Raw genomic sequence first — 72,089 nt, forward strand, 5'->3', positions numbered from 1 at the left:
AATGTGTTTTTAACCTAATAAAAAGTTAACCAAGCATCCTCACAATACTTTGTTTGGAAGGAAATGCAGTTTAAATAGTGACCTATTTTTCTAGCCAAGAATAGATGTAAGCCAAGCTGTAATGTTCACTATTTCCATTAGAATAGAATCACGTTAATTATAAATTCATTTTGGCTTGAAAGTATAGTTGTCAAACTAGAAAAAAATAAAAAAAGGAAAACAACGGACATAGTGAACAAAATAAATCCCACTCATTACCAATCTCCAACTCCATTTCCATCTTGTATGGCTGCAAATAGAATAATGACCATCATTAACATTGCTGCCTCGCGCAATCTGATAATTCTTAAGAGAAGGGCACGTTTTCCCTTGGTTTTCTTTTTGTCAGTTATGCCACCGATAAAATAGGAAAAAGTTGAGTTTGCTCTTGAGTACAAAGTACAGGCTGTGGGAGGGTACCCCTGACCACTGCTGTAATCTATAGGAATTCTGCTTAAATTTGTTTGCAAAGAAATCTGATGATCTGGTCTTTAGTTCTCTGGGTATATAAGCTCTGAACAGAAGCTGATCACCTTGTGTCAGGGCATTTGAAGGGGGAAGTAGTATCTCAAACTCCTTTGCTCCCCATTTCTTTTGGGATCCTTTAGGATTAAAATAATCATAATATTGTCTTATATTCTTTTTAAAAATGTTTGGCTTCATCTTTAACAATTTTCCTCCTCCATTTCTTATATGGTTTCTTTAGACTTCTCTCATTTTTCAAACTTAATCTGAGGTTATTAATTTTACTTACTCTGTTCAAAGAATTAATTTTAGATTTGTTGATCCTTTCTATTAACTTTTAAATTATTTTAAAACTATTACTTGACTTTTTATTTATTACCATTAATTTTTTTATTTCCTAAATTTTGCTTTCTTTGCATTTATTTTATTGTTATTTTTATAATTTCTTTAGTTGTATATTTAGCCTTTTAATTTTTAACTCATGTTTTCTAATATAAGCATTTAAGGTTACAGTATTATTTTAGCTGCATTAATGAATTTTCATAGATAGTATTTTTTAATCATTCAGTTCTAAATGTTTTCCAATTCCCATCATATTTTTTTTTAACCCATGTCACTTTAAAAAAATTGAAGTATAGTTAACATACAATGTTACTTTAGTTTCAGGTGTACAATATAGTGATTCAACAATTAAAAAAAATATTTTCTTTATTTATTTGACAGACAGAGATCACAAGTAGGCAGAGAGGCAGGCAAAGAGCGGAGGGAAGCAGAGAGCATGATGCAGGGCTCAATCGTGGGACCCTGGGATCCTGACCTGAGCCGAAGGCAGAGTCCATAACCCACTGAGCCACCCAGGTGTCCCAACAAGTTTTTTTGTAAGATTGTATTTATTCATCAGAGAGAGAGAGGGCACAAGCAGGGGGAGTTGAAGATAGAGGGAGAAGCAGGCTCCCCGCTGAGCCAATGGTCCCATGAGAGACTGGATCCCAGGACCCTGGGATCATGACCTGAGCCAAAGGCAGACACTTAACCAACTGAGCTACCCAGGCATCCCATGTTTCAGCAGTTCTATACACCACTCAGTGCTCATCAGGACAAGGGCACTCCTTAATCCCATCACCTATGTCACCCATTTCCCACCCATCTCCTCTGGTAGCCATCAGTTTGTTCTCTAGAGTTAAGAATCTCTTTCTGTTTTGTTTCTTTTTCATCTTTGTTCATTCCATATATATTATAAAATATAAAATAAAATATCGTATGTAACCTATATGTTTTATAATATAATATATAATATATTTTATAATTCATATATTTTATAATATATAATACAATATAATATATAACATGTAATATTATATATAATATAATATATCATAGAACATAATATATTTTATATTAATATATAATTAATATAATATATAATATAATATATAATATAATTATATGTTATGTATTATCACATACATATATCACAATTATATTATATATAACATAACATAATAACATAAAAATATATGTTATAATATATTATCATATAAAATATAAAATATATAATTAAAATATATTGATATAATATATTAATTATACTAATATATGAATGTAATAGTAAAATAATTAATAATATATTATTAATTATGACTAATTTATCTATCTATCTATATGTATATCACCTCATCTTTATCCATTCATCTGTCAGTGGGCAACTTGGGCTGCTTCCATAATTTGGCTATTGTAAATAATGCTGCAATAAATATAAGGATGCATATACCTTTTTGAATTAGTGTTTTCATATTCTTTGGGTAAATATGCAATAGTGGGATTACTGGATCATATGGTGATTCTATTTTAATTTTTAGTGGGACCTCCATACTGTTTTCCACAGTGGCTTCTCTGTTTTGCATTCCCAACAGCGCAGGAGGGCTCTTTATTCTCCACATCCTTGACAAAGCTTGTTGTTTTTTTATGTTTTTGATTTCAGTCATTCGGACAAGTGTGAGGTAATATTTCATTGTGTTTTTGATTTGCATTTCCCTGATCGTAAGTGATGTTGTAAGAAAAGACGTAAGCATCTTTTCTTGTGTGTGTTGGCCATCTGTATGACTTCTTTGGAGAAATATCTGTTCATGACTTCTGCCCATTTTTAATTGGATTATTTGTGGGGGTGTTTTTTTTTTTTTTGGTGTTGATTGTATAAGTTCTTTATATATTCTGGATAGTAGCCCCTATAGAATTTTCATTTGCAAATATCTTTTCCCATTCATTAGGTTATCTTCTTGTTTTGTTGATGGTATCCTTCACTGTGCAAAAGCTTTCTATTTTGGTGTAGTCCCAATAGTTTAATTTGGCATTTGTTTCTCTTGCCTGAGGAGACATATCTAGAAAAATGCTTCTGTGGTTGATATCAAAGAAATTCCTGCCTATGTTTTCTTCTAGGAGTTTTATGGTTTCAGGCGTCACATTTAGATCTTTAATCCACTTTGAGTTTATTTTTTTGTACATTGTAAGGAAGTGGTCCAGTTTCATTCTTTGGCATGTAGCTGTCCAGTTTTCCCAGCACCATTTGAAGAGACTTTTTCCCATTGTATATTCTTGCCTCCTTTGTTATAGATTAATTGACCATATAAGTATAGGTTTATGTCTGGGCTCTCTATTCTCTTCTCTTGATCCATGTGTCTACTTTTTTGCCGGTACCATACAGTTTTGATGACTACAATTTTGTAGCATATCTTGAAATTTGGGATTGTGATATCTCCCGCTTTGTTCTTTCTCAAGATTGTATTAGGTATTCAGGGTCTGTTGTGGTTCCACACAAATTTTAGTATTATTTGTTTTAGTTCTATGAAAAATGTTGTTGACATTTTGATAGGGATTACATGCCTTATTTTAAAAATTGGTCTTAAATTCTTAAATATTTTTTGTTTTGTTTTACTAGTTCTTTGAAATTCAGTGAGATTTATTTTAGGGTCAATTACGTGGTCAGTGTGTGTTCGAAGGTAATGTATTATCAACTTGATGGACACAAAGATCTTTACAAGTCCATTAAATCAAACTTAAGTATGCAGCTGAGTACTAACCAGGAAATGACTTGAAGCTGGGGAAAGAACCACCTGAAAGAATTAGAGGTGACAGTGTATTGAGTGTCCATGGAACTGAGAATAGTGCCTCTTCCCACCAGCCAGACTGGAAAAACCTCACGATTCATGGAAGATTAGGTAGAATACACAGAAAGGCCTCCTATTATATTGGGGTATAATTAGCCCTAGCTTGAGCATTGCTCTAAGCCTACGTAACAGATCTTATAAGAAAATCTGATAGAGCAAACTCTGTCCCAGAAAAAAGGGTCAGGAATATTTATAGGAAAACAAAAATATAAAAAAAGGTATAACTCACAATATCTACTAGCCACAATAGAACGCTCTTCAAAAACACTTTATTTAAAAATTAAATAACACGCTTGTAAATATGGGTCAAAGAAGAAATAAAAAAGGAAATTAGAAGGTGTTTTGAGCTGATTGAAAATACAAGCCCAGTATAGCAAAACTCATGGATGACATTAAAGTGCTATTTAGGGGAAATTATAGCACTAAATGCCTATTTGAGATAAGATTGGTTTTAAATCAGTGACCTCAGCTTCTACCTTAAGAACCTAGACAAACAAGAGCAAATTATACCTAAAGTAAGGAGAAGAGAGGAAATACTAAAGATCATAGTGGAAATAAATGATCTAGAAAACAGAAAAGCAACAGAGAAAATCAATTAAACCCAAAGCTTTTTTTTGAGATTAAAAAAATTGATAAATCTTTGGCTATGCTGGTAAGAGATGGCACAGATTACCAATACCATGAATGAGAAAGGTAACATCAGTACAGACTTTACAAATATTGGTAGAAATATAATCACTTTTTGCCAATAAATTTGACAATTTAGATTCAATATACTATTGAAAGATATAAACAAAACTCACTTAAGAAGAAATAGTTAAAATGAATAACTTTATGTCAATTTTACAAATTGAATTCGTGTAATTGAGTTTGTAGTTAAAAACCTCCCTGCAGTGAAGGGAGTCCAGATAGCTTCATTGGTGTTTTTCTTCTTTGTTCATTATATATATATATATATATATATATATATATATATATATATATAAAAATATAAAATAAAATATAATATCTAACCTATATGTTTTATAATATAATATATAATATATTTTATAATCCATCTACTGTATAATATATAACACAATATAATATATAACATGTAATATATATCACAGAACATATATATTTTATATTAATATATAATATACACTAATTATATATTAATTAATAATATAGATCATATAATATATAATAATAAAGTATAACATATTAATTATATGTTATGTATTATCACACATATATCAGATAATAATTATATATAACATAACATAATGATATAAAATATATTATAATATATTATTATATATTATATATAATATAAAATATATAATTGAAATATATTGATATATTGATATATACTAATAATATATGAATGTAATAATAAAATAATTAATAATGTATTATTAATTATGACTAATCTATCTATCTATCTATCTATATGTATATCACCTCATCTTTATCCATTCATCTGTCAGTGGGCAACTTGGGCTGCTTCCATAATTTGGCTATTGTAAATAATGTTGCAATAAATATAAGGATGCAATTAGTGTTTTCATATTCTTTGCATATGCAATAGTGGGATTACTGGATCACATGATAATTCTATTTTAATTTTTAATGGGACCTCCATACTGTTTTCCACAGTGGCTGTGGAAACATTTAAGAAAGAATACCAATTAAACACAAATTTTTCAGAGAATTGCAGAGGAGTGAAGATTAAAAAAACACACACATACATCTTAGAAAAAGAAAACTACAGACCACAATCTCTCATGGAAATAGAGGCAAAAATTCTAAACAAAATTTTAGCAAATCAAATCTAACAGTGTATAAAAAATATAATACATTATAGCCTAGTGAAGCTTATTCCAAGAATGCAAGTTTGACTTTAACATTTAAAAATCAATCAATGTAATTCACCATATTGGTAAACTAAAAAGAAAGGGCATATGATTGTCAAATATATGAAGAAAAAGCATTTGACAAAATCCAACACCCATTTCTGACAAACTCTTAACAAATTAAAAATAAAACTTTCTCAACCAAATAAAGAACATCTACAAAAACCCTATAGCTAACATATTTATTTTATTTTGTTTTGTTTTTATTTATTTTATTTTTTAAAAAATTTTATTATTTATTTGAGGGAGAGAATGAGTTGGGGGGCAGAGGGAGACACAGGCTTCCCACTGAGCAGGGGGGTACAATCCCAGGACCCTGGGATCATGACCTGAGCTGAAGGCAGACCCTTAACCAACTGAGACACGAAGGCGCCCACTAACATATTTAATGGTGAAAGATGGAATACTTTCCTCCTAAGAGTGGGAACAAGGCATAAAGATGTCTGTTCCTATGTCTTCTACCAAAATTGTATTGGAGATTCTCAGCAGTGCAATCCACTTAAGAAAAAAATAAATAAATAAAATAAAAAAATATATATATATAAAATACATGTTCTGATCAGAAAGGAAGAGGTAATACAGTTTTTATTCACAGGTGATATGATTGTCTATGTAGAAGATCCAATGAATCCATGAATAAGCTACTAGAACTGAGTGAGTTTAGCAAGGTTAAAAGATATCAGGTTGACACATAAATATCAGTTTCATTTCAATTTAATAGCAACAAGTGATCAGAAATGGAAATGAAAAGGATAGTATTTAAAACAGTATAATGGACTGAATGTTTGTGTTACCCCAAAATTCATATGTTGAAACCCTAAACCCAATGTGATGATATCTGCAGGGGGGGGGTTTGGGGAAGTAATTAGGTCATGAGGGTGGAGCCCTCGTGAATGAGATTAGTGCCCTTATAAGAAGACACGGGAGTACTAACTAGCTGTCTCTCCCACCACCTGAGGACGCAGCAAGAAGATGACTGTTTATGAACCAGAAAAGGGCCACTCACCAAGAGCTAAACTACAACCTAAACCTGGAAAGTTGATACACCTAGAGGTAGAGCAGTGAGGGTTGCTGGCCCAGCCAGCTGAATGTGACCTGCCTCTGGCAGTCTTTATTAACAGGTATTGAGAAAAAAACCTGTTTGTCAGGACCAGAGCACATCCCAGGCACCAGAGAGCATGCTAGCTTACTGAAGCAGTGAAACCATACCCGGGACAGTAGCTACAATTGGAGTCACCACCTGGTTAAGCTCCTGACCATCTGCTATGGTTTTCCAACAGCCTCCTGTCTCCTGCACAGGCCACATGGGGGAGTTGAATGGGCACAGGACAGAAACCTCAGCTTGTGCATCTTTCAAGTTCTTGATGGCATTGCCAACCTCTGCAGTCCCTCTGGAGATACAGTATTGGTTTTGGCTTACTATTTTTCTAGGAACTATTTCTTAGAGACACCTGTATTGGCCTCCACTTGTCATTTTTCCACCCTAAATACCGTCACTCCACAAATCAGGGAACCGATGTGGGGAATCAGCCAGTTCCTTCCTTCCTGCCTGCCTGCCTCCCTTCCTTCCTTCCTTCCTTCCATTTTGAAGATTCTATTTATTTATTTGACAGAGAGAAGCAGTGAGAGAGGGAACACAAGCAGGGGGAGTAGGAGAGGGAAAAGCAGGCTTCTGGCCAAACAGGGAGCCTGATGGCTCAATCCCAGGACCCCGGGATCATGGCCTGAGCCGAAGGTGGACGCTTAACCAACTGAGCCACCCAGGTGCCCCACTGCCCATTGTTAGGTGTATCTATTACAGTTATGCATTGTAGAGCTGATGAAATAACCATAGGATGGGCCCACTATGAGATAAGCCTGAGCTAAAACTCCTTTGATTTTCTGATCTCCATAAGCCCCTTCTATGACGATAGGCCCCAGTGATGTTTTGGGCCTCAGAATTAGTGTGAGTTCAGAGCCAGTGTCCAGTACTCCCCATAAATCATAGTTACCTTCATGAAAAGGCTACAGATCCCTTTGGGGAAGGCTGGATGAAAAATTCAACTGTATATGTTTTAGGCAGTGTGCCAAAGTCCTTCCAGGGTTTCTGGGTCTGTAAATTGGCTCAGTCTGGAAACTGATCGATCTGTTTTTTATGATCCAGATCAGATTTTTGCTCACCTGATTCGGGAACTTTTCTGCTTATACAGATCAAGGAAGTATTTGCTGGGTTTCTTACCTATTGCACTTCCAGAAATGCAACGATGAAATAGCCAATGCCATAGTTGGGCACAGGTCAGACTATCCCGATTGCTGCTTTTACTCTGCTGTCCCTTATGGTCACCACAACCATCTGGCCTGGGGTGGTTGAACGCTACCATTTGGCCCTGCTGGCCTGGGATCCAATTAGTTTCATGGCTTTTAGGTTTCCCAATTCAGTGACTTGGTCCCTACAGAAGAGAGCGATCACAGAGCTCTTCAAGGATTCTGGGGCTCCCCTCACAAACTAAGTTTTCACAGTTGTGATATAAGTGTGCTTTCCAGACTCTCCAGTGTGGGAGTATAGGCCTTCAATGTCAAATTCACTCTGTCATTCCAATCTCCCCATGTCTTTGAATCCCTTCTTTTACCATAAGCCAAGGCAGAGCTGTCATTTCTAAATCACTCACTGTGGGCCACTTCTTGGTCCATTTTCAGTCAACCAACCAAACTGTTAGAACCCTTCCTAACTCCCTGAGCTGCACCATTAATTGCTGAATCTAAGCTTAGTGAGTCTGTTATCAATAAATTTGGCTGAATCTCCACCATAATCCCACACCCTCCGCATTTATTCCCACATGTGTCCCTCAGATTTCTATCTGTATAAATGAGAAAATTCAAGTATTTCTTCTGGAGTCTAGTGCACCCCATCATGGGCCACACTGTTTACCTCACCTCTCGGGGCCTGCGGTGACTGGAGCCCAGTTACAAATCTTGAAACAAAATGGAGTGGTAAGGGTGGGTTCTGAGGAGCCAGGATTGTCTTTTATAGCGCCTGCCTCAGGGGGGAGACCATTCCAGTTTCCTCAAGCAGTATAGAGTTAATCCCCTCAGTCATGGTTAATCCCCTCAAAGAAAATTCAACGGAATTTAGCGACTCAGTGTTTCCAGCTTCATCAAGGTCTACTTACACATCCCCACTCCAACTTACAGGATCCCATCTAACACCCCCACTTTAACAGTATACAGTCTATGAGGCTGTGAGTTCAACTTCTGTTGTAAATCAGCCAGTCATGGGAACAGAGTCTCTGCATTTGATTTTCAGCAATTGTCACCCTGTGGCTACAGAAGATAAAAGTTCTCTCTAGGGAACACATAGAAGCTCTCAAGAAATTTATACAGCGCTTGAGCTGGGTATTTGAATCCCTGAGCTCATCCTTTTATTTTACCGCTTTGTCCAGTGACATCAGAAGCAATGAAGCGATCTCATGAAACTTGGTAGTTTTCCAAAATGTTCAAAAGTATCATCTACACAGTCACTCAGCAACTCTCTCCCCCTAACAGTTGATTGGAAGTATCCGATGGAGAGATTTCGAGTATCTCTACTGCGGAGTCAATCCATGGACTATCAGTGCTCCCTTTACTACTAGAAAGAGAGTAATCAGCATCTTTAAATCTAATCAGATGAGAGAGTTCATTCCAGAAAAACAATTCCAAAAACTCTTCCTTAAAATTTTGTTCCTCAAAAACCACTCATGGAGTCAAAATCTGTATGAGTTATGTTCTCCAGAGAAACAGAACCCAAAGGGTGTGTGTATGTAGTATGTGTGTAGAGAGAGAGAGAGAGAGAGAGAGAGATTTATTACAAGTAATTGGATGGTGGAGACCGAGATGCATCAGGTTCTGCAGTTGGCAAGCCAAAGTTGGGAGAGCTGCTGGGGAAGTCCCAGCTCAATTCTGAAGGCCTGAGAACCAGGATAACCAAGAGCATAGGTTCCATTCTGAGTCAGAGTCCGAAGGCAGGAGCAGACCGATGGCCCGGCCTGAAGACTGTCAGGAAGAGAAGAATTCTTTCTTATTTGGGGCAGCCTTTTCATTCTCTTCAGGCTTTTGAGGATTGGATGAGGGCCACTCACATTAGGGAGGGCAGCCTGTTCCATCAGTCTACTGATTCAACTGTTAATCTTTTTCAAATCCCCCTCACAGACCTCCTCTGAATAATGTTTGACCAAATTATCTGGGTACAATCAAATGGATACATAAAAATGAACCATCACAGATGCTAAGAGTTAAAATTGCCCTTGGACCAAGAGAGAGAAGCTGCCTGATGAAGTTGGCAGAAGCCAGTATGTGAAAAATCCTGGATTCTCAGGACTCTGGGGAACCCATGCCTGCCAGCCCTAGAAGCTTCCACAGGGACTCCCACATGAGGAAACTAAATAAACGTATGCCTTGTTTAAGCCGTTCTTATTTTGGTTTTTGTTACAGCCTTTTAACCAATGTCACAATTATATTTTGCCTTTTGGGTTCTTGAGTGTATTTGACTTTGTTTGGAGGAATTCAGAGTGAAGGAAAAATACTAAGTTCTTTTGGAAACATTGTAGATTTTCTTTTCCTCTGGGTGTGACAATTTCCAGGGTTGAAGATGTGGATCAAAAAATAAATTTGTGAGAAAAAGGGCCTGTGTTTTCTTTACAGCCTTAAGATAGTCTACGAGGGTATTTTAGAATGTGATGTAGGGGTGAAATTCTGTCTGTAATTCCTAGTTCTTTTTTTCTTAAGCTGATGAAAGGCAGCGAGGGGGACACCATGTTATGGTCCTTGAGCAAACCCTCTAGCTCTGTGCTGGAGCTGAAATCTTTGCCCGGCTAATCTTAGCCAACAGTGTTGAGGTTACATGTGTGCTTGCTTCTTATTAGGCATGTACTGATCTGACTTGTTCAAGTTTTATTGGGACTTACAACCATGAGAAGATCACTGATTCATAACAGCAGAATTTTAGGTGATTCATTCAGTTCATTAATCAAAATGATTATTTCAGCAATGATTTACATTTGAGAATCGGTAACTAACTTATCTTCTCTTATTTAAAGGTACTTGAAGTATTCCATATCAAAATACTGACATATTTATATCTGTTGCAATATAATTTATATGAAATAGAATGTACATATCTTGGGTGTTTTGGTGCCAGGTAACCTCTGTCTGTATCATGGAGATATTTCAGAACTAAACACATCAGGCTTTTACGAATGGGTATTGGTGGTGATGGAGAAAAGAACTCAAAGACTTCTTCTAGATTTCTTGTTTCAGCAACTGGCCATATGGCAATACTATTTCCTGAGATTGTGGGTGCTTGGGATAAGGCTATATGTGAGTGGGGATGTGAAAGAGAGAGAGAGAGAGAGAGAGAGTGTGTGTGTGTGTGTGTGTGTTTGGTGGAAAAAAGCATAGATAGAAATGTTGATTTCAATTTTTGACGTATAGATTTTTTCAGTGCTTGCAGAACATTGAAATGGTGATGCATATAAGACCCTCGGCTGGAGCCCAAGAGAGAAAGAACTTTACTAGAGATATAAATTTACTCATAATTGACAAATACATGGTAATTGAAAGATGGAAGTGGATGAAAGAGAGGTGTATAGCTCTTGGAGATAACTAGTGGATTGTTTAATGATATGGGTTCCAGGGTGGGCTAGTTCTATTAGATACATTGCATAAAATTACTTTATGGTCAAATAAGTTTGGGAAATTCATCCAAGAGTACCCTTCCCTTGAAAAGGTGCAAAGTACACTACTGGGTTAAAGACCAGGAAATTTAGTAGTACCAAAATATATTTCACGTTTCATAATGCCATGTTTCCCAAATATCCCCAAGTGTCAGACAATGGAAAAAGGAAACCAAATCCTACCAGCCTTCTGCCTTGTGGTTTTACCTTGTGGATGCCTGACACTCAACCATCCTGGCCCTGGGCAAGTGGAGTTCTAGTCCATCTTCCCAAAACAGTTGGATGCAATAACGCTCTGTGCATAGAGTTGCAGTACAATTAAGTATTTTTCATTGGTTTCTGTCTGGTGAATGTTCAACACGATAGTTAAAGCAAACTCTAGGTTCCGTGTCCTACATATATACTCATTTTATTTTTTTAAACTCAGTTTAATATTTGATGTTGCTGTTATTATTTGAATACCAAGATAGCTATAGTTTTGCTTTATTATAGTATTGTAGCAGAAAACATTAAATCACATAAAGATGTTTTTGAATATAGGTAGTATCCTTCTTTCTTTGTTTTTTACCTAATGTATTTATGGCTTTGAATAGGCTGTAGCAGTGGAGTGATTGCTTAATATTTCCAGTGGGGTAGTGAACGCTGGTTGTGAGATATGCAGTACTCATTCAATTAAACAAGATTATTTTATAGTTTAAAAGGAAAACAGCATCTGGGTTATGACATTCTAAAATAAAATTAAAATTAAAAATTAAAAATTAACTGGAATACTCTTCTCTACTCCATGGATACATCCAGTGCCTCCATGCTGCTGACCTTCAAAGGTCATCGAGGTCTCTCAACTATGTTCTGAAGCGCCTTCCTGGACCACTCTACGAGGATGTCCGCAGGCACCTCAAGCCTAACATACCCAAAATAGAACTTGTTATCTTATTCTCGCTGAAAGGGGATGTGGGGAAACTCCAATCATTTCTATCAGAGCTACTTTACCTCTTGCTTCATGACAGTCATTGATTTTGTCTCAGCTCAAGACATTCAGTCTCTCTTTTTTCAAATCCAGTCGGTTTCCGATTCAGTTGGTCTGAAATGCTTTTGCACCTCTGGACTCCACCCTGTACTCTGATGCTAGATCGTCTTGAGTCAGATCTCACCTGGGTTGTTGCAATACCCCTTATCTGGTTTCTCTGTGTCTCCTCTCTCCTTCTTCCAGTCCCTCTTCTGCCTCCACCCTTGCGCTCAAGCTATCTGTCTAAAACACAGATCTGATCAAGTACTTCTGCTTTTACAATCTTTAATGACCATCTACAGGAGACACTGAATCTTTGAGTGGATTAGAAATCCCAATCTGATTTCAGGTACTTTCTTAATCTCTTCTCCCACTTCTTTCTACACTTCTTACACAACTTTTAGACACAATATGGGTTTGTTATTCAATGTCCCTATGCTATGCTCCCATTCTTTGTATATTTTGCCCTTTTGTCACCTTCATTCTCATTACATACACTCATTAAACTCAGACTTCTACAGGTGGAAGGCATTTCCCACTGTGATCCTACCTCTGTCACAGCACCAATCATGTTCTGAGAACTAAGCGTATGTGTGTACCTCTATCCCACTATAGATGGTGAGCTTCTCAAGCTTTTCTGCAGAAGACTTTTCAGGCCATATGGGGGGCCCTGTGTGAAGTACTCAATCCCGCCATCTTAGTGTGAAAGCATCCACAGGTAAAATATAAAGGCAATGAGTGTGGCTGAATTTCTATAAAACTTTATTTATAAACAAATTTGAATTTCATGTCATTTCACATGTCTAAATTAGTTTACTTCTTTTGATTCCTCCCCCACCCAACCATTAAAAAAATCTGACAACTCTTCTTAGCTCCTGGCCTATGCAAACACAGGTTGGACTGTGGACTGTGGTTTGCTAACCCTGTTCTAAACCATAGGGCTATTTCATATTGATTTCCATACACTGCTGGCAGGTAACAAAACACCTGGCACTGAATGAATGTTTGCTATAAAGAATCCTATAGCGACAAATGGTTTTCATTTTATGTTCTATTCCATTACAAACTGCAGTGGTGTGACAGAGTAAAAAAATTTTTTTAATGAACTGGAGATTAACTAAAAAACCATTTTTAAATTTCAACCTTTGTTTAAAAATCTTTCTGAGGTATGTTTTTCCAATTTTCTGCCCTAGTAAGTACAGCTTAGTGAATACATTTAATGATTATCTTGCAGTGCCCCCAGGTCATGATTAAAGATAAGAATCTCTTTGTGCAGCCAACTAAATGTAGATATAGAATGTATAGCTAATTGAACCCCAAATGCATAGAGGTTGGGATTTACTCCAGATATTGCTTTTTTGATGCAGAGGTTAAGTCTCTGCTATGTACTTGTTTTCTAGTGATCTTTTTTCTCTGTACAGTGGGACAAGGGAGCCCAAACCCAACCCAACCCAACTAATTACTTCAAGGTTCTCATTCATTAGGTGCCAGTTCTATTGTTCCCTATTTAGGGAACTCTGAATGTTGGTGTCATTGATTGCTTCTGTCTTTCTTCTTACCCCTCACCCAAGGGAGTTAAAACTGCAATGTTGGCTGAAAAGAAAATGTTGAAAGCAAGCAAGTTTGTGACACTGACCTAAGGAAAAAAGTCACAGGTATCTATCTATAGCAAGAATACCTGGTTGCAATGATCCAGTTGAAGTTTTGTTTTAAATTAGAGTGCCAAAATGGAAACTCAGAATAGTATAATTCTAGAACAATCTAAGAGTCCTTCCAGGTGGCAATAGCACAGAAACTCGTGATTTTTTCCATGCAAAGTTGGAGCATTTTCCTCTCTTCTACTCATGGTAGATTGTCTACCTTATTTTTCAGCATGGAACAGTGGAAAAAGCACTCATTTGGCTCACAAGGATTTGAATCCCTATCTTTGTTCCGTACATTCTTAAGTATAGGCTAATATTGATCCTTACTTATTTGAGTAAAAGCAGTGTGGGATCCTGAGACAGATCCTGGGACAGGAAAAGGACATTGGGAGAAAACTGGAAAAAGTAGAATAGTTTGTGATTCAGTTAATGGTATTATATTATTATTGTATAATGTTAGTTTCCTGGTTTCAATATCACATAGCCGTCATATAAGTTGCAAATATTTGGAAGCTGAGTGAACAATAACTGGGAACTCTATATTTTTGGAGCATTTCTGTAAATCTAAAATTATTCCAAAACTAAAAGAAAAAGAAAAATAAGACCCAAAGGAAAAAGAAAACTTGTTGGACCTTCCTTCAGTTTTTATGTAGAATTTGGTCACTGCTTATAACGCTATTAAAACCACTTGGATTCAAGATACCATTATCTCTCACTTGGATTAGATTACTGTAATAACCTCCTAATTGCTCTTTTTGCTTCTCTTTGGGTCCTTTCAAGTTAGTTTTCAATGCAGTAGACAAAATAATTATAAGTAAACAAATAAAACCCTACAGTATCCTGCCATCGGACTTAGGGTGAAGCCCCAAGTTCTTACACTGGTGAAGACCGGACATCATATAGCCCTCAATCCCTCTGCAGTCCCCTCTTGCACACCTTCCCACTGCTTACTTGTTCTAGCCAAGCTGGCTTCTTTGCTCTTCCCCAGAAATACCAGGAACATTCCTGTCGTAGAACCTGTTCCCTCTGCTAGGAACACTCTTCCTCCAGAGACCATTATGCTCTCCTGCTTGGATCAAGTCTGTGGGGCTGACTTGCTCTCTTGAAAAGTTCTATGCCCACTGCCCACTGCTCATCTGCACAGGCGCTTCCAATTCTCTTGGCTATGTTCTACCTAAGACACTTCTCATCTTTTAAGGCACTGTTTAAGTTTATGTGTTTATCATCATCTTTATCGTCATCACCATTATCATCATTATTAGGGGCCTGGTCTCCCCAGACTCAAACGTAAACTCCAGGAGAGCAAGAACCTTTTCCCATTTTGTTTGCTGATAGATCCCAAGAGTCTAGGTTAACCCTGCACAGAGGAGGCACTCTATAAATACTTGGTAATGAATTTACTAAAAGGTAGGAGAGACAGAAATTGAAAATTATTTGTTGCTAAAGAAAAAAATAGGGTATACTGCAACTTTATGGCTCTTGATTTGGGTCATGGGAAGGAAAAAATGCTCCACTAATCAATACAGAAAAATACGCTTATAAGGGAAGGTGTTTGTTGGGTATATCTGTGAAAATGTCCAGTAAAGTGTTGCACATGTAGGGTCTGGGGGGAAGAGGGAAATATGGAAGTTTCTACTCATAATTATAGGCATGAGATGAATGAGAAAAAGAAGGCTTCTTGTCGTTTCTAATGCATCTGTTTATCTGCATTCTAAGAAGGTGGGGGGCTGAGTGGCATGGAGCTCACTGGTAGGCTGGGGGTAGGTGGGGGTGGAGAAGAGCTCACGACCAACCCCAACAGAGTGACAGAAGTACATTTTCCTTATTTCACTATTTGGCATAAGGCTAGATGATTTATGGTTGAAGAAGGGCAAAGATTCAAGAATGTGGCCAGGCAGCTCCTTGTCATTTAAAGCAGAAACAGAACCAAAGGATGATGGGGCAGAGCTCCTAATACCCTCCCCAAAATGAATCGAATCAGGCCTAACATATGCAAGGGGTTTTTGTTTTGTTTTGTTTAACTGTAGCTGAGCTGGAGTTGGGACAGGGTAGGGGACTGAAAATGGGCTGTGGAGGGAGGATCAGGGCCTAGCTCTTATTTTCTAAACTCTTAATAGTTGAAGGAACACCCAGTGGTATTTCTTTCAGTCTTTGGGAATATCACCTTGTCCCTTTCTTGGAGCGTAATTTTGTCATTAAAGCTTTCACTTGGCAAGAATCTGATTCATCAAGGAAGATAGAACTCTGTGTTTGCCTACTTCAAGGCAGAGTTAAAGTCTACTTTGGCAAGCCTTACAAGGAAAGAGAGAAAAGAAAATAAGAGCCATAAGTTATTGGAGGCCAGAATACAGGATTAAAGATACTCAATCCATCCGAGAAAGGACTTCTGCTAACATGTGTTTACCTAATGACCCTTCTTTATACCTACCAGCCTTTAGAGCCTCCCACTTGGGTTGCACCAAGGAAGTGACATCTTATGTGAGAGGCAGCCATGGGGAAGGATGAGACTCCACAAGACTGACGTAGGGCTTACTTCTGGATGACCCTTCTGAGGGTCATTGTTCTTCGGCAGTGTCCACTTTGAGAATTTCACGTTCATGTTTATGTAACAGTACATCTTCAGAAATAATAAACACTTGTAACTCAACTCCTGGTGGTCTGTGGTAAACAGAGGAGAATGGCAGGGATCCCATCTTGTAACTAATCTGCTCCCCTTCACATGACTAATTGAAGTTGTGCATTCACAAAGTCCCAGTGAGAATCAGATTTTAAGGGAACATATGCTTCATGAAGTTGAGCAATTTTAAAAAACCTAGGCTTTCAGATCTGTGTTCTGTACACCTGAACTTTAATGAACTTTTCTTCCTTTTCAGATAGGCTAAGAAGAACTCTACACCTCATCATGAGTCACCTAGGTAATTATTACCCGTTGATTTTATAATAAAATGCCACTTATCAAATCGGTCATGTCACTCTTTACATTATTCAGAAAAAACAGTTTGTATGTGCCAAATTACACCTGAAGGCTGAGGAGAAAAAAATGTGTTATTATTTTTTTTTTTAATTTAATGATATTCTGTGTCAAGAAATCCTGTAAGGAAACTTCAGATAGTACAAGGAGCTTTACTTCTCACGTATAGAAGGCTGTCCAGCATTAACTCTGGTTTATCAGTATCCACTTGGAAACGAGGTAATTTGAACAAGGAATCAACACTTTGGAGCCTCCCGTCACCCTTCATGTTACAGCGTGAATTGAGTTAAAGGCAGTCGTCAAAGGATCGCTTGTCAGTTCCCTGTTTCAATTAGAATGTATTTACCCTGAGAGAAGAAAGAAGGAAACGGACATTTATTTAGCCAGGGTTTCCTTCTGTGGTGTTTCCAGTGTAATGATACATGTACCCAAGAACTTAGTATACTGTGAATAAATATTTGTTGAATGAATAAATAAGTAATTAGCCAATGGCAAAGTGTTCTCTTTGATTCCAGGGACAAGGGGAGCTTTTCAAGCGCGGTCGCCTATTGTTTCCTGGAGCTGAGGCAATATTAATAGAGGAAGTACTCGTGGACCTTCCACTGGTGGCTTCTCTGCCTCCGAATTAGCACGAGAAAAGGGCCCTCACATTTCCCTGTACGCTCCAATGGACGCACCGTACTCTAGCTGGGAACAGAAGGCCAAGGGTCGTAGCTGTAATCTCTCTGGGACGCTCAGCTTCCCTGCAGGTCCCCAGGCCACACCTGGAGATGCTCACGATTTCAGAGTAGATGAACCTCTGGTTCCTCTTCTCCCTCCCCCAAACTTTCACAAATCAGTTGGGAGTTTAATTTTAGAGCTGTGCTTTAGAACGTCTGGCTTAGTTTTGAAATATATATATAATAAATGAACACAAACATATATTTATATTCATAAATATATTATAAACATATTTCTGGTCATAAAAATACATTTATATTATAAATATATTTATATTTTCTAAATTTTTATAAATTTTATAAATAAATATATATTTATATATTAAATATATTTATATATTTGTGAAACTTCACAAATATATAAATTTGTATAATTTATAATATATAAATTCATATAAAAATATATAAATTATATATTTGTGAAGTTTCACAAATATATAAATATAAATATATATTTATATTTTCATACATACATATATATATTCTGGTGTATATACCGGTTATATATTATATATATATAATATATATCTCAATAACTATTTCAGATCCCCCCCTTTTTTTTTGCTGCATATGTAATCAGGACAGCCTAGGTCAGGACCATGAAGCAGCCTTCCCATCACAGGAGTGGAACGCTTGGATTTTAGTTGCCGTCTTTACTTGTATAAGCCACAGAGACAGAAGCTAAGCCTGTTGCCCAGCTGTGGTTCGGTTGGTCCGTGATAGGCCCTGAGCGGTTAGCCTTGGTTTCAGATATGTGTAAGTAAGCCATGGTGATTTGAAGTTGGGGGGAAGGAGACTGGTTGATGACATTTGCGGAGGATCTGTTGAGTAAGTGGGAGAGTCATGTTTCTAAGGTGCGTGTGGTTACTTCAGGTCAAACAGATTTGCACGAGAAATGTGTGCACCTGGAAACATAAATTGCATGCTTAATAACTGCATGTGTGGTGGGGGAAGTTTTATGAGGGCCTCGAGGAAGATTGGACTTATAGGCCGTACATGCTCAACAGCGGTGCGGAGAAAGCACGGGGGTCTAGTGGGAAGCGACTAGAATCTGGGTTTACGGCCCGTGGGTGCTCAGACTCAGATCACTATCTTGGTGAGGAGACCGGGACACAGAGCTGGGAAACGCCTCGGGGCTAACTGAGCGGGTGCAGAAATCTCGTGCTTTTCTTTATTAAAATGAAATACTCAAGTTTTGTGGGAAAGATTAAGTTTGAAAAAAATCTCAGAACCGTTTACCCGGTTACACTCTGGAAATCTGGCAAGATGAAAGGTGAGTGATTAAGGTGGTTTCGGTCTAAAGCACAGTAAGTGCTCGGCGCTCGTGGGCACAGCTTGGTTTGGCAAAATTGGTAACACACCCTCCTCGGGACAGAAGCCCGGGGCTGGGCAACTCAGGGCAGTGCAGGTCAAAGGTTAACTGCGTTCATGTTATTTATTTAGGAAGATGTACAAAAGCCTTTATTATCCTTGGCTTTTGATGGCCAAGGTGTCAATCCCTCGCTTTCATGATTGCATTTTCACCTAAAAATGTTTTTAAACAACCCAGTATCAAAACAAGATCTATGTACCTCAGGTAGAAACACGTCGAATGGCGTGGTACGTGTAATGCTATGTACACTGGCAGCTTCGTTCATTAGATACCGATCCTGTGAGCTCTTCCTTTGTTCCTATAAGTTTAGTTACTATTTCAGGAGAGAAGGTAATTTATGGTTAAAAAATAGGGTGGAGGGAATGTTCTCTACTATTACTAAAAAAAAAAAAATAAATAAAATAAAATCCCCTTTCAAAATTAAGCTTTCAGCTCCCTAATCTTTTCGGGGAACACTGACTACCTGAAAAAAAAAATGCTAGGTGTCTTTGAGTCTTAGGGGGGGTTTAGCAACAAACCATTATTGTTTGCAGAGCGATTCTTCTGGGAGAGCGCAGGCTGCCTTAATGACAGCTTATGCAATAACAATCCATGATATAGTACTTACTTGGATGTAGCAACGACGCTCTAAGCCAAGAAGAAGGAGGAAAAAAAGTCAGTATCTTGTGCGTGAGAAGCTTGTAGATACCCTGAGGTGACTTCATATAATTCTAAAATAGCAGGTAGCTTCTTGCATAGCTAATCAAGGCATCAGCGCCCGGAGCCAGTGGAGGTGGCTGACAGTGTACTTTGGTTTCAGATGCATTCAGCTCTTTTTGAGTGATATGAGCTTAATTCATATTCTGGTTTCTATACTAAAAGTTTATGTGTTCGGATTTGGCAAATATCCTCCCCTGTAACCTGACAGCTCGTGCTTTGATAAAGCTGCGGATCTTAATGTCTTACTTGCATTTGTTCGTTTGTTCCTGATGGGTGGGGAGAAAGTTCGTACCACTGAATAAAGGGAAGAGGGATTTTTTGGGGGGGGGTGCATTGGGTTATAACCCACTTTCCACTTCCATTCGTTGTTCAGCAAAGGACAAAGGTAGCTCATCTGGAAAACTTGAAATCCACACCGTGGGTGCGTGGAAAGAACTCACAGAGAAAGGAGTCATCCCTGCTTTGTAAAACAGCTAGGTCCCTAGAGCGTTTTAATTGACAGTATCTTGAGGTTTTCCAAAGAAAGTCTCATGTCAGCGAATGGCTTTGGTCTGTCATTATGTCCATCCAAGGTCTGGACTACATGTTTGGTTCTGCGAATCCCTCTCCTGTAGGGCATCGAGGAAACAGTCTCTTGTTGGGGCCGTTGGCCCCTTGCTAGGCAATCCGGTCGTGAGGCTCATGAGCCTCACAAGACAGAGGGCTCAGCCTCAGTGCTCAGGAAGCTACAAGTGGAAACGCCACATGCAAAGAGCCCATAATTTGACTCTAGTAGATATTTAGCAGCTTATATGAAATAACAAGGAGTACACTCACCCAGGCGCCATCCAGGAGGATTTGGTGGGTATTTTACATTCCACTCCTTGAAAGGAAAAACATAATTTTTTATACTTTTCCAAGATATATGAATATTTTGGTATGCAAAGAGATAACACAGAGCATACCTTTAAGGTTGACTCAAGTTCTGTTTGGCCAAAGGGATTTACTGCTATCAGTATAATGCAGGCCAGTCAATCAAGTTGAATTTTTCTTCCAAATCAGTGCATTCGAGTTCACCCAGGCAACCGCTTGCTTTCTGGGGCTGGTTTGTTCACAGGCTATTCGATTTTCTGGTGCACGGGATCAACAAATATGAATGCCATAACTTGACGCCCTGTGCCCGTTTTTCCTTACTTCCCGGCCCTAGTTCTGAGGGGTCTTTTGTGGTCTCGGTAATTTTTCCTTTTAGCCACTCAGAACTCTATGAGTCTAAACAGAGTTTCTCATTCCTCCCTCTTCCAGTCTCGTACGCCTTCAAGTCACAATCCTGATTCTTCTTTTGATTACCTCCACCCCCGCCCTTGATATCCTCGTACAGTCCCTCTGTGTCCCCAAGCTGGACTTCTGTCACATCGACAGGACTGAGGGTCACTGTTACCCTGGCAAAAGCGCTCAGGCTCTGCAGTGAGAACAGACTTGGGGAAAACCTGCCTTTGCACTTGGTGTCCCACTGCGGTTACTGCCCAGCTATGGTGTTGGGAAAGTAATAGGACTCGATTTCTCTGTAGGAGCAGGAAATTGAAGTACTTAGCATATGGCTTGGGTAGTTAGTGCTCAATAAAACATTAGTTCTTATGAATAGCGCTGATTTTCCTCACCTTGATACCTCCTCTTGCCACAGGCAGCAGAATTGTCTTCCTTCCCTCTGGATATCAATCAAGCTGCCGCACTTCTCAGAAATCCCTGGTCTCTGCTAGTCTTGCTGGCTCAGGTTTGCAGCCTTCTGAGCCATCCCTGCATACCTGCCTCACGCTCACGTTTTCTCTGTGCCTTTCCAGCCCCATGGGGCAAACAGCGCTGGCCGTTCCACTCTTGTATCCCTGTGCCTTGGAACGTGCTCCTCCTGGCGTGTCGCCCTCTTTCTCTGCCACTTGGTAACATTCTACTCGTCCCCGGAGGCCCTGTTCCAGGGCCAGTTCCCCCAGGAAAACTCTTTATCTAAATATATTTTTTAAAAGATTGTATTTCTTTATTTGACAGAGAGAGAGAGAGCAAGAGAGCACAAGCAGAGGGGAGCAGCAGGCAGCAGGAGAGAGAGAAGTGGGCTCCTCACTGAGCAGGGACCCAGACATGAGGCTCGATCCCAGGACCCCGGGACCAAGACTTGAGTCAAAGGCAGATGCTTCATTGACTGATCCAGCCGGGCGCCCCATAACTAAATATATTCCGAAGTCTAGTTTGGCCGTCTGTTGGAACTGATGACTCTTGTGGCCATGGTCTCACAGCACTTTGCTCGTACCTCTAGCTAGACTTGCTCCATGGTGTTTGGTAATAGAGATAGCCGCTCATAACTGTCTTCTTCAGGGGATTCTAAACAACATCAGGGCTTGAACTGTGGCTGTAAAAATATCTCAGGGTCTACACAATGCTTTGCTCATAATATATGACCAATAAATGAATTAATGAATTATGAATTACCAATAATGAATTAATAAATATATGACCAATAAATGAATTAAAATGAGGTGTTATGGGGGATAGTCTCTAAATATCCGGAAGTGGGCTGGAGCCACTGCTTTGGGCACGTTTATCACAAATCTTAGGAGGTACGCATGGCTCTGGTGATATGAGTGGACCCTCCAATCTCTCTGCTAGCCAGTAGCAGGCAGAGTCCTTAATCAGAGAGCAGATGCAAGGTGAGCCGGTGGGTGGGCGCCATCTTTCCCTGGACTCCCAATGGAGAGTTTAAGGGACAGGGTTTCATCTTCTACAAGAGGGTAGAGAGAGGGAGAACTACTCGTGGTTGGTACATAGTCCCAAAATGTGATTCTGGGTCACTCTCTGGTGAAATCTGGACAGGGAGAGTTGAGATCTATCCCTGGATGACAGGAGGTTGGCATTTCACAGAAAGCCGGATTTCAGCGTAGAGGACATGCTTTGTCATTGGATAAAAAGTTCACTAGTGTGCAGAGGGGAGAGGCAGCCAGAGTATCTGTGTGGAGGCTGCTGTTCTTCCATGGAAACCTCTTCTCCCCTTCTTTTCCAGAGACAGACTGGCAACTGGGACGTGGCTGGCCGTCCGGCTCAGGACCGAAGCTCCTGGCAAAGTTGGCTGCTAGGTTTTAGGCAAAGAAATGTACTTAAAATTTATGTGTACAACTTCTCACTCATTTCCTGAGGGAAAGTCTCTGGCACTGGATCTCCACTTTTTCTTCGGTTTCTATTGGCTAGGATGGTAGCCATTAAACTGACCTTGGAAGCCAACTGTTGAAGATGGCTGAGCTTCATCAGCCTGGCTCACTGACCACCAGTGGGGAGGGGGTGGGGAAGGAGAGCCTCCCGGGGTAGACGGGCAGGATCAGTCACCTTGCCTCAATCGTTAGAGGAGCTGCTTGGTCCCCCAAAACAGGGTCTTTTCTTTTTCCAAAGCTCTCCCCAAATATTTGTTGAACACAACTATGTGTTAGGCCCTTACTCTGTAAGGGAATAAAAACAAGAATGAATGATTCTTGGTCTCTGTCTTTAAGAAGTTGATAGCTGGGTCCAACAGGTAAGACACATAGTGATACAATGAACCCTAGAGGCATGCTCTTGCCAGACCACAGAAAGGTGTATTAGAAGCTCTAGGAAGAGAGACAGATCCCTTTAAGCTGTAGTGAGCTAGAAAGTCCCGTGAAGGAGCTGGTTTGGAAAGATGGAGAGATGCAAGGAAGACATTCTGCATGGCAAGTACCATGTGTGTCTTGAGATTGGGGGGGTTGATAGCGAACTCACAAGTCTGGACAGACTCTAGCGATTTGTTTTGCACCAGGGAGTAGCAGTGGTTACCTCTGGAAAAGGTGTTGGGGTGTGACTCGGGAGAGTCTTAAATACTCAACCGCCTGGGGAATGGGTTTCTCCCCAGCAGCCAATGGGGAGCTGTCTATGGCAGCAACATTGCATACCGCAGCAAACCTTCCAGTTTGCATGTAGTAACCCAAGCAACATTTTGTTTGTTCACAAATCTGTTGTCCTGGTGCCTTGTAGGAAGCTGTGAGAAATCTGCTTTGGCCTCCAAAGTACGGTTTTCTACAAATAGCTGGTTTGTGTACCAAGGGCCTCCAGGCATTTCCACAGAGCAAACGGCAGGGGAACAAATACATGGATGACTGTGTCAATGGTTCAACTCTTTCCTCTTAACTCCACCTTGAAAACAAACTTCCCCTCATCTTCCTAGGCTCCCATTTTCTACCCCAGTGACTTCTCACTGCACCTGTCTTTGTGTAATTACTTCTTCAAAAAAAAAAAAAAAATGCAAGTAAACTTTGCGTGTTTAATCCCATTCTTCTTACCTCACTAACTGGCATTTTATTGATTTACCTGTTCGAGAAGTCTTGTTCTGACTTGGCTTCTCTGCAGTTACCCTTGTTTGTTTGTATTGATTAACCACCTGGCAACACAGGCTCTCAGGGAGCCCTCCTTACTAACTGGTACCCTACATGCACGTCGATGGGATTGGGTAGGTTTTTCCAGCTTTACCTAAACGTCTCTTCCTTTTGAGCTGGTGGCGAGTATCTTGAAACCTGAGAAAGTCAGGCCCGGGGAAAGTTGACTTCCTAGGTGTTTTTCTTCACTCCAACGAGTTAGAGGCCTGTGGTCTTGAAATGGTAGAAGTTTAGATGAAGGAGAGCTTGAATGCAGCTGGCAAAATTTGAGTCATCACTTTCAACTTGGGCGGGCTCACATTAACTTCAACGTGTTCCCCACACATGTGAGGGTGGGAAGCCAAGATGCCAGAACAGTATTCCATGACCCTTTGTCCAACAGTGACCTTCTGAAATGATTAGTCAGATGTGGGAGAAGATGGTGTAAAAGGAAGAAGGCTTCTCAGATGTTTGACTTGTAGAAGACATTATTCTTGCCAGTATGATGGAAAGTGTTGTATAATTCACTTTAACAGTGCAGAAAATCAGGAATGGAAGTTACTTTTGGGTTGTGGGCGGGGTGGGGGGGAACCAACCCATTTTTCAAATGTTGCCATCTCAGTAACTTCTTAAGTTATGGAATATTCTGTGGCTCTAATCAACAGAATTGCGATCAACAGTGTGGTGATTTTGTTTCTTTTTTTATCACATTCTGGCATGTTGTATCTAAACAGGTCTTGCTATCTTAACTGCTATGTCTGTGTTTCCCTTCTTAGAAGAGCAGGACTATCGTTTAGAGAAGAGAGCCTATGCCGGATCTGGCATCACAAGGAGGCTTGCTGCAATACGGGTTTGGAGGGAACAGCATGACCATTTATTTATCTCCATCCACATATGGATCAGCTTGTGTTTTTCTACCTCTCCCTGGCAGTTGCTATTTCTTCCTTTAGCTTCTACCTTTTGTTCCCCCTACACATTACTTTTCTTAGTTTCTCCATATCCTTGTTTTTGTTTTTAAAGTTTATGGTTGGGGAAGAAGAACCATGGGGAACGATGGCCAATGGGTATAGAATTTCTTTTGGGAATGATGAAAATGTTCTAACATTAATATGGTGATGGCTAGATGACTCTGAGTATACAAAAAAAAAAAATTGTAAATGGTAAATAGGTGATTTCTTGGGCACCTGGTAGAGTCGGATTCTGTGTGGGCCCTGGGATGAGCAGTAAATAAAATCAGTGCATTCCCTCTTCTTGAGGGATTGACATTCCAGTGATGGAAATAAATACTAAATAATGAAAAAAATGATATCATATAGTGATAAATACTCAAAAGAATATTTGAAGATGAGCAGATTGTAGAGAGTTTATTTTACTTTAACATGGACTCTTCAGGAGAATTCTCTCTGAGAAGGCAGCATTTCAGGTGAATCTGAATGAGGGAAGAGCAACCCAGAAGTGTGTGTTTGGGGCAAAAGCGTGCCAGACAAAATAAACATAGAGGGTAAAGTTCCACTGGGGCTGGAGCAGAGAAGAGGGTACATTATGCAGGTAATGTATCAAAATCAAGAGCCCTTGATTTTGTTGTAATGGCAATGGGCATTCATTGGAAGAGCATAAGTAGGGGCATGCTATAGTTTGATTTCCACTGTCTTTCTTTCTTTCTTTCTTGGTTTTATTTATTTATTTGACACAGAGAGAGAGCACAAATAGGCAGAGCAGCAGGCAGAGGGGGAAGTAGGATCCCCAGAGCCAGATGCAGGGCTCAATCCCAGGACCCTGGGATCATGATGTGAGCCAAAGGCAGATGCTTAACCGACTGAGCTACCCAGGCACCCCTTCCATTTAGAGACCAGGCAGAAGACTGTTACCATGTTCCATGTATGCTTGTGTTGTAGTAAGAGTAGTGGAGATGTAAGAAGTGGTGGATTTTTGAAGCATAGGCCAGTGTATGTGTATTTTATATTTCCTAGCATAGTGTGGCATATACTCTGTTGAATGGACGAATGTTCTGATAGGGCCATTTGGGGGGAAATATCTAAGCAACAACAGAAGGCCAATGATACATTGGACTTTGGTGCCATGAAATACTGACTTTTGAAGTTATTGGTAGTTGTTGAGTTCTTGATGGAAGCTACTAAGGATTATAGTCCAAACCTGCAATATCAGTAGAAATAATACCAGACTAATTCCCTTGCATTTCACTGTTCATCACAATGCAATGCGGAAAAAGAGGATTTAATTTGAGGTTAAAGTTATTGTGCAATGGAGAAGCAAGGGTAGCTTTACTTTTAAGGCAATCTCTTTTCCATACCTTGATATCTTCTTATCATTGCTTCTACTTGTCCTGGTGACATTTGTTGAGTTATAAATACCTCTAAAAAAACCCTAAAAACCCTGAGGTCTAGAATTTAGAGGGTCAGTATCTTTGTAGAAACCATGAGATATGGACCCTATTCTCCACATGATCCATCTCATTATTTGAGATATAAGAATTGCTAAGAATCAGTTTCCATATTTAGATTTCTGGTTTGCTAGAAATTAACTGCATCACAATAGGTCCATGCTCTGTTTCTGGGAAGCAGTTGGCACGGAAGGAAAAGAACATATTCTTTGAATATCAGTTTTATATCCTGGTTCTGTAGCTTACTGCAAGGGCTTGGGCAAAACACTTCATTTCTCGGTTCAGTGTGCTAAGCTGTAATACGATGGCAGTAATCCATTGCTTTCAAAAGTAACTGCTTTTGAGTATTATTTGTACGGGAGGTCACCTATAAAATAACTCAAAGCATGGTTTGTTTACTTCCTTTCCCTTTTCTTTCCCGAGGAAGCAGTTGTCAGGTGCAATTTAACTGCTTATCAGTATTGCAGTTGTCCTGAAAACCTGAAGGGAGGTCTCCGGCTCTGTGGAAAAGGTTCATCAGCGTGGGGCTAAGTCGTGTGCAGAGTCCGGCGTCCCTTTACGACATGTAGGGATCACCAAAGTAACCAGGGATTAAGGGAGTGGATGGGTTTCTCTGATGATGTCCGAGTCTCAACCAATGGTAAAGATACACGAGATATAGGAGAGAAGAGAAAGGAAAAGCTAGCTATGCTGTAAGAACACTTGGAGGAAGTGGAAAAGGACTGATGTTCCATTTAGATGCAAGCCTTTGACTTGCTTACGCTTTGTTTCCTCTCCAAACTGGCACTTTCTCTTCAGCTCTCAAAGAAAGAGCAACCATTTGATTTTGTAATGTAAAAACTATTATTGCCCTTAGGAAAAGGATTACTGAACTTTCTGTACCTAGTGTTTATGCCTTTAATAAGCACAGTGTTTCCAAGAGAATTGAATGCCTTTTTGTACTGTGATGTTTTCCTACCACTGCACTGGAGTTTTTGTACCTTAATGTCTGGGAAACTTGTTTTTATAAATTCACAGAAACCTGACAAACAGTAGGAATTTGTTCCTTGTTCTGTAGAGATGGGCAAATCCCTGAAGAGCTTGTTGATTTCATGCTCGCCGCTTCGCTGTGAGCCAGGCGCCTTTCTTTTCTAAGGACAAGATTTATGGAGGGGGAATAAGTTTCATGGGAAATATCAGACTCAGATAACTGCAGCCTTAGCAAGCTCCACCACAGGTGGTGGGCTCATCCGCTCACCTCTGAAAACTCTTACAGGCTCTAGTATTGGATTGAGCTTTACGCTTCACATCTAGTACTGCATTTTGATTCTAACGATGGCATCATAAAAGGTAATGACATACAAAGACTTGATACTCTTTTCTTTCTTTTTTTTTAAGATTTTATTTATTTATTTATCAGAGAGAAAGGAGCAAGCACAAGCAGGGGAGCGGCAGGCAGAAGGAGAAGCAGACTGCTTGCTGAGCAAGGAGCCTGATGGGGACTTGATCCCAAGACCCTGGGATCATGACCTGAGCGGAAGGCAGAGGCTTATCAACTGAGCCACCCAGGTGCCCCTGAACTGGTAATCTTTGGAATATTAAAGGCCAGAGCATGAAGAGGAACAATTTAAGTGTGGAGCGATGAGACCAGAGAGAAAAGCAAGAATCAGATGGCAAAGTGCTTTGTGTGTCAACTCTCAAGAGTTTAAATTTTATTCTGAGACACTTGGGGACGATTAGGAAAAATCATGGGAGGTTTGTAAGTCAAGAGACGAGATTTGCAGACATATATTTTAGAAAGATCTTTCTACAAGAAAGGGCTCTGTGGAGGTTTGATTTGAATAGCGAGGCAGGGAGGCAGGGAGACCAGATGGGTGGCGGCGAAGAAATCCACTTAAACAAAGCGAGTCTCGAAGTCCATCCATGGTGGTGGGGATGGGGAAATTAGGTACAGGTGGGTGGATGAATCAATCAATGAGGAAACAGTGGTAATTGGAAGACATGATTAATTCACTCTTTTATCTGGACAATTTCTTTAACAATCAATCGATTAAATTGTGTCAAAAGAAACCTTTTTGTAGTTGGTGTCAGCAAGATGGAGTAGGAGATACCAGGCTTCATCCCCTCTCCCTGCCCTGCCTTCCCCCCACCCCGACCCCCACCCCCAAACAACACTGAGCAGCTATCCACAGATGATAGCCTTGGTAGAGCTCAAGAATCCAACTCAGACTTACAGCAACACAATCAAGGAAGAAAAAAGTGTAATAACTGTACAGAAAGGATTGGGATGGGAGATTAGCTTAGCTGAGATTTCTGGAGATGGCTGAGCACAGAGAAAGAGGCATAATCAGTCTGAACTGTAGAGCAGGTGCCATGCTGGCCCCAAGGACTCTGGCAGCCATGCCACCGAGGACCTCAACAACCCCCATGGCAGCCGCACTCCCCACAGCTTTCACAGAGGAGAACCTGGTAGTATTCGTTGGCATAGACCTAGTAGCCTCCTCTACAAAGGACACTGGTAGTTTTTGCCCCTGAGATAACCAAAAACTACTACTGTTGAAAATTCTCCAGAGAAGGAGTTGCTGCTGTATTCCTTCCAGAAGGAACTGCTGTTTTGTCACTCTACAGCCAGAGTTGCCCCACAAAACCCCATGAACACGTTGGACCCCAGAGTCACGGCTGCTGCACACGCACCCCTATTTCAGACCCTGCCTCTGTAGCTGCTCTTTGCGCTTAGGTGCACCAGACAATGATCCCATAGCTGCTCTGCCTATGCCCGTGTCTTGGCACCAGAGTTACCACTACTGCAGGCTGACGAGTGCCCCAGAACTTGGAGTTGCCGGCGTTCTGTGTGCACTTGCATGCCGAACCCCAGCTCTGTGGGTGTTCCACGGCGAACCAGGCATCAGATACTAATGCCAACGCCACTGCTAGGGTGTCCATGAGCCAGACCCAGCATCTGAAGGTCCTCCCCTGGGCCATGGCATCCACTGTGGGAGAAAAAGAGATCAGATGATCCCCAGCAGCTTTCTCAACAGCCCTAGATACTTTGGTGGACACCCACAGTCTTAAGTATTGAGGACCCTTGCCAACACTGACATTAGCTGCCAGATCTGTGCAGACTACACGACTGATCCTTTCCCAGGTCACCAACTGCCACAAACCACCCAGCCCGCTCCCTCACTCTCACCTGTAGATAAAGGTCTTCACCTACCAAAACCAATCCATAAAGTGGAGAAGAGGTAATGGCTCCAACAAACATGCAGACAACAGCCCATGGCTACAAAACATGAACAGTGAAGGAAATAAGACCTTGCCATATGAACACAAGAACTTTTCAGGGACTGACCTCAAACGAGAGAAACCTACAGATTGCTGGCTAAAGAATTCAAACGAATTGTCTGAAGGAAGCTCAGTAAGCTACAAAAGAACACAGATATTTGACACCCAAAGCAAAGGCAACAGAAGCAAAAATAAACAAGTTGGCCTACATCAAAATGGAAAGCTTCTGCACAGCAAAAGAAATAGTCAATAGAAATGAAGAGGGAACCTATGGAAAGGGAGAAAATATTTGCCCAAAACTATATATCAGATAAGGGGTTAATATCCAAAACGTGTAAGGAACTCCTATAACTCAATAGTAAAAAAATAAAATAATCTGATTTCAAAATGGGCAGAAGGCCTGAGTAGAAAATTTGCTGAAGAAGACATATAAAGTGGCCAACAGATTGAAAAGATATTGAACACCAATAATCACTAGTCAATGCAAATCAAAACCACAATGAGGTATCATGACATACCTGTTAGAATGGCTATATTTAAAAACAAAAAACAAAAAACAAGATATAAGTGTTGGCAAGGATGTGGAAAAAAGAGATACTTAGTGCACTGGTGAAATGTAAATTGGTATATCCCCTGTGGGAAACAGTATGGAGGTTCCTCAAACCATTTGGATCACCATATCATCTAGCAATCCCACTTCTGGGTATATATCCAATGGAAATGAAATCTATCTTTCATCAAAAGATGTCTGCATTCCCATGTTTATTGCAGCATTATCCACAGTAGCCAAGACATGGAAACAATCTAAGTGTCCATTGATGGATGAATGGATAAAGAAAATGTAATATAAAATGGAATATTTTCTAGCCATTAAAAAGGATGAAATCCTGATGTTTGGAAGTCCATGACATCATGGATGAATCTGGAAGGCACTATGCTAAATGAAATAAGCCAGACATAGAAGATCAAATCCTGCCTGGTATCACTTATATGTGGAATGGAAAGAGAAAAAGAGTTGAAATTGTAGAAAGTAGAATGGGGGTTGCCAATTACTGAGGGGTGTGGGAAATGCAGGGTTGTTGATACAGGGTACAGTCTTTTAGTCACGAGTAAGTTCTGAGGGTAATGTACAATGTGGTGACTATACTTAACGATACTATATTATGTACTTGAAATTTGCTGAGAAAGCTGATTTTCAGCATTCTCAGTGCGCACACACACACACACACACACATAAACACAAATGTAACTACATAAGGGGTTGGATGTGTTAATTTAGTTTGATTATGATAATCATTTCACAACGTATATGTATATCAAATCATGTTTTACACATTTTTTTTCTAAAGATTTTATTTATTTGACAGAGAGAGAGAGAGAATGAGATACAAGCAAGGGGAGCAGCAAAGGGAGAGGAAAAAGCAGTCTCCCCGCTGAGCAGGGACCCCAACGCAGGGCTCGATCCCAGGACCCTGGGATCATGTCCTGAGCAGAAGACACACGTTAACTGACTGAGCCACCCAGGTGCCCCATGTTGTACACTTTAAATAAACACAACTGTCCTTGTCAATTATACCAATAAAGTCAGAAAGAAAGGAATCATTTTCGTGTAATATTTACCAGGGGTGTTCAGTCTAGTTGTAAAGACTGTATCTTCTGGACAGAGCTGCTTTTTCATTCGCCTTCAAAACACTGCTTTATCATTATTTAGAATTGCTGTTTAGGAGATTCTCCCTCTGAAATACCAAATTTTATTACAACCAATCAAAGGAAACTTAAAAGAGATAAAATAGTGCATATTTACTTCTCTGGATGTGTACTGTGATTTCTTTTCACCCCGCTAAGTTTTTAATGCTTATAATAGTGTTCATATCATTGGTTATTTTCATGTTAGGGAATAAAGGATATCTACATTGAAAGACACAAAAGTAGTAGTGTAGTTTTTAATTATAAAATTTAGAGGATGTTGAAACAGATCTGGTATGCTTGGTGTGGGATTACATATTATTTGGATATTTTCCACCATGTGCCTTCTTTTTTTTTTTTTTTTAAGGTTTTATTTATTCATTTGTCAGAGAGAGAACATGCGCACACAAGCAGGGGGAGAGGCAGACAGAGGGAGAGGGAGAAGCAGGGATTCTGATGTGGGACTCAATCCCAGGACCCTGGGGTCATGACCTGAACTGAAGACAGATGCTTAACGGACTCAGCCACCCACACGTTCCTACCTTGTGCCTTCTTTTTAGGAAGTATTTATAGTTCCTAATTTAAATTTTCTGGAGACACTAGGTCACAGAGGAAGGAGTCAAGTCATCTGTGAAGAGCATAGATTGTTAGAAGAAAGGGGGAGATGTTGGTCAAAGGGCACAAAGATTCAGCTCTAAGGGATAAGTAATTTCTTGAGATCTAATGCACAGCAAGGTGGCTATAGTTAAGAATACTGGATTGTGTACTCAAAATTTGCCGAGGGTTGATGGTGATTGTTCTCCCACACAAACACAAAGATGTTACTGTGTGAGGTGATAACTAGATATGTTACTGAGCTTGAGTGTGGTAATTATTTCACAATTATCTGTCTATCAAAACATTACATTGTCTACTCAAACATATACAATTTTTGTTTGTCTAGTAAACCTCAATAAAGCTAAAAAAAAAAAAGCAATATAAACAGCATCAAAAGCTAGACTGTTTACTGTAAAGGAGATGCGTAAATGCCTATCAATAAACCACAAAAATAAAAATAAATTTTAAAGAAAAAAAGAACTTATGTTGCTATATGTATAATAGGCATTAAGCAAAATTATATCATCACCTACGTGATTAACATGTGCTGTGAGCAAATTATTGAGTTGCAGTTGAAAAAGTTGAGATGTGGGTCTAAAAACATATAAGCGAAATTGTTTTCCCCATGATGTAGTTGATGAGGCAATATATATTAATGTATATTGTCTGACTGACTGGAGTGTCATAGCAATGGAAGCCAACATTGCAAGACACACCACCAAGCAACTTACGGTTAACCAAATGAACGACGGTGACAGGATGTGTCCAGGAGGGAAAGGAAGTTATGTGGGCCCAAGTGGTTTAGGATGGGTCCCAGTGGAGTGGGTATAGATGGAGAGGAAGAGAATACAAAGATAGGGATATGCCAGTTACATTTTTGTGGAGAGGACAAGTAAAGAATTGCAGTCTGAAAAGCAGGTTGGTGCCCAAGGGTAGAAACAATCTGTCTTAGGTATTAAGAGCCCCCTTTGAATCTTGGGTTTGAATCCTAGAACAGTTCTCACTAATTTTCTTTGAGCAAGAAAGCATCTTGCTAATCCTCAATTTCTTCATCTATAAAATGTGATCAATAATGATTACTCCTTAGAGGGGTGTGTGTGCATGTGCGTGTGTGTGTGTACGCGCACGTGCGTGTGTGTGTAATAATTGACATACTGCAGATTTCTTAGTAAAGTGCTGTTTAGTGAATGGCACATTAAGAAATGTGAACCATGTGTGTCTATAGGTAACCAGGGATGGTTTTTGATGTGGATAATGACATCATGAAAACTACCATAAAAAAGCATGTTAGGATAATGCGTAAAAAGAAATGGGGGAGGGGGAGGAGAATAGGACTGGGGAGAGGGATGGCGTTATGGGCCAAGATAGTGGTTAGGAAGCTATTGCATTAAATCTAGCATGAGAAATTAAATGTCCACATTACAAAAGTAATAATAGGGATTAAGAACAACAGCAATAGAGGGTTAGATTAAAGAGGTCTTTGTGGGAAAAGAAAAATAGGACTTTGTGTCTGATTGAATATAGATTAAGGGACTACAGGTAAGAGGAAACCTATACAGGTACCTCTGAAAATTTGAGATTCTCTGACCTAGAAAATGGTGATCTTTTTATAGAGAAGTGTGAGGGGACAGCCAGTTTTTTGGGGGGGCAGTTTGGGGCTGAGTTTTCACACATTGTTTCACAGTTAGGCTTTAAAATAAAGTTCCTGGGGGTATAGTTAGAGAGGCTTGGAGGCAGGGCTACCGCTGGGAGAACTTCATACTTTGAGGAGCAAGAAAGGCACCTGCAAAGAAGGCAGGTGAAAACCCAGCAGAGGTTTTCTCCAGAAGAAGAATCCAAGGGATGTAGTGAAACCACACATGGAGTAGGGAGATCCTGCCTGGGCTGCAGGGTCTAATCTGTAGATGACACCACAAAGGTGCCTATGGGATGGACTGAGGCTCCAGTTACCATTAAGGAGGTCATCACTACCCTTTCAGTAAGCTGTTTCAGAAAAGGGGGTGGGCTGGGGAAGGACCAAGATGAGGTGAGATTGAGGCAGCAGGGTAGAAGGTGGCGGGTGAGAAGTTTGACAATCAAGAGAAGTAAACTGTAGGCAGGGGGAAGGTAGATGGGTTCTCAAGATGCCTTTTGGAAGGCAGAAGAGACAGAAAAATTCAATGGGGGAACCTAAACATGCAGAAGAGGCAGGAATTAACAAAAGCAAATTCCTGGAGCAGAAAGATGATAGAATGGAAAGAAGGCAAGGAGCTGGGATATCTCTACTTATTGGGTCAGAAGGAAGGAAAATCTGATGGATATAGAAAGAGATGTGTTGAACTAGGGCTTGCATTGGTCTTGGAAAAATGAAATTTGAACATGAAATTTGAAATTATTTCCAAACTGGGAACTGAGAAAACATGAGGCAAGAAAAGCAAAATGAGGGAAGTTCTAGGAAAGAATGGTGGTATTTAAGCCATCTTTAGGATAGTAAAAGATCAATAAACATCATGTCCAATATTGTGGGGTGAGCAAAGCCATGGTCAACTATATTAACCCATCATAAGTCATGAAGCTGTTGGCACCTCATCACAGAATTTTCAAATAAATTAACAAGGGCAATGGCAAAGTCAAGGTAAAGTGATCCCAGGGAACAAGGTTGCTTTCAGTGTTGAACTGTCCTACATTGTGAAGGCAGGGACTTGACATTTCCTGATCAGGTGGGGCTATAAGAGATTAGAAGAAACAAAGCACAGTAGCTTACAACAGCTCCGAGTGTTTTGATGTCAGTCAACAACCAGTGGGATTGCCCAGAAAGAACATTGAAACAAATAGTGGAAGCCATCCAGAGAATAAGAAACTGTTATTTTCAAACCAACCAATTAGAAAGTGGCATGACAGCCTATAAATAGGCAATATGTCAGCATTTTATCACCAAACATCCTAAGTTGACAACCCAACCAACTGAACAAAATGTTACAGAGTAGGACAGGCCATTGTGAAGAGAAATTGCTGTTAAGCCAAAATAAATACTACTCCATGTGACATTTCAGAATGGCAAGCCTTCAAAAGAATAGCAGATGAAATAACCCTTACTAATAATGAATGAGAAGAGAAAAATACCCTGGGATGATGAAGAAAGACAAATAAAAGAGAAGGCAGAATTTAGATCAATAGTGGTTTAAGAGCACAGATTGCATTTCAAGAAACCTGTCATTTTTTCATTCTTTGTGCCTGAAGGTCCAAATCTGGGACTGGCAGTAGGAGACGTTTCTTCTGCCTTAAATGGCAGCGGGGTCCTATGCAATCGTTTCCCATTTACAAAGGAAGACAGTTGCAATGAAGATGCTTAAGGTCATTGCTAGTTTTGCAGTTCTGTGATGTTTGATGTTTAGGCACAAATGTTCATGTGAAAACTCAGATATGATTGGGTATTAGAGGAACATTACTTTAGGAATTGCAAGAATCAGAAACTTTGGATTCTTGTCTCTGCTCCATGTGATTGTGTGGCTTATGAAACGTCATTTACTTCTAAGTATCTCAAATTCCTTCTGTAAAATAATAAAAAGAGGCTAAGTGCTCACTAAGGTCTTTATTATGTTTTGAAAATCTGTGTTTCTACAAGAGTGGGGCGCCACATCATTGACTGCCTAAGTAATAAGGTTGTTTTTTGACAAATAACATTAGGTAGGTAACAACTATGTTGTGGGTGACAGAGCCCTTCGAGAAAATAAAGATTCCTATGGAGAAGGGATCCGATGTTAGCCCAAAGCAGAGATAGCACTAAAGCAATAGGACTGAATGAAGTGACTTAGGGAGTGGGTGTAGATATAGGAGTGTTCTGAAGATTGAGCCCAGCTTCTTGACTTCCAAGATGGTGGAGACCTAGCAAAGGAGACTAGGAGCACCCTGTGAGGGTAGAGGAGAACCAAGAACAAATGAAGTCCAGGTGACCAAGGAAAGAAGCCATGTTATGGAGGAGGCAATATTTCCAGATGCTATTGATCAAAGGAACAAAGGGTTTTATAGGAAGAGAATTGTCCATTGGATTTGGCAAGGTGGCATCATTAGTGACACTGATAAGAGCAGTTTCATCAAATGATTGGGGGACAAAAGCCTGACTGGAGTAAGTTCAAGGAAGAATGGGACAAAACGAAATAAAACTAGCAAGCTCAGAACCCTTTCAATGAGTTCTGCAGTAACAACTAAAGAAAGAAAGTCAGAAAGTTTTGTTTTATTGTGCAATGAGAGTTGTTCAATGAGAATGATGCAGTGCAATAGAAAAATTGATGATTCAGGAGCCAATAGTTAACCAGGGGGAAAAAAAACCCCAAAAACTAAGCAAAATAATTTTGGATTGCAGTAAGTACTGTGAAGCAACCAAATAGAATATGGTAGGCAGAGAAACTTTGGGATCTTACTTTAGATAAAATGGTTCAAGGAAACCTTTCTAAGATGTTTGAGTTGGGATCTGAAGATTTTCTAGTTGTTGTTGTTGTTGGGGTGGAAAGAGAAAGAGAGAGAGAAAAAGATTGATTTACAGAGGAAATGTAAAGCACAGATGACCCAGTTCAGCTTGGAACATGTGGGGTGTAGGGACGGAGGTCAGTATGGCTGAAGAGCAGCGACCAACAGAGAGCTAAAGCTGAACAGTGGGTTCATAGTGGAATCGTAGATCATGATAGGTCTAGATTTTATTGTAAGTACAGAGAAGTCCCTGCAGCATTTTAAACAGGAGAAATATTTTAATATGATCATTAATAACATTGCTAATAACAATTGTTATCATCTTGCCCTTAAAAAATACTTTATGGTCTGTTAGTGCTACGTCTCCTACGTGGAGGCTCACAGAGGACACATCAGTTGCTTGAAGGCTTTGCAAAGACCTGGGCACCGAGCTCAGTGGGAAGTACAGAGTATGGACTCAAACCCAGTTCTACCACTTGCAAAGCCAGTGTTTCTCTTCTCATCACTCTGCCATCTGCCATTTGCAACCTTTGTGCCTACTCCCCAAACTCAAGTCTGTCTCCATCAGTACTGCTTCTCCACAAAAACTCCCTACTGAGGTTCCTTTGTGCTTTTCTTTGATTCTTGAACACCTCAGGATTAACCCCAAGCATAGAAGGCACTTCAAGAGGCTTGTTTTTATTTATTTAATTTATTTTTTAAAAGATTTTTGTTTATTCATTTGAGAGAGACAGGGAGAGCACAAGCAGGGGGAGGGGGAGAGGCAGAGGGAGAAGCAGGCTCCCCACTGAGCTGAGAGCCCAAGATGGGGGCTCGATCCCAGAACCCAGAGATCATGACCTGAGCCGAAGGCAGATGCTCAACCATCTGAGCCACCCATGCACCCCAAGAGACTTGTTCTTAATGAAGAATTTGCTCTTATTGGTAAGCTAAAGTATTTGGTATTTCAAGCAGAGTAGACTAAGATTTATGTCAGATACGTAGGACCGGGTTAAGAGAGATGGATATGTTTGGTTAAAATCGATAAGATGTGATTGAAACATAGGAGTTGTATTTTTAAAGCCTGTAGCATAGCTCTTCATTTGAAACTATTAAATTCTCAGGTGTGTTTGCGAGGCATTTGGGTCATTAGTTTTTGGCATAATTCAATGAGCAAAAGGATCTTCTTAAATCTTATAAACAGAGAAAGGACTTTAAAAGACCATATTTTAATCAATGTTTAGTGAAGGAAGACTTCCTTACCAATCTTTTAGATTTCTGTTTGGAACTAGTTGCATATGATTTGTTTTGAAGGACAGAAAGAATTTACTATAAAATAGAATGTGAAGAGAAATATTAACAACAGTGTTCATATAGTCATGGACTAATCTAAGTGAAATTACCTTTTAAGTGGCTCAGGCATAACAAAAGATTTACCTGGAAGGCTAAAATCAGAAAGCAAGTGACTAAAAATGTCTCATTGGCTCAAGTTGCCCCAACCTACGAAGATGCCCCTCCCAATGGAGGAGCTGAGAAGTCAGGTTACTACCATGGAAATGGCCCAAGGTCAATCAAACTTCCATGGTATTTTACTTACTTCCAATCACCTACAGCCACACAGAAACAATATTATTGTTATGACTTTATTCATTGCAGGAAAGTTTAAGTTGTTGAAGATTTAATGCAAGATACGACCATCTGTACCAAAACATTCAGTTTACGTGCAGACTGTTGAACATGTGTTTTAGTGTGGGCCATAAAATAAGTGTGGTACAAGATTCATCTGCAGCCTATTTTTTATCACCTTATGTAGGAATAAAATCATTCCTTTTGAGCTTAAAGGGCTGACATCAAGAGACCAGAGGGGAAGAAAAACCCACCCTAAAACTAAAATTGTTTTACTTGTTAAGATAGAAGAATAACACACAGCTAGAACCTTTACTGTACACAGATTACAAAATTAAGGAACTACTTTTACAGTAAGTCAAGTTGTTAGATCATATTTTTACACCACTAAATCCTAGTAATATAAAAAATAATCTGTCAGGAAATCTACAAATGATTCAACAGCAAGTTGAGACTTGGAAACAAAAAGGATGGCATAGCACCCACCTGTACCAGCTTAGCGCTAATTATATAGATAGAATTATGCGTAATTTTTTTTTCATTCAGTAACCATTTATTCAACTTGACTCAAAAGGTAATAATGGAGAACTTACCACATATAAGGCACTGTGTTAGGCACCACGAGGGAGGCACAAATCAGTAAGACATGGTCCCTGTTTTCAAGGCGTTTATAGTGGAGCGGGGGAGATGGCCAAGTACACGGCCAAGTCCAACACAGGTCTGGCTGTGACAAATGCTATAAACGATAGTATAAAAGAAAGTGCCATTTATTTTGCCCAGAGGATTCGAGGAAGCTTGATAGAGATGAATGGTGAGTAGAACCTCTACAGGCAGAGAGGGAACAGAGGGCTTTCCAAGTAGAGGAGCGATATGAGGGAAAGTCTTTAAGTTTGGCTGGAGCGTGAAGTCCTGGTGGAGAATGGATAGAGATTAATCTCTGTGGGGGATGGAAGATCCCAGAAATGAGGGGAAGAGCAAGGAAGGCTTGATGAGGACTGGAACCAGAGTCTATACAGTAGGAATGGAAATGAACCATTTCTTGGGATTTTTGTCTTCATCATGTTCTCTTATTGTGCCTAACTTACCTCCTGGGAGTGTTCTGTTCTTCCTTCAAAACTCAGCTCTAAAAAAACACCTCCAGGTGAAGCCTTCCTCCACCTCTCAGTTGACATATGTGTCTCCATTCTTGGTGCCTCCAGAGCATGTGGATCAGACCATGCTTGGAGTTCTTGTAAGGTACAGCCCATATGAGCAGCAGATTGGAAAGAGGGCTTCATTCTGGACCCACTGTTTGCCCGGGTAGTTTTAGGTGGAGGTGGGCAGTCGGTAGTTAGAATCTCCATCTGTGGCTCTGGGAGTGCATAGGGTTTAAGGTAGATTTGGGAAGACTTTGCATAGAAATGGTCATAGAATTTTTAGATAGAATTGAGAGAAAAAATAATGACTCCATTTAACACATGTTAAGTTCCAGAAGTCTATAAGATATTCTTGTTTTATTTTTTAAAGTCAGTACTCGCTGCAGACTTATGTCTTTGATGAACTTACTATCTAGAGATGTCTGACCAAAAATAAAGCTGGTCATTTGGTGAGTGGTTCAAAGTTTTTACTGGGGTATACATGTTTTAATATAAAATAAAGCAAACATTTTCTTAAAAAAATTCCAAGCATCAGTATTTTAATAAGATAATGAATGCCTAATTGGGAAGCTATATGTTATAATTATTATTAGAAAGATGTTGCTTATGTGAAAATAAAAAATCAGCTTTCAAGTCAATAAATCCCGTTGTAAGATAAGCCTAAGTGTGTGTTAAAAACAACCATTGGTCCTCCACCCAACACCAAATCACTCAGGAATCCTCACAAAAAAGACAAATCTGGGGTCACCTGGATGGCTCAGTGGGTTAAAGCCTCTGCCTTTGGCTCAGGTCATGATCTCAGTCCTGGGATTGAGCCTCAAATCAGGCTCTTGGCTCAGTGGGGAGCCTGCTTCCCCCTCCCCCTCTGCCTGCCTGTGTGCCTACTTGTGATCTCTGTCTGTCAAATAAATAAATAAATATTATTTAAATATTTAAATATTAAATATTAAATTTAAATATTAAATGAATAAAATCTTTTTTTTCTTTAAAGGACGAATCTGTAAAATGAGACTCTGGAAGACAGAGTTGGTGAGTCTATGGCAAAACGTTGTGAAGGCTCACAAGTTACTCTAAGTCACAATTTCAAGAAAAAAAATTTATAGAATTTGTTTTGCTGCCAACTGTGTTGGGGAAGCTCTTCACAAAGGACCTTTTCTAAAGAGAAAAAGAAGTTATGTCTTTGCTTTGTCACTTGGTGTTCCAAGTGTTGATAAATCTGGAGTTAGGATGCATTTTTCCATGTCGGATTCTAAAAAAGAGGAGAAAGGAAGAAAGTTTGGGAGGAAAAGGGATACATAAGACAGACCCTATCACAGAGGAAGGGAGGATGTGAGAGAATGAAAAAGTAATTTGGAACAAAAAATTCTTGATGAAGTTCGAGAAGGTGGGGCTAGGGTCAGGACCAGAGAGCGAGGAGGAGCACTCAGAGAGGAAGGTTTCAGAGGGATGAGCAGAGAGGCAGAAGGCTATACGGGAAAGAAAACGGAACAGGAGTCAATACCAGGAGAGAAAGCAGGCAGCAACGTCGAAAACAGGTATTACTGTTAGACTGTGCCAATCCATATTTACAGAATGTGTTAATCTCTTGGGACGATGATGAAGATCTCAAAAAAGAGGCACAGAGAATTCGATTATGAGACCAATAGAGATCTCTAAGTAGTTTCAAAAATAGGGGGACGAGACGAAGACTGGAGGTGGTCAAAGGACGAGAAGTTGCGATGAGCCAGAGAAGAAAGGAGCCAACTGAAAACACAGGGATGGGTGTGCTCGGTTTTCTTTTATTTGAACGTGGAGGAGATCAGAGACCATTTGGCGGAAGGTCATTGCGAGTCTCAGAGGAACCGAGAAGGACCTAAAAACGGAAGATCAGGAAAACTGCCTTCAATAAGAGCCAAGAATTTAAACTATAGAACAAATCCAGTGAAACTAGGCCAGTGTGGTTTGCTTGCCTTAGCAATGGCTCTTAAACTTTTTCCAGCCTGCGCACATGACTGAGAATGTTCATATGTTCTGTGCTATCATGGGAGTATACGCTTTCTGGCAAATTAGCTGTAATTTCACCTCATTCTCATCCACTCAAGAAAGCCTAGCAAAGTGCAAATGAGAAAGGGTGACACTGAATCCCCTCTCGTTTAGCCAAATCTTTCGCATGCATGAGCCAGAAAACAAGAGAAAGGGAAGGTCTAGAGCTATGGATTAAGGGGATAACGTGCTATCAAGGAAATGGACAGGGGGCTTTAATGGCTGAGCCATTTCAGGTTGAGAGAAGTGAAAGGGCTCCTTGCAACTGTGGGCTCATGAGAACCTCTGATGAAGAAGTTGTTCAAAGAACTGCATCTTGGGAAGTTAAAAAAAAAAAAAAGTTTTAATGAAGACACTTGGTTTGGGGGTGAGAGTAAAAACTGGGGAGCATGGAGAAGACGGAGAGACTCTGAGCAAACCTCAGGTGCTGCTACAGGGAAGAAATGGTGGGGAGACAGAGAATCTGGGAAGGTGTCCTTGGACCTGAGATGAGACAGCTGTGCTGTTCTGTCTGTGCTTCACCATTGGGCAGAGAGCAGACATCACCCCAAGAGCAAGGGGCCAGGCTAGGTGATCTAGGGTTTACCTAAGTTGCAGGGTCGTCCAGAAAAGCAGTGGCTTTGTTTTTTTTTTTGGTGACAACAGGCTGGTAGGGTCAGATATACCTGTTTCTCCCCACTATGCCCCTCTGTCATGGGCATTGTGTATTTTTAAGTTTTTAAGCACTGCTCAGTCAGTGGGGATTTTCTACAAGGACTTACAAAAATGCAGATTACACTGTAAAAATGCTTTTCAGCCAATAAAAGTCCTGTTTTACAGAGCAAATTTCTTTATGATGTTTAACTTCGGTTCGGGTTCTGATTCCGAGAAATAAAAAAAATTCGGTGGAATGAGAAGGAAAAACAAAGCGCAAAGAAGAAAACCCCAAGATAGCCATTTAAAACCCCACAATCAAACCTTGTTTATGTGATACGGACTCAGAGCTTTCTCTTCAAAAATGCGTGCGATTAAGAAAATACTTTGGGAACCTAATAATAGGTCCTTGAAACCCGAGCTCCACCTCTCATCTTTCTAACTCTTGGGAACGCCGTTAATAAGAATGTATGTTTTTAATACACTGATTCGTAGCAACAAAGTAGTTCTTTAATTAGTACAAAACTTGAATAATGCATTGCTTATGACTGCGCGGCGCATAACATTTGGTAACTTGTACTGGCAGATCCGTTTACATATGTCACCACTGTACCTGTAATTTAGTTTAATGCCAGGCCAGTGTGCCAAGTGTGTGTGTCTGTGTTTTTAAAGCTTTCCCCAACAGTTGTTGCATGAGGCTCCACGGTGGTAAGGAAAACAGTGTCTATGTTAGGAAATCATAATCGGTCGAAAGGATTGTCTCTTGCAGGTTTCTCCTCTATACTCCGCGCACACGAGGGTATTGAAGGGTTCACTCTGCGGAGGATTATTTAATACTGTCTTTTTTTTTTTTTTTTAAAGATTTTATTTATTTGCGGGAGAGAGAGAGAAACAGACTTCCTGCTGAGCAGGAAGCCAGGCTCCATCCCATGACCCTGAGATCTTGACCTGAGCCGGAAGGCAGCGGCTTAATCCACGGAGCCACCTAGGCGCCCCGGATTATTTAAAAAATGGGAAACACTGGCCGAAGTGCAGTTAGTTGTCTATAATTTTGCCAAGAGAGATGATGCTGTTTTGTTTTGTTGTTTTGTTTTAAGTGAATTAAATCGAAATCAAAGCATGGGGGCTTGGAATAAACTGGTGAGACCTAATCGCATGGTTCATGCACCGGACAGACCTGATGCAGATGTTCCGACGCGTGGTTTTTTTTTTTTTTTTTTTTTGGTTTGCATTGTTCCCCTTTCTCACACCGTGCCCTGCAGTTTTCTGAGCTGGGGAATCACTTCTTGACAGAGTACTCAAGTTTCGCCCACGTGACCAACCTGCCCGAAAGGAGGACGTATGACAAAGAATGCGCACCGGTCCCTTTCTACCCCCCCCCCCCCCCCCCCCCCCCCCCCCCCCCCCCCCTCCCCCATCTCAAATCAAAGTTGCCTCCACAGGTGTTGTAGCTGGAAGCTTCCCATGAAAAAGGGGTTCCCCCCAAACACGAGAAAACGCTCCACTGTTATTATTTAAAACTATCTAAACTATTTAAAGCGACCCTCCCGCCTCCGGATGAACTGCGCGAAGCGAGGGGGTCGTTCATTCCCTCACTCCACCCCGGACTGAAATGGGCGGATCGCAGCAGCCTTGGAGAAGTTTTCCATCACGATTTAGGTCGCTCAGATTAAGGGTGTGTTCTTTGTCTGAGTGTCTCCCGGGTGCAGACCTCAGCCAGCGACAGTAAAATGGAGAATTCCCGCCTTGGGTATTCACAAGCGCAACATACATAACCCTTTATCTCCGGCGGGGCTCGAAGCTTTGGGGCCTTTGGCGGGTGGATGTGTACAGGATCCATAGTGATTGCATGCAAGTGTTCTCAACGGACTCGCAAACCCTTTGATCAAACCAGCTAAACTTGATTTTCCAGATTATTCAAGAGACAAGGCACACATCTATGGGCTTTACAAGTCCTGGCAAGCAATCAAGACCCCGCGCGCGCCCCCACTCCCTTCATCAGAATCAAAGGTAAACAGGGAGCCGGTTCGCACTTAAATACGCAGCCGCATCGGGATCTTGCCTGGACTTCCACAGTTGTAGCACCAGAAGGAAAACAACAGGCGAAGTAAGAAAAAGGTTTCCTTGGCGAGGATGCCAAACTAAATAATGACACCCAAAGCCAAAACATGCCTCACTGAAACTCAACTTCAGTCAATTCAGCCTGCTGAAAACAAAGCTTTTTTTGTGATTTCAAAAGTGAACATTGTACTTTCCTCTGGCAGCCATTTCTGGGTTTTTGAATGATCCGATTATGCATAAATCCCCGGCCTCCAGGTCTTTCAGCACCTCGATCCCGTGAGTGATTTGAAAACACGACTGAAAATTTCTATAGACACTGCCTGCCCTTTGCTTCCTCTTAACCTTTTGAAATACACACTTGGCGTTACACGGTCTTGACAGACATTGTGTGTGTTCCCCCCCCCCCCACCCCCACTCTCTCTGTTAGTACTTGGGAAAGATTTCTAGGACGTGGGGTCTCTGCCTCCTGCGAACCTCACATTTTTCATCACCCTTCCCTGAGGCTACTGCCCTCTTGACTTCCCTGAGACAGAATTATTTGAAATTTCCATATGGGTTCTCTCCTGTGATTTGTCCAGTTTGTAGTCAAGAAACAGCGAGCAAAAGAATCATGATTTTTGTTTGTTTGTTTGTTTTGTATTTTGGTGTTTAAATAAGTAGAGCCGTGACGTTAAGGTCTTTGTTTGAAGAGCGGCAGGGGTGCTTGGTTGGGGAGTAGCTGATGGACGAACAGTATAAAATGGCACCTGCTGGAGAACATGCGGTGGTTTGGAAGGGGTTAAAGAAGCAGAGGAACATTTATTCGGCTCCACTTTTCTTTGGGGAGCTCAGAGCTAGCAATGCTGGCATGATCTGTGCTGCGTGCGTCCTGAATAAGGTCCCCGAGTCCTTGTCAGTTGCCTTCCTCTCCCACCCCCCACAACTGGAGATGTTCCTTATCATGTTGGCTACATTCCTAAATGCGCCATCACGTTCTGCGTCTGGGGAGTTTCCGCTGATATCGGCGGGACACTTTCTTACCTCACTCTACAGCATCGCATCGTCTGGTAGCTCTCTGTTCACTCTTATTTGTCCCTGCAGAACAAGTTGATGAGGGCTGCCTTCCCCACTGGGACCATGCAGGTGTGAGTGACAAGCGTGGTAAAGCCAGAAAGGACACTTTTTATCCGGGCAGATGCTCCTTGGGGGCTACAGCAAGTGCAAGGTAAATTCTCCATAAGTCACCCCAATGCCCCAGGGAAGTCATGAATCGATCCCTCCAAGTCAGCTCTGGGATAGGGTTAAGTCTACGATCCATCATGGGACTTTCCTGAAAGGTTATTGTTGCTAAGACCCACCTTGAAGGAGAATTGGTAACTATATTTAAAAATAGAAAATTCTGTGGATCTCAGGGGCTGTTGACACTTGTTGCTCACTCTGTCTCGTGTGTGTGTGTGTGTGTGTGTATGTGTGTGTTTAAGACAGCACTCTCCTGGTTTTTCCTCCTACCCCTCTGACATGTTCTCAATCTCCTTTGCTCTTTCTTCTCAATCTAGATGTTCTAAGGAGATAACATTATCTACCAGTAGAGTTTCAATTGCGTACTATATAGTAAGAATTTTCAAACCTAATCTCTAGGCAGCACTGCTCAGTAGGGTTTCAGAATCACATATGCTAATTAGTAGACCGCTGCCCTTCATTCCTGGTGAGCCCCTTCTGGCCTGTGACCTGTGGCCTGCATCTCAGGGAATAATATCACCTTTACCACATTTGCTCAAGCCATAAACCTGAGAGTCCTTCTGATTTTTCCTCTTCACTTCCTTCACGTGTTTAATCAAACCAGGGCCTATTGATTCTACCTCTCCAAAATCTCTTGATCTAACCATTTCACTCCCATCTCCTCTCTGCATCCAGGGCTCTGTGCCATTTCCTGTGTGGCTTCTTAGCTGGGTTCCTTTCCCTCAGCCTTTCAGACTGACCTCTAAACTCTACCTCAATCTCTCATAGTCTTAAAACCTGCCTTAAAGCCATCAGTGGCTCCCCCTTGCTCTTAGGATAAGAGCTAAACCTTCTTTTTCTTTTCTTTTCTTTTTATTAAAGATTTTATTTATTTATTTGACAGACAGAGACCACAAGTAGGCAGAGAGGCAGGCAGAGAGAGAAAGGAGGAAGCAGACTCCCGGCAGAGCAAAGAGCCCCATGCGGGGCTCGATCCCAGGACCCTGGGATCGTGACCTGAGCCTAAGGCAGAGGCTTTAAACCACTGAGCCACCCAGGTGCCCCGAGAGCTAAACCTTCTCAGGGCATCTGGGTGGCTCAGTCAGTTAAACATAAACGCTTGATCTTGGCTCAGGTCATGATCTCAGGGTTGTGAGATCAAATCCCAGGGTGTGGGTTTCATGCGTGGGGGGCCGGGGCGGGGGAGGCTACTTGAGATTTTTTTTTCTCTCTCCCCTTCTGCCCTTCCTGATGCTCTTACATGCATTCTCTCTCTCTCTCTCTCTCTCTCTCTTTCTCAAATAAATAAATAAATCTTTAAAAAAAAGAGAGAGAGAAGCTAAATCTTCTAACATAGCTTACAAAGTCGGTATACTCTTGGACTCTGTATTCCCCTACAGCCTTTCCTCTTCACCCTTCACCTCTTAAGGACCACTCTTGAAACAGTCTGTTCACCTCTCCATCTTCCCTCATGCCGATTGTTGCCTTCTCCCTGGTTATGTTTGCTCCTCCTTATATGTGGATGATGTGCTCAACCTTCCAGTTTTGTTTCTACTGGGCTGTGTTTGGGAATCCTTTTCTACTAGCTCTGCGTTATAGCATCTCCTATTCCTCCTCTCCACTCCTGCACATCGTAACAGTGATCTCTGTGTATGATCTCTTTAAGAGGTTCTCGTTTTCACTCTTCCCTGCCCCAGGAGCGCAACAACTTGCCAGATGTCCAGTATGTTCTATGTAGTTAATAAATATTTGGGAAAAAAAGAGAGAGAGAGAACAAATGAATGCATCAAAATAGGGTCCATCAATGCTAGCAGGCTCCAACACACTGGCTGAGACAAATAATATATCCTGTATGTCCTCCTGAATACAGTGTTGGTGGAATCATGTTTAATTGAACAGCAAGAAGTTAGGGAAATGTTAGGGCTTTCAGGATTCTTAGAGATCATCCTCACTATACAGGTGAAATAACAAAGGCCCAGAGAGTGTAAGTCATTCATTGTCATCCCACAGGATGACTTCTGCTACTCCTGCTCCAGTATCCTTTGTTTTTCCCCCACCAGGCTTTAAAATTGTTTCCACTTTGAGGTGTATGAAATAGTGGCCCACTTTCTGAGTTTGTTTATTTTAATGTTTATTTCCCTGGATACTGCTGAGTTGAACATATTTCTAATATTTATTGGCCAAGTGGGGTCTCTCTTTATTCAGTTGTTTATTTGTATCATTTGTCCACTTTATATTTAATCATTTTTTTCTTGCACATTTTTAGGAATTCTTTCTATATTCTGCATACTAATTCCATGCCATTTATATAACTTGTAAATATCCGGTAAATTTGTAGATATATATGATCTGTGACCAGGAATTCTATGCTTTGGCATCTACTCTTGGGAGAAACTCTTACACATGGCCAAAGAAATATTTAAGAAGATTGTTCTTGTGGTGCTATTGTAAAGGCACAAGATTGAAAATGGCCTAAATGTATATTCAGTAAATGAATGAATCATTAATTTATGGCACACTCATATATTGGAAATAGAAGTTTAAGTGGATGAACTAGTTCTATACATCATTAGCATTGATGATATCAGAAAATGTGTTGCTCCCAAAAAACAAATAACAAGTCAATGCACACGGTATTCTATACATATATAATGTCACAGAACAATTCTAAATAATGTTTATAAGTACATAAATATAAGGAAAAAACAAAGGACAGAATGCACATCTTTCAGGCCTGGGAAAATAGAATATGAGGAACTTAGAGAAGGGGAAGAGTTCTAATGATGGGAGAAGGTTCTCGTAAAGAGGATGGTGGAAAAAAGCAGATTATTAAAAACCTTGCTAGCTGACACAGAGTTGGGAAGACTTGTAGACCTATGTGCATTGTAGTTCCTGGAAGGAGAAACCTATATCAGTGAGAAAAATAATGTTTTGATTACACTTTTACAACCCATTTATATCAAATAGATTATAGGAGTTCAAAGCTCATCTTGAAGTCCAACTCCTTCATTTTAGCCACAGAAAAAAATGAGGCTAAGAAAAGTCAAAGTGTAAAGTAGAGGGAGGGTATTTTGTACAAGAATATTGGGACACAACTACTTCAATCATTCAATATATTTTTACTGGTTGACTTTTTAAAATGATTTTTAAAAGATTTATTCATTTATGCTGGGAGGACAGTGGTGGGGAGAGGCTGAGGGAGAGAAGCAGATTCCCCACTGAGCATGAGAGCCTGACATGGGGCTGGATCCCATGAGCCATGAGATCATGACCTGAGCAGAAACCAAGAGTTGGACACTCAACTGACTGAGCCACCCAGGCACCACTTTACTGGCTGACTTCTTAATTGATGTAATGACTAATTGTACCATAGTGATAGTAGGTTTTTCAAATACTGGTACAGAGAACAGATAAGTTTTGATTAAGAAGTATGGATATCGTTTTGACAAGTGGGACATAACAATGTAGACTTTCACCAAACAGGTATCACCAAGTGGGCAGTTGCCTGTGATATGGGGTGTTTATAAGGGGGAGACATAAGACACTGTAGGGACACATTGGAGTTAAACTACCTCACACTTGTGCCTGTGGGTTCTGTTTGCTGACTGCCCAATATCATGCTGGAACCATTTGGGTTCTAATGGCTCTTATGGCTCCAATAAAGACTATCTCATTAGGTAGCCCAAGGCCAAGAGATAACTATAAGGTCCTTCTGTGAAAATCTATAGAAAATGACAGAAGGGGTCACCACCACTGATGAGTTTATTTTTTATTTTTCTATGGTAGATTGTCTTCTGGTAGGATAGGTTGTGAGACCAGAGAAGCACCAGTGATTGTCTTCTGGTAAAATAGGTTGTGAGACCAGAGAAGCACCAAGATGTCCATCTTGGCCATGGTGACATATACCTGAGGCTCACTGTCTGGTCCAGCCCAGATAAAGGTAAAGGAGGCAGCATAAACCACTCTGTCTAAGTTAGCTCATTCATCAGCTTTCTCATCATAATTGACCTTACATTGCCTCAGTTAGAGATAGCTGGTCTTTGGACACCAGAGAGGCAGATATATCTCCTTTGACATAAACGTATGGGGTTGAGTCAGAGAAGAGGTTCTTTTGAAGGTGTCTTCAAGAGTTTTTTCCACAATATATCAATACTATGGTGAATCAGATTAGCTCATTGCATTTCAAAAGGAATAGGGAGCTTTGTCCCAAAGTGGAAATGCAAGACTGGCAGGTTTCAGCATGTTGATGGTAGGCTAGGCCAAATAAAAAACATCACAGCCTCAAACTTCTCCTGGCCAACTCTTACTCAGACATCTTCTGACATCTTCAGGTTAAGTTGCTCTATTTTTTACATATTCTCAAAACTTGGCATTTTCCTATATAGCGCTTCTCAGTTTTATAATTAAATATTCATTCGAGTCATACGTGTTTAAAGTTTGTCTATCTAGATAGACTCATAAACTCCATGAGTAGAGGGACCACATCTCTCTTATCATCTGCAATATTATGGAGCCCTAACCCTGTATCTAGTTTAATAATAGGCACTCAACATGGAATGTATAAGTGATGAAGTGAATGAGTGTAAGAAAAAAAAAAAATGGAGTCAGTGAAGAATGAGTAAGCCAATGGATGGTATTGGAGGAGCAGCAGGAACATGAATGAGGAGAGTAGGACTATACGGGCCACCATGGGTTAGGCCCTGTCCTTTAAACAATGGGGTGAGGCAAGGAGCAGCAAATGTTTTAGGGGCAGGATGGAAAAAAAAATCCCTGGTTAGTTGTGGGTACTAAGAACCTGTTTCTGAGAATAAAGGAAATTAGTTATCCCTGAAGGTATTCCAAAGTCAATTTTACCTATTTTAAGACTTTTCCTGAGTTAGCCACACCGCAATGATCTTGATAGATTACTGCAATATTACCCTGCAGCCTCAAAAGACAATGCTATCTAAAGTAGGACCATGAGAGTGTTTCTTCAACTATAGTTTTAGTCCTAATGGAGTTTGTAAGATTGGATCCTGATAATCCTCAAAACTTTAACACAATTGTTCCTTGTAGCTACCATTGTGTTTTATGACTTAACTGACTACCCATTAGTGAGATGACTCAGGACATAAAGACATTGCACAAATATGAAATATTATTACTATATCATAACCATTTGATTCCAGATGACTTACCATAAAGAACAGTGTATTCACTTCCACTTTCCCATGACATTTGAATCTCGGTTTATGAGATTCCCAGAATAGGAAGTACCAAGAATTGAGAACATAGAATTCAGCTGACTGTGTGATCTAGCTGCCTCCCTGTTTATGTGTTATCTACACTGGTCAAAAATACTGTAGTCTTATATGATATGAAATATTTTATCTTTGGTTCTGGATTGAGGAATACAGGCATAGTTTTCATAGCGATCACCACTGATCTTTACTTTAAAAATCGGTACTTCAGTTCATTTTTCTAGTTCAAAATAAACTAAAAACTCCGTGTTAATATTGCTTCTTTTGAACATGACAAGTATACCTGCAGGTTAAAGGGGTAGTTACAGTCAAGCTTGGCTTTGATGTGTTGTTTTGTAATAAGGGATGATCATCGGTATTTTCAAAAATATAACCTCCTTGACTTCCTTTTGTTTAAACTGAATTTGTTTATAGCAACATAAAAGCTTTCCCTTCTTTTTTAGACTAGGCGATGATTTAAATGTCTTTAAATGAATAGACTTTATTTTTAAAAGCAATTTTAGGTTTCCAGAAAAATTGAGCAGGAAGTACATTAACTAATCTCTCCTCTACCTCCACGGTTTCCCCTTTTATTAACATTTTGTGTTAGTGTGGCACATTTTTACGAGTGATGAACCAATACTGGAATATCATTATTAATTAAAGGTCATAGTTTACATTGGGGTTCAGTCTTTGCATTATCCAGTTCTATGGGTTTTGACAAATACATAATGCCGTGTGTACACTATCACAGTATGATACAGAATAGTCTGCCCACCCTAAAAAATCTCCTGTGCTTTAACTGTTCACCCTTCCTTCCTAGCCTCAAACCTTTCAATGGTTTAAATTTATGAAAAGTAGAATCATATTCTTTTAATAGCAGCATAGAACAATGCCAGAAACATGCCAAATACCAAAAGGACATGTATAACATTTTATTCTCATTCTATTATTACTTTCATCTTATTACTTCAAGTTCTGCTTTTGAACAATACATAGATAAATATTAATTTAATTAAGTTCTCAGAAAGCTTATCAATGAATTCTTTTCATCTATTTCTGTCTCTAGAGTCTCTGGATAAGACCAGAAATTTTCTTTCTTCTTTCCCCTCCCTCTTTTATTGAAGGTGAGAGATACTGAATTGTCAACTGTGTTTCATGGTGAGTACAATTAGCTCTCGTCCCCAAGCCGTCAAAATAATCACATACCCCCATCAGTAACACCATGTTCAGCAGCAGCATCACCAAGAATCTTCAGTTAGGACCTAAATGTGCATGGTGCTTTAGGCTTATCAGAAGGAACTGCTTGAGACCCATTCTCTGGATCCCTGAGACTTCCCCAGAGCCTTTCCTGCCTCCTGGAGGAGGTGCTGAGATCAGGGAAACCTTTCACTTAGCATTGCCAAGCAATCTAGAGTCCTGAAATAGATACCCTTTCTCTTGACATTGCTTCTGTGTGTTGCAGAATGAAAGCACATATAAAAGATGGTAGAGGCAGCATCTCTCCACTCTTGATCAAAGGAACCAGAATTTCCCAGCTCTGTAGCCACTGAACTCCCTAAAGAATAGCTTGCTTAATCCATATGAATATTATATTACCTTCTTTGGCATTCGTAGACGCCAACATGTCCTCCAGAGCATGGTACTTAATTGTTTTTCTTATTAGTTCAAAAATAAAACATGTTGAATACATTGCCATGGCTGCTCCTCTAATTAATAAAAAGACTGTGTTGAGTTTAAAAACAACTACCTCTTTTCATGTCCAAGTTACTTTTAGGAGCTATTATAAATTATTACCTTCCTCCACATCAGAGGTGTCTTATGACTAAAGGACAAGACAGCCCCCACGATGCTCTTTAACAATGACTCTTATGTTTCTTTGGTAAACTCATAATGTTAATTACACTCTGCAACAGATGGAGTGCCTTCCATGAAGGACCTCAGTGCACCTTGCAAATGTCATGAGTCATCAGAGCCCTTATAATGGAGGGAAGTATCCGTGGTCACAATTTTATGGTTAAAGCAGCACAGGGAAGGTAAGTGGTTTTGTTTTTTTAAAGAAGTGGAATGTTTTAGTCAAAAGACTTAGTCATCACTTAAGAAGGCAGAGACACTCAATGCCTATTTACTGAATGAAACTCAATGAATATAAATGAATGAAATGGTTCATCAACGAGATTTGGCTATCCTAGCAATGAACACCTAGACCATACTCATTATTTTGAAGAGTGATAAATAGATCAGAAGTGATTTCCTGGTAATTAACTGGTCTTTACAGTGATTGGTATAGAAAATGATGATTTAACCACCATTAGGATAGAGCAAATCTAGAAAATAGAAATGGTCAAAACATTTTTGTAACAATGTTACAGAGACATTGAAATTTAGAGCTAGAAGCTTCCAGAGTTTATCTAGTCAATCACTTTCGTATTTCAGACAAGAACAGTGAGATCCAGAAAGCTTACTAAGGGAGTTACATGAAATTATTCAGCTTTAATTTAATTTCTTTATACTCCTTCCTGTTTCAAAAAGGGCTTAATTTGGCTCACTCAGCTAGTCAGTGGTATTGATAACTACAATCTAGGTTCCTAACCTTAATTGATCCACGTTCCCACTAATTCCATTAAAGAAAAAAAATGTTCACTATTGTCTTTCTGCATCCTAACAATCATAAAATCATAGCATTTGAAAATTGTAAGGAGATCACTTTTGTTGACCTTCCTCTTTTAATTGGTGAGGGAATCTGATATTCAGGGAGTTTAAGGGAATTACTTAAAGTTGTGCGGTGAGTTACGGACCAAAAACTGGAATCTGTTTCCTCTGCTTTTGCTCCTTTGGAATCGGAATTTAATCAATAGTCAAGATCCCAGTAATCCAAATCACCAATATAATTTCATCTTGATTTTTCTGAAATCCTCTTTTACTAAAGACAAATGAAAAATAAATGAGTTAATATCAAGGATTTTTTTTGTTTGTTTTTTAAGTCCAGGGCTTATCATTAGGTCAATAATAATTAAAATTCTACCCGTTTATTTGATAACTTCCAAATCTGTGAATTCAGAAAATTATAACTATTATTGATCATAAAGTCACAGGTACTAAAGATATCAAAGTGCTTGCTAAATTTTCAAAGATTGAACTATCTCCTTCAAGGAAGTTTTTATATTTTTGTTTATAATGAAAATTGGCAGTCACTGGTAAAATGATGACACTTGTGGTTTGAACAAGAACATCTAAGTAAAGCAACACATTGATTCTTACCCATTCTCAGTAATTAAGAATTTCTAGCATTCCTAGGTGTTTTAAGTATCCATCATCCCATTCCACAACCCTAATTCTTTAACTAAATGGAGATTGCCAAATAAAACAGAAGACTGCTCGAGTGAGTTTTCAAGATGGCCTTCTCTTTTATTTTACATAGCCTTCCTTCTGTAGAAGCCGTCACACAGTTCCACACTTTGGATTATTTCGCCTATTTTTTTTGAAAAAGAAAATAATTGTAAAATGAAAGAACCCATAGCAAAGAAATCTTGCAATATGGCGCTTTCTAATTGTATGGCTTTTTTAAGGGAAGCTGTTAAAGAACTTGCGCAATCTTCAGAGATCCCTGAGTTGGGGAAGGAGACTGCTTCTCTTACTGAGATGGGAAAGGTGGGGGTTGGGGGTGGGCGTGGGGTGCCGAGGCGAGTGATCAAAGCCTTCCCTTGTGTCACAGTTACTAAGTCCTCTAATGCTCTTGCTGTATCCTCAGCTTTCATTGTGGACAGAACAGACCAAAGAGGCTGGATCACACTCCACCTCTGGACTTACTATCATTGATATTTATTCTGCTGCCTTTACATTTTGTTTCCTTAACACACATGAGCTCACCATAGGAAAATGATTCCCTGCTGTTATTTGTATAGGAAATTAACCACAGAGCTCCCCATTACTCTGTTTATTTCTCTGTGTATACTAGGGTCTTTGAAAGGTTGTAAGTGGAATTTGCACTGTGAATTGAATATGAATAAGATAAGAACCAGAAACGAGTTTCTCTATTCCTTTGGAGATCCAGACCGCTGGGTGACCAGGGACATCAGCTCATACTGGCAGGCCTAATGTGTCCTGCCGCCCCCCCCCAACCCCGATATGCCCAGTTCTCCACTGACACCTCAAGCAACTTCAAGAGATCCCTCCAAGACAGTTTGGGTTTCCTAAGTAAATCACTCAAGAAATCAGCATCTTCTGCTTTAGTCAAATGCTCTGTTTTGTTAGGAAAGCTGGGAAACTTTAACATGCTGCTCTTTTTAACTTACTTTTTAAAGGGCTAGCAATGATATTTAGCATAAGAAGCAAAGGATTTCCAACGCTTTAAAGAAATAGATCAATCATCTCTCTTTTATTCCTGTATTTTACAAGTACATATGCTTGTTTTTATAGATTTTCCCTCTTTAATGTTCTTACCTCTCTTTCTTTGTCTAGGCTCTTAACTTCAATGTGAAAGAGGCAAGGGGTCTATAGAAAAATATTCTGGGTTTGTATGTAAAATGATCAGAAAGAGAACACTGAGATGGGAAAGTTGAGACTGTGCACATTTTACTTTATTCTTCCCTAGAGCTGATTGATAGGGAAACCCAGAGGCAAAGTTTGAATGGTGGCTATCACACTTTGCTGTTAACATTTCCCACTATGTGAAAATACCACAGTGTTTAACAGTGGCTGAAATGGAGTCCCCATGACACCTTTTCAAATTAAATACATGGCTTGAATTATTAGCCTCATATAATATATGGTAATATAACTAGTAACTGAAAATCTGATTTCAGGTTCGAATTCAGGCCAGTTCGACACACAGGTAAGGAGTTTTCAGCTATGTGCCAAGCACCAGGCTGGTTAAATACTGTAGGAGGGAAAAGAGAATCAGAGTGAAATCAAGATTAGTTTTCAAGCCACTGATTTTGCCTTTTAAAATTGTGACTATTTAGAATCATATGCTTTTCAATATACTGTGTTCTGTAGTTGGAAAAAAAAAATGGAGAAATGTAACACCCGGTAAATACTCAGATATAGAAATACAATCAATAATCGGTAACTAGACTATTTCAAACTGGAATAAAACTCAAATTTACTTTTTGGGGGAAGATAGCTAAAATTGCTTATTTATTTATTTATATTTGAATTCCAGTATAATTAACAAATAGCATTGTAATAAATCCAGGTGTATATCACAATATAGTAATTCAGTAAATCTATAAACCACTCAGTGCTCATCAAGATAAGTGTACTTTTCTTTTTAATAAGTATATTCTTTATACTTTGTAAATATATGCTTATATATTTACACTGTGTAAGTATATTCTTTAATCCCCACCATCCTTCACTCACCTCCCCTCTGGTAGCCATCCGTTTGTTCTCTATAGATAAGAGTCTGTTCTTGTTTTTTTTTTTTTTCTTTCTTCTTTCCTTTGCTCATTTGTTTTATTGAAATCCATATATGAGTGAAATCCCATGGTATTTGTCTTTCTCTAACATATGCTTAACATTACTCTGTCTAAATCCACACATGCTATTCTGAATGGCAAAATTTCATTCTGAACAATAGCTATCTATCTATCTATCTATCTATCTATCTATCTATCTATACACACATCTATCCGTGGACACTTGGGCTGCTTCCATAGTTTACTATGGTAAATAATGTTTCAATAAACATAGGGATGCCTGTATCCCTCTGAATTAGTGTTTTGGTATTTTTTGGGTAAACACTCAGTAGTGCAATGACTGGGTCATAGTGTAGTTCTAGTTTCAATATTTTGAGGAAACTTCCCATTGTTTTCCACAGTGGCTGCACCAGTTTGCATTCCCACCAACAGTGCAAGGGGGCTCCTTTTTCTCCACATCCTCTCCGACATTTGTTTTTGCTTGTGTTTTTGGTTTTAGCCATCAATTGCACATTGCGCTTTTGATTTGCATTTCTCTGATGATGAGTGATGTTGAGCATCTTTTTGCGAGTGTGTTGGCTATCTGTATGTCTTCCTTGGGGAAATGTCTGTTCACATCTTCTGCCCATTTTTTAATTTGAGTTTTTGTTTTTTGGTGTTGCGTTCTATAACTACTTTATATATGTTGGATACAAACCCTTCACCAGATATGTCACTGCAAATATCTTCTTCCACTCAGTAGGGTGCCTTTTAGTTTTGTTGGTTGTTTTCTTTGCGGGTCAGAAACTTTTTTTTTTTTATGTAGTCCCAATAGTTTATTTTTGTGTTTATTTCCTTTGCCTCAGGAGATATATCTAGAGAAATGTTATAGTGGCTTAGGTCAGAAAGATTACTGTATGTGCTCTCTTCTAGAATTTTTATGGTTTCAGGTCTGATATTTAGGCCTTTAATCCATTTTGAATTTATTTTTGTGGATGGCTTAAGAAAGTGGTCCAGTTTCATTCTTTTGCATGTGTCTGTCTACTTTTCCTGACACCACTTGTTGAAGAGACTTTCTTTTCCCCACTAAATATTCATTTCTCCTTTGTCTAATATTCATTGATCATATAATTGTGGGTTTATTTCTGTGTTTTCTGTTCTATTTCAGACTAGAATAGTGTCTATTTTTGTGCTAGTACCATACTGTTTTGATTACTAGAGCTTTGTAATATAACTTGAAATCAGGAATTGGGTTGCCTCCAGCTTTGTTTTTCTTTTTCAAGTTTGCTTTGGTATGCAAGTTCTTTTGTGTTTCCACACAAATTTTAAGATTGTTTGTTCTAGTTCTGTGAAAAATGCTGTTGGTATTTTGACGGGATTGTATTCAATCTGTAGATTGCTTTGGGTAGTATGGATATTTTAATAAAATTTATACGCAATCAATGAGCACAAACCTTTTGTTTGTGTGTCTTCAATTTCTTCAGTGTTTTATAGTTTTTAGAGTACAAGTCTTTCACTGCTTTGGTTAAATTGTTCCTAGGTACTTTACTATTTTTGGTACAATAATAGTAAATAAATAGGACTGTTCTCTTAATTTCACTTAAAAAAAAAGATTTTTTATTTAAAGTAATCTCTACACCCAACATGCGGCTGAACTCACAATCCCAAGAGATCAAGAATCATATGCTTTACCAACAGAGCCATCCAAGTGCCCCTCTTAATTTCATGTTCTGATGCTTCATGGTTAGTGTTTAGGAGGAATTCAACAATTCAACAATTCTGTCCCTTGAATTTGGACAACTTTCCTATTGATTTTGGATAACTGCAACTTTTCTGAATTAATGTATGAGTTTTAGTAGTTTTTTGGTGGAGTTTTTAGGGTTTTTTATATATAGTACCATGTCATCTGCAAACAGTGGGAGTTTTTCTTATTCGTTACCAATTTGGATGCCTTGTATTTCTTTATGTTGTCTAACATCTGTGGCTGGGACTTGCAGTTGAATAAAAATAGCAAGAGTAGACATCCTTGTCTTGTTCCTAACTTTAAGGGAAAAGCTCTAAGTTTTTTCCCATTGAATATTATTTTTGCTGTAGGTTTTTCATATAAGGCCTTTAATATGTTGAGGTATGTTCCCTCTAGACCTACTTCCTCAAATGCTTCTTCTGCATCTATTGAAATGATAAAACTCAATTTAATTCTCTATAACAAAAATTTAAAAATTTATTTGCCAAATCTCCTGAATATTACTATAATTTCTAAAAGCCCTTCTATCGTATGCAAAGCATGGCCCCAGGTGCTGAGAGGACCCAGAAATATGAATCCAAGGGGCCGATTCTGAGCAGTTTTCACCATAAGGTACTGATGTGGAATATGTACTAATATAGAGTCATTACTTCTGTTTTACCAGTAATGAAAGTCTTATCTCATTTGTACACATTATCCATCCCGTAGCTTTGGTTTATTCCATTGCCCACTTTCAGTACAATCTAAAGAACTTTCCTACTGACTGTTTCTCCCTGTATCTTTTTAACACTCTTGTGATCAGAGCAATGCAGTTATTATCCTCATTTTATAGACAACAAACTGAAGTTATTAAGAAATGGAGTCAATTGTTCAAGGTCAAGCAAAGTCTCCTGGCTGCCCCATTCATTTATTTTCACTAAATTTTCCTGCCTGGAGGATACTTGATTTTTCTCACAAAAAGCTAGGAGATACTTAATACTTTTTTTTCCCCCCAGTAAACCTTTTTCTAATTAAAATATTTGATTAGAATACAATACAAAGAAAGGAAAGAAAGAAAAACACATCTCCTCCCCCTCACCCAGTTTTTCTTTCTAGATAATCTTTTATAATCATATAAAGTTTAAAAAAAATAAGATTGTATTACATAAACTGTTTGTCTCCAATAAATGCTAAATGATTGTCTTACTAACTATATGAATGAACTATAAAAGAATTTTGCCCCTCTTTGTGGCACGTGTTCTTCGCCTTCTATCACTTAGTATAGTTCTTGTTTCTCAAGTGAAATTTCAATTCTTTGGGGGTGAAATCCATACACCTTTATTTTTAAATTCCTTAGCATTTAGCACTGTGTACTGAACAGAGTATGTGCTCCATAAACATTTGTGGAATGAATGAATGGTTACTTCCAGTGGGGAAAATAGAACACAAACATGTCAGTGACAGTAGATTCTCTGCTCCCTGAACTCCCTGATGGCTGTGGCTTTTCTATTGCTGCTAACATAGCTGGTAACGAAAAGCCTGACTTATAATTCTGGGTCTCACATTTCTAGCGTCTCCTTCAGCGTCTTATGGAGCACCTAGGTCTACACAGGTTCTCCACAAGTGTTTGTGGCACGAAGAGAGCAAGAAAAGGAGGAAGGGAAAGTAGCTAACAGTAATGCTGCACAATTGTCACAGGCTCTTTAAGACCCGGGGATGACTCTAAATGCTTTATCTGGATCTTGGCATTTTCTTTTACGAGGTTTATCCAATCAGTATCCCCATTTACCAAAACCAAAGGAGAGGGAGTTAATACTCTGCCCAACCTCACATAGCTGACAACTGGCAGAAAATAGGATTCAAACTCAGTGTTCGTATTGCCTGTTGATAGAGCCACATGTGGTTTCCATTTAGCACAGGAGGAAACTACCAGAACTTCAGTCATAGCCAACATTTTATAGTGGTGAAAGCACTAGAGAAAGATCCCAAAATCCTACGTCCCAGTAATAATTTCTCCTGATTCATTTAACTTCATCGAATGTCTCTGGGCTCACTATTCTAGTCTGCTAAATGGGTATAATTATCCCAGAACCAATTTACTCAAAGTTGTTGTTAATTAATGTAAACATAATTTGAACTGAGCGAAGTATTAAGTGCTATGATTATGTAAGCTGAGTATTTTGATAGCCTTATAGACACGGTAAAGTGTCTTTTATCTGTTATTCTCAACACCGCTTCACACGGCAAGGAAAATTGACTTTACTCAACTGAATAGAGGCACTAAAATGAGCGTTGTTAGACTCTCCATAGATTCTTTACAAATGTAGTTTGATAAAAGACACACATTTTAAATATTATTATAGACTTTCTATGAAATTTTTATGATGGGGCATGGATGGAGTCTCAGTTTAGTATCTGATACATCTGGCATTACCTGAATACCGGACAGCACAGTGGTGGGGGAGGGGCGTGGCGGGGTGGGGGTGGTGGTGGTGGTGGTGGTAGGGTAGGGTGGGGTGGGACTGGGAAGGGGAGGGTAAATGCATAATCAGAGGAAAGAGCTCCACCTACTGATCAACAATACCGCTTCCTCCCACACCCTTGGAAATCCTCTTAATCCGCAACTTTAGAAACTCAATTACGGTTACTATCACCGCACGCACCTGCAAACACAGAAACTCTGCCGTTTATTGAGTATTTGCTATTTGATGAAGAATTGAAAGTTGTTTCCGTTAATTCTAAAGGCAACCTTGGTAGGAGTGGTGAACAAAGGACCCTGAACCCAGGCCCCCTGGGCTCAGAGTCTGCGTCTGCCATTTTCTAGGTGTGTGGCCTTGGGCAATTTACTTAATCTCCCTGGGCATCCATGTCCCCATCTGTAAAACAGGGTTTCTTAAGATTTTCTATCTCCTTGGGTTGTAATGAAGATTAAATGTTTGTAAACAGCTTATGAAAATGTTTGACATATAATAGGTATTTGTGAGATAGTTTTGAAAAAGGAAAGGATGGTCGATGAAATTTACAGAAGTTTGTCACAGAACTCTTGAGGGGAACACAGACTTTCTGACCCTCAGCGTCTGTGCTCTTAAACACGAGCGACACATCTTCTTAACATGTCCTCTAGGATGGAAATACAACCAAAAGGAACAAAGGAGCACATGCATCTGGGATCTTAATTACTGATGAAGATTTTCTATTTTACTTTTTAACCTTTTCCATATTATCTCTTCCATTCTTCTCTTGGATTCCTAATCATTGCCCAATACCTTCCCTTCATCCAATTGTTTCTACAAGAATTCTCATGAAAAAGAGCCATAATTCCCCCAGATTGTGATGGTCACAGAGCATTTCTCTAACTTTCCTTGTAATTTGAGGGCTCTCCTAAACATCTCCTTGTCATTGCTTACCACTTTCTTATTTCAAGGTTCTGTCTCAACCTGATTGTTAAAATCACTATTCAACTTTTAATAGAAAGGCCTTCATTTGTAATGATCATCTGTTCACTCTATTGAAGCTGCTTGTGGGAATGTTCACGAAGATCATAAAGGAAAGACTTGGTGTTTTTTGTAAACTTGAATAAACACCAATTGCTCAGGCAGGGGCTTCAGACTCGCTGGAGGAATTTGGAATTTAGGTTGAATGGTAGGCCTTTGATGATTCCTAACCGAGAAAGGTAAACAGGCTAAAGGCGGAGAGAACTATTAGACAAAAGTTCTGAGCATCAGCAACCCCAAAATGAGGATGAATAAGAGACAGATCCGTAGGAAGACTGATAGCATACAGTTTCTTTTCCTTCCTAAATCAACATATTAGAAGTGATAGGCACAACTTAATATGTGAGATGGGATGAAATATTTATTTGAGAAAAATTTCCCTTTTTCCCTAAATATTTATTAGGAGAAGCTACTAGAGATTTATTACACCATTTTAAGCAGGGTTGGATCTCTCTGTATTTTACATGGGATCTACAAAATTTGGTAAGCTCCCAGGAAGAAGCAAAGGTAATTAAAATGTTAGGAAATAGAGTAGGTGAAGAAAAAAATGAAGGACTGTGAGGAATTTAATCTGGGAAAAAAGCAATTAGGGATAACTTCAGTGTTTTCAAGTCTATGGAATCCTATTTCTTGAAGAACCAAGTTATTATTTTTCTATTTCAGTAGAGATCAGAAACAGAAATGGACTTGTCACAAGAAAACTTATGTTTACACACCATAAAGAACTTCTTTTTTTTTTTTTTTTTTTTTTTTTTTAACCATAAAGAACTTCTTGATTAAACTCTAGAACTTACGAGGGAGGAAAATTGTGGGTCTTTGCTTCAGGAAATCTTTAAGAATTGAAAAGGTAAGCCCTAGGTAATCTTGTGTGGTGTTAGGTTGAAGCAGAAGGCTTAACTAGAATTTCTTTTGGTCTCATCTAGTACTTAAATGCCATGATTGCATTAATAAGAATGTGTCCACAAAGCAGGAAGAGAAGTAGACAGAACAACCAGGCATGACCCATTTAGCAATATAGTCGTTATTCCTGAGCAAAAATTTTGGCAATCTCTGTTTTGAAGCAGAGTTACAATGTCTGATACCTTGTAAGTTATAGTAGCCAAAACCTTATGACCACTTTGGAAGGTTCTGGTCAGCATTCACTTTTCTTAGCCTTATGGATTGGGTTACCTTGAGTAGCAAAGGATATATTCAACACTTTTCGTTTGTGTGTAAATTTGTAACTATCGTGTGTGTGTGTGTGTGTGTGTGTGGTGTGTATCTGAACACAATTCCTGTTATCATATATACAATAGTGTGGACAAATATGTCTGAGACAGGCACAGTTTAGTCACTTTTTGGTAGTTGTCAGATGACAGACCTTATATTGAAATTAAAGGCTCATGTCTATATCTGGAGATGATGGTGAGGTGTCCCCCAAGAACTGGGAAATAAGGTTGCTGTTATTTTATTATTCTTTTTAAGGTTAACCTTTAAAAAAATAAAAAATTAATTAATTAATTAATTAAAGTTAGAAAACTCTTACACAGTGAATACAATGAGCCATCTAAATATGGTAGAAGAAGAGTTTGGGAACAATTGACACTTGAATCGAGGTGAATTGAGGAAGGAATATCAGAAAGGAGAGCTAGAATGTGGTTCTAACTTTATAATTCAGTATGCAGAAATTTAGGCATTTGCTTCCTATCCTGTCTTGGAGAAAGCCTCAACACATATGATGAGGCTCACCCACTATAGAAGCTGAGAAACGGCCAAGTCACAGAGGCCAAAATCATCAGGGGAGATTTGGAAAGACCCTCCTTTATTGGCTGAATGTCGAATGTTCCTTGAGGTTCTCTTAGTCCTGTTCTGATTCCATCCATGCTCACCAAGCAAACTTCAGATGATTTGGTTTTCCACACAGCTGGACTGTGGGAGATAGTGTATCGATCTGCCAACTCAATCAATCTAACCTTTTTGACAGTTAAATTTTTCATCGTAAATGACTTATAGATCCATCCCTGTGAGCTGAATTAATGTAAATCTACTCAGGAGAGATGGCTCACCATCGGCATGCCGATATGAATGATCCGAATCAAGAGGTTTCATATCCTGGTGTGTTCCTAAGGCAAATGCCAACGTTCAGGGGTTTTAACAGTCCGTGTCTCCTGGCCTCCCTCTCATTACTTGCCTTCCTCAAGCTAAAACAAAAATACGATTTAAAACTATTTTCACACAAGTGACTCTTTTCCAGTTCATACATGTGAGAGCCCACTCACTCGTCCTGGAGGGTGGAAGTGAGAAGACCAAGTAGAGACTTGGGAGAAGGAGGTGCTGGGAGCCTCTCAGGCTGTCCAGCAAGAAGGATAATTCTCACGCCACAACTGGGTGTTAGATGACTCATGAGGTCAGCAGCCGCCCTTATCAGAGACTTTGTGCCTCGATCATTTTGAAATGTAACAGCTCTGTTTCTTCCATGCTTTCCAGGGCCACGCTAGAAGGTTTTGTCGAGATGACTGGAAACTGTAGAGTGCTGTACTTCAGAAAACATACGTGCATTGGTTTCAGATGGTGATGGGTTTCCCAACGCTTGCACGAGCACTGCAGTGGATCTCACTACCACACTTCCTCTGCTTGTGACCTTATCAGATTTCATAAGCTAAAGAGACCTTGGCTGAGGCGGTTTGTGAAAGGCAGTGGTCCAAGAAAAACCAGGTGCTCCAGGAAGTGGAATGGGTGATTCAGTCAGGTTCATTCTTTCTTATGATTCAGGTTGACCCACTAACTCATCACTGTGAGTGGGCACTCTGCTCTCAGGGGTGCTTATGAATAAGATGTATAGTAAAGGTCTTAATCACTTTTGCTGACTGAAGAGCTTTCACAGAGATGGCTCTACACAACGCCTTCAGAATTTCAAAATGGAGGATTCGATGCTATTGTGGTAATAACTGTCATTGCTAATACCATTTTAGGTATGCTGTAGTCTCTACTTCCTATCTTTACTCAATATTGAAATGTAGAATATGCTGTGAAGTACTCAAGGCATAATGCTCAGAGGTAGTTTTGCCCTTGGCAGTGAGTATATTTATTCCTTTTTTTTTTTTTAATTTGTCAGATCTTTGGACTTTAAAGCAACACTTATAAATAAGGTTACTTGTTTGTTTCATTTACTTGTTTATGCTGTTAGGATTTAAAAAGGACTCTGAAGTAGAAGCAAATACATTAATAAATAACTGAGGTAAGAAAAAAATACAGCTGAGAAGGTATGGTAAGAGAGGAGTGAGCAAACATACATTAAACAACCTATAGCACATATCATAGCTAACCTGTAAAATACAATATAACCTGTAATAGACAAAATATAGCTCACCTGTAGATACAACCTGTAAATTTTGACAAAACTATTCTTGCCTAATTCAGAATAATGATTGAGCTCTTGCTCTTTGCCATGAGACAGATCCGAGTTTGCCTCTGAACTCTGCCATATACTAGCTGTGCCATTTTGAGCCCATTACTTAATGTCTGGACTATGAAATGCAGATGAGAATAAGATCTATTTCAAAGAGTTATGAATGAGCATTTAAAAAGATAGCCGATGTTACATATTTAACATGCTGTTGGGTACATAGTAAAGCCTATGAAATGGTAGCTATTTTTATGATGATGATGATGATGATATTAATTCCCATAAATGTATGCTTGAATGGAGACGTTCCCAGTTGACTTTTTGCTTCTTTAATGGCTTTACTGAGATTCAGTTGCTTTTTTAAAACACATATTTTGAAGATTTTTTGAAGAAACATAATTCCAGCAAGCCATGACGCATATGACATCATTCAAATCCATTTTATCCCCCAGGCGCTGAGCAGGGTCGCTAATGACACCCCAGGTCAGCCTCCAGGGCTATAACCATGTTCCTGCTATCCTCAGGTCATGTCTTGTTCTTGTCATTTTTAACTTCTCAAGAGTGATGTCTGTGATACCTGAAGACTTTGCTGGCCACTGATGGGATCTCTTAACAATATATTCATTCATTTTATAAGCAATCTAAGTTTGTAGGAACTATAGTTTTTTGCTTCATCTTCATTCTGAAGTGATTAGAAGATATCCTTGTCTTGGCTGCCCCTCAGTGCCCATGGCCTAGAGAAAATGGAATCTTCCCAGGGCTTTGGCAAATATGTTGTACAACCTGCGGGGATCCTTACCTAATCCTTCAGTCTATTCTTCCTTCTTGAGGAGCTGTCCCTGATTCTCTGCCATAGGCACAACCACCTACTTATTTAGAGTGAAACTTTGATCCTGAAATATAAGCATTATTGTAATGAAGCTGAAGCCGCCTTGGGCAGGATCACAGCTCACGACGAATTTGGGGAACTAAAAATCTGCCAAGGAAGGTACAAGTAAGGGGGCTGGAGCTGGTTGTGGAAAGGGAGGGGACCTCACTACCCTCTCTAAAAATATTTTATGACATTAGGAAAAATGATTTAATTCTAAATACCCTTTATTTCTGGAAGGTATTTACTATAAGGAAAATAAATCACCCACCAAAAATATATTCTCAGGCACCCCATATTTTTCTTCCAATATGTCTTCTTAAAATGTAGTCATCAAGTTTACGTATAATTTAGGTAAATTCAGAACTGACAGAACTTCCCATCTGAAAATAGATCAGTCATATTTGGAGTGATGAGCTACGTGTTTACAATCTAGAAATGAGCTCATCAAGCCCTCCCTTACATTCCCCTAACATCTTCTACCAACCTTTGCCTTTCAGCAGATATTCAATTAAGTAGAATATTTGCATTGCTAAAATAATATTTCTGTATTGGATGTATTTGTCCAGTAAATTCTTACCTGAACAAATCAGATCTTAACATTTCAAACTTTTCTATGGTCTCCGAACTTCTTCTCTTCTCAAATGACTAAAGATGGTTCCTTTCGGGGGTCGCTGGAGTCAGGGTGGGTTCAAGTCCCAGTTCAGGCACTGACTAGTTGTGCACCCGAAAGCAGCCCATCTTCTCTCCTTAGTCTGAAATTTCTTCATCTGTAAGCTAAGCATTAATAATAAGGTTGTGCAGATTCTGAGCACATACAGCCTGTGTTACCTACTGCTGTATGACAGTCCTTATTTCAGTGTTAAATGTTAACTTCTAAAGAGATCAACTTAAAGGATAGGAGTATATAATTTATAAAAGGAGATATTCACAAGCCACATAAACTGATGCGGAAATATCCAAATTCAGTAAATAAATTTATAATATATAAATTATTAAAATATATATTTATATATAATAAATTTATCTTATCCAGATCAATGCAAGTTCAACATTGATCATTTTTACTATAGAATTGGAAATTCAGACTTGAAAATGTTAATTTTCTATTCAGGCAAAAGTACAGTTAAACAGGCAGGTACTCTCATACCTAAGTGTGAGACTGTAAATTGTTATAACCTTTTGGGAATGCAACTTAATATGTATCAAGGGTTTTACAAGTTTTCACACTTTTTGACCCTCTAATTGGACATGTCCCTTAAGGAATTAGTCAGTGAGGCTGTCAGAGATTTTTATGAAAGCATTAAATATAGTAATGATAAATGTGAAACAAATGTGTGAAAGAGATGAATGGTAAAAATCTACCAATGGAATGTTACAAAGTTTATATTGAATTCTCAAAGAACACTTAAGGTTAGGAAAAATATTACAATATTACAAATCTGAACAGAGTATACAGTCTCACTTGGTTATTACAGATATATTATATGTGAGTATTAGTGAAGGCTTTTAGACATCTCCACACATATGGCCAGTAGTCACTCAACCTTGACCTGTCTGCATTCCAATTTTTTTATTCCCAGGCCCTAATCCCTAAATATCCCCTCTAATCTTTTTCATCTTAAAAGATGGAAATCCCATTCTTCTAGTTGTTCAGTTAAAATCATTCCTGAACTTCTCTCTTCCTTTCATACCTGCAGCCAATCCAGCAGTCAATCCATTCAGCTCTCCTTTCAAGCTGTGTCGAATCTGACCACTTGTCCATCTCCAGCTCTTTCTCTGTTTCAAGGCTCTGTCACCTCCCAGTGAGGTCACTGCAGAAGTTCCCCATTTGGGGTGCTTGCACCTGCCTTTCCACCCTCTGTGCTCTTTCCCCAGTACAACATCCAGAGCAAACCATTAAAATATGTCTGATCGTGTTGCTCCTCTGTTCAGAGCCTCCAAACTAAAGCCAGATCGTCCTGCTTGGCATTTCTACTCTTTCTCTGAAGTTGTTCTCTCCCATTCTTCTCAAATTTTTGGATTCAGCCACTCTAGCTCCTTGTGTTTCTTTCCACTGGGCTGTTCTACCCACTCTTCCCTCTACTGGGAATGCTCCATGTGGCTGGTGCCATCACTTTCCTTAGGGATTTTACCTATGTGCCGTCTCCCCACGTGACCACTCATGTTAAAGGACCCCCAGCCTCTCCTACTAGAACTTCCAAAAAAGCTACCAAGATCCATTTGTCGGACAGAACATATTGTAGTCAAGCTTCTAAGACTCCAGACACATCCAAATGAGGCACTGCATGTAGTAGTCTGCCTTTCTTTAAAATAAATAAATAAATAAATAGATAGATAGATAGATAGATAGATAAAGGATCCTCAAGCTTACCCCAGTATTTCCTCTCCCTACCCCCTTAGATAACATTTTAAAATAGCACTTACCACCAAATGACTTATTTATGCTTTTCTTACCCATGCTCCCTTCCCCACAGAATGTAAGCCCTCTGAGAGATGATGACTTTTTCTTTTTGCTCACTATTGAATCTCCATTACTTAGAACGGTGCCTGACTTATTTGTTGATAAAGAAATGGGCAACTAAATGACATACCTTTAAATAAATTCGATGTTTTTTATTTCCTTGTTTCCTTTTTTCTGTACTTAAATTTTCAAAAATGAGATTTTTTTTCTGCTTTTATTATTAAAAGAAAAAGAATCACTGTGATTGTTGTTCTTCGTTAAATTTTTAACTTGGTAGTTGTTGGTATTCAAGGATTAACTGAATACATGACTCTTCCAGTCTTGTCTATATTTTGTCTTACGGAGCTCACTATCCAGTCCAAATCAGCCTGATAAAGAATGAAGTTGTTTGCCATTCCTTAACTCTCCTTTTCCCCTTTTCATGGCATTATTGAAAAGTACCGTATGTTCTGCACTTTCTAAATCTGAATCAGTATGTATTAGGCTGGTGGGTTAATTCCTTGCCCAGCCTTTCAATTTATTACTGCCATGACTAGTACTTCAATTGCTTTGCTGTTTGCAACCTCTCAGTTTCTGTCTTCCCTCTCCGCTTCTTCCAATATAGCAAATGCTATGCTGCAGTTGTGTACCTGTGAGCATTGGAAGGATGTTAGTATCTATAGGATAGTTCAGGTTCTGGGAAATTGGCCTAGTCATTTTACATATACTATCCTCCTTCTCTCTATTTTTATTTATTTATTTATTTTTTTCAAGAGAGGGAGAAAAGGGAGGGGCAGAGGGAGAGGAAGAGAGAGAATCTTTTTTTTTTTAAAAGATTTTTTTAAAAATTTAATTTCTTTTCAGTGTAACAGATTTTATCGTTTGTGCACCACACCCAGTGCTCCATGCAATACGTGCCCTCCACCACCAGAGTCCCCCAACCTTCCACCCCCCTCCCTTTCAAAACCCTCAGATTGTTTTTCAGAGTCCATAGTCTCTCATGGTTCATCTCCCCCTCCAATTTCCCTCAACTCCCGTCTCCTCTCCATCTCCCCATGTCCTCCATGTTATCCCTTATGCTCCACAAATAAGTGAAACCATATGATAATTGGTTCTCTCTGCTTGACTTATTTCACTCAGCATAAGGAGAGAGAGAACCTTATGCACTCTACATAAGGTAGAGCTGGACACAGGGCTCAATCTCATGACCCTGAAACCATGATCTGAACCAAAACTGAGAGTTGGACGCTTAACTGACTGAGCCATCCAGGTGCCCGTATCCTTTTATTCTCAGAATAACCTTTAGCAGCTATTACTGCCCTATATGACAAGGAAGAAAGTGAGGGTTTGGGGTCTTTGGAAACACACCAAAGAACACACAACTAAGAAGTAGCAGAGTACATCTGGCTGACTCCAAAGCCCATACTCTTCCCATTTTTTATAATACTCTGTGGTTGCCTCATAGCTTGCAATTTGTTTATTTTTACATTTATATACTGCCTCCATTCAGAAAAGATTCGAAGGAGCTGATGCTGTTGTTATTGTTAACTCTGGCTTCTGCCGCCATTTTGCCCTAGCTCAGGAGGTTGGGAGGATGGCATGGGTTGGAGATGCCCAATGGGAGAAAACTCATCCTGTCCCACAACCCATTTTCTTTAGCATCAATACCAAGGTTGGGGAGGGAACTTGCAATGGAATCTGGGATGTGGGATGTGCCTGGTAGAGGCAGTGTGAGGGGTGTTTGCTCTAGGGTGACTCTAAGCTTAGCTTGGTAACCACTACACTAATAGGTCTTTGACATAGAGCTTCCATTAGTCCTTTGGTGACTATTTTCTTTGCGCTATTCTTTTTTCTTTTCTTCTTTTTTTTTTGATAAATGTTAAACATATCCTTATTTGATTTTCTTTGTGGGAAAAAAAACCCTCATTACTTTTTGAGAAGGGAAGAGGATGATAACTAACATCTGTGGAGTAACTCTTTAAATGCATTATCTTGTTTAATCTTCACAAATCCCCATGAAATAGGTCCATTATTATTTTTTTTAAGCAGATGAAAAAATTAGGGTGGAGAAAAATTAAGTAATTCACATAGCAGGGGCCTAATGTAATTCTCCTGGACTGTAAAGTCTATTTTTCTGTCCACCACTCTGTGTGTTCATTCTACTTTTATGTACGCAAACATTGAGATATGTTGGACTACGGCTCTGACACCCAGGATCTTTTTAAAAAAGAAGAACATGTTGGCACGCCTGGGCGGCTCAGTTGATTAAACATCTGCCTTTGCCTCAGGTCATGATCTGGGGTCCTGGGATCGAGCCCCACATTGGGTTCCCTGCTCAGTGGGAGCTTGCTTCTCCCTCTCCCTCTGCCTACCACTCTGCCCTCTTGAGCTCTCTCTCTGTCAAATAAATAAATAAATCTTTAAAAAAAGAAAGAAAAACATATAGAATAGTTTTAGAAGTTGAGACTGCTGAGGAAACCAGCAGTATTTCCATCAAGTAGAGAAATGTAGCCTCACACTGGGCTTCCCAGGAGGTCTGAGCATTGGCATGCTATTGATGTATCTAATCTGTGACTTGCTTCATAATTTGGAATAGGTCTCTACATGTCTGTTTGTAACATAAAGATGTTGATATTCCTTACCAAAATTAACATCACCAGGCTGCTCTGATGGATAAACATTTGTGTAAGAAAGTTTAAATGTTGACTTGTCTGGGATAACTCAGGGGTTAACAAGATGGCTTCCTCAGCTCCTTTTCTTATCTTGACAGATATAATTCTATTGCTAAACTTATACTGCACTCCTAGGTTATTAATGATATATCACTTATCTAGAATGTGATCTTCTAGAAGCTGCTTGCACTTGGGAAGAATCAAGTTCATCTCTGATAGTATTTAAGGGGCTGCTGAAGTAAACTTGTTCCACCAGTGTCGGGAAACTCTGAGTCATTTCATCTCTCATGCTCTCTGACTGAATGAAGAAGGACAATGTTCACATAGAAACCGTATAATTTGTCACGTTGAGAACAGACTGATCTTGTTCTGACGCTCTTGCAGAACTGCAGATATCTTTATATGAAAAGAAATTTTCAGAAATTAATAAAGTAAGGTTCAGCCTTAAGGAATGTGACTAATACATCTGAGATGAATGACTCAAAACATGAGAAGGGGGAGATGCTTGTTGTTTAAGCATTTAAGTAGTTTTGAGTTACATGAAATTTTTTAAAAGAAAATCATAATAGTGCATTGTTTCCATATTTGAAATACACAAAAGTTTCTTTAGTTCATAGATTTAAACCACTGGACAGAAGAAGATAAAAAATTTGGTCCCTAAAGGGTAATATCTTAGTAGGTTATCTCATTATAAAGAGCAAATACTTGGATATAATTATTTGCATACAGACCTTACTGCGTGAACTTAATCACATAATAATTTCTTAAGATACTTTTCTAATGTCCACATTTCCCTGAGTGCTCAAGCCACTCCCAGACATGTGTGTGTGTGTATGTGTGTGTGAGAGAGAGAGAGAGAGAGAGAAAGAGAAAGAGAGAGAGAGAATAAGAGAGAGAGAGAGAGAGAGATTAGGTCTGCAGACTTGTGGGGGCAAGTGTATGTACGAGAGCCTGCACAGGTAATAGCCAGCCCATCAGGGATTTCAGACGTGCTGAATGTTGGAAATGGGCAATGGTCTGTGTTTGATGACCTTTACCAAAGTGGAAAGTGCAAATTGGCAAAGGAGTTTGAGCATTCACAACTGTAGTTTTGAACATGGAAGAAATGCATAACTTGTCAAATTCCTAATTATATGGAGTCATAAACTGAGGATTTTTTTTAATAGCAGATATCCATCCTTTTATAATTAAACATGCAAGAGGTTGTTTATCTCGTCACGCAGGGGCTTAGCACTCAGTTACCACTAAATACCCATTAGCAACTGAATAGGCGAATACCAGAATGAATGAGTAAACGACAGAATGTGGTTGTGTAAGCACACACCAGGAAAAGAAAGCCAGGTGTTTTCTTATTTTTCTATTTTATAGTCCCTGTGAATTCTCTTTAGATGACTGAATCAATTCCTTGTTCTCTTTCAGTCTTTATTCCTGGAAACACCACCTGTTCTTCCCTGAACCAGACCCTTCTTTCCTCTGTTTTCACTTCTTTCCCAAAGTTTTGCTTAGTAACTGGGAAAAAGGCAATTTCTTCCTCCACTTCACTTTGCCTGAACATGTAGCAACACATGAGTCACTCATCACTTCTAAAGCACAATAGAGCTTTCCATGGCTCATGTTTGCTATAAATGTTTACTGCTCCGATCTCTGATTTATTTAGGGTTAACAAAATGTCTGGGTAACCTCAGACCTTGATATATCTGTACTAGCCTCAGTGTTTGTTTAAGATCTTAAACTCCTTTAGGTTCTAAATTTGGTAAATATGGGATCCATTCCAGTTAAGTGAAGGTTCCTGACAA

The 72,089-nt window shown here is 39.4% G+C and overlaps 1 long non-coding RNA gene across 1 annotated transcript; it reads left to right on the plus strand.

The window, feature by feature from the left end:
- Positions 1 to 44,120: 44,120 nt before the first annotated feature.
- Positions 44,121 to 51,457, plus strand: LOC132002823 (uncharacterized). Its single transcript, XR_009400027.1, has 3 exons — positions 44,121 to 44,169; positions 44,974 to 45,097; positions 51,379 to 51,457. It is a non-coding gene; the product is annotated as an uncharacterized LOC132002823 (long non-coding RNA).
- Positions 51,458 to 72,089: the final 20,632 nt, after the last annotated feature.

Source organism: Mustela nigripes, chromosome 15, assembly GCF_022355385.1.
Source record: "Mustela nigripes isolate SB6536 chromosome 15, MUSNIG.SB6536, whole genome shotgun sequence".
Taxonomy (NCBI): Eukaryota; Metazoa; Chordata; class Mammalia; order Carnivora; family Mustelidae; genus Mustela; species Mustela nigripes.